The sequence below is a fragment of the Oryctolagus cuniculus genome, chromosome 14, assembly GCF_051225735.1.
Source record: "Oryctolagus cuniculus isolate XC-2025 breed Fujian yellow rabbit chromosome 14, ASM5122573v1, whole genome shotgun sequence".
NCBI lineage: Eukaryota > Metazoa > Chordata > Mammalia > Lagomorpha > Leporidae > Oryctolagus > Oryctolagus cuniculus.
In genome coordinates this window covers 92,370,964-92,431,911 of record NC_142880.1, presented here as the reverse complement: position 1 = coordinate 92,431,911, position 60,948 = coordinate 92,370,964, and the positions used below count along the sequence as shown (strand labels likewise).

Genomic DNA, 60,948 nt, shown 5'->3' with positions numbered 1-60,948 from the left:
GACACACCAGGACGTGTGGCCCCACCTCCTGTTGCTCTGCCCCTTGCCCCCCTGGAATCAAGGTGTAATATTACAGGTGATCTGAGGGCTTACCTGGTCTCCATTTCCTGATCAAAAGTTAAAAACCACCAGAAAAACTGGAGCAGTGTGGTGAGTAGTGATTCTGACACAGTAAGACCAATGCATATGCCTGGTATGTAAACTACCTTTTTCTGTTGTTTTTATTTTCATTTTATTTGAAAGGCAGAGTGACAAGGAAAATCCAGGACCCCAGAACTCCATCTGGGTCTCCCGAGTGGGTGGCACTGACCCCAGCACTTAGGCCATCATCTGCTGCCTTCCCTGGGCTGCCCACTAGGAAGTCAGATTGGAAGCAGAGCCAAGACTCAAATCAGCCACAGACAGGGAATGCAGGCACCACAAGTGGCGGCTTAAATGCTGTGCCAAACACCCACTCCAATTTCTGTGGTTTTAAGCCACTCAGTTTGTGCTTCTGTTATACAGTCCTAGGAAATGAAGACACAACCATGTCATTTTGTGTGATCAACCCTCAGGAACTCAAGCACAAGGTCAGCTACAAAGTGACACTCAAACCCAGATTCCCAGCCACTGTGCCCAGGCCCAAACCTGACATTCACCACAGGTGATGACATATGGGGGTGGGGACAGGTATTGTCTCTGTGTTCAGTCACCTGAAATCTGGACCAGCACTAACCAGAGGCAAACTCCTGCGGTGTGACCCACGGTGGCTTGTCCCTGTCCAAGGTCCAGCACTCACTGGGGGTAGACAGAGACCTTTCTGCCACACACGTCCGCCTGCCTCTGGCCCTCTTCTCCCCTGCAGCTGTAACCTGACCATGATGGGCACTGATGCACCTGCCATGAACTCTTGACAACCCCAAATCATTCCTAGCTTCAAATGATGAGATTCTCCCACCAAACAACTCCCCCATACCTCTGCCCACAGATGTGCTGCTTCACTTCTCCAAACACTAAAGAGAGGAGTCCTCATATTAATATAACTTATAAGTAAATGGTATCCTCACATAATTTTATGTCATACATGGTTATATACAAAGTATTGTGGAATCTATTTTTCACTGTTCCTTCTTAAACCTGAAAATAAGAGAGAAATAAAATGTCTTCCTTACATTTGTTGGAAAAGTAAATAGGTCTCTAAAGAACATATTTTCACTTTGCATATTATTGCAAACAAAAGACTTAAAATGACATTTATTCACTATATTCCTTTATTAAACTTATCAGCTGTTTGATGTATAAAAATTATCTGACACTAGTATTAAATTAAGATGAACTTTAAATCTACCACTAGTAACTGTTACACATGGTATAAGGAGACTTATGGACCCTCTCCAGATCGTCAATCTACAAACATAATTCTGCAATGTGGCTAATTCAAAACTTTTTCTTTATACCAAGTTGTAGAAAAACATCAATTCTTTCACATTCCAAGTTCTGAAGCCAGGATTCCTTGTTACCAACGAGCAGCCGTGTTTTGAGGAAACAGCTTCCTTTGTAAATACTCTACCAACTCCAGTCTCGATTTGAGTACCTCAATCTCATGATAGGGCACCTGCAGAGGGAAGAGAACAGTTGGCCACGCTCCTTCACAGCTGGGGACAACTATGTTTTTTACGTCAACTGGTTCCTTATTCCCTCCAGACAGCTACGTGAACCCACAGAGGACAGTAATTGCTCCTGCCTGGACCACAGCTTGGCACAGAGGAAGGCTCTGCGGAGTGAGCAAGTGAGTGAACGACAGCTGCTAAGGACCAAACACAATCCCTGGGCCTCCAGGGGCTCTCAACCGAGATGGCGAGTTAAATACAAAATGCACAGAAACAGACTGGGAACCTAGTGCCAACAGGAAGGAGGCTTAGCCGGGGTGGGAGGTGCAGCCGAGCTGGAGCTGACAGACAGCCAGCATTCAGGCTCAGGTGAAGAAGAGGCTGGCAATGGGAGCAGCATGGAGGAGGAGGGGAGAGGGCTCACAGGAAGGCGGGGCAGGGTGGCTGGGCAGCAGGGTGGCTAGGTAACAGGGTGGTTGGGCAGCAGGGCGGCTGGGTACCAGGGCAGCTGGGCAGCAGGGTGGCTGGGTAATAGGGCAGCTGGGAACCAGGGTGGCTGGGCAGCAGGGAGGCTGGGTAACAGGGTGGCTGGGCAGCAGGCCAGGCTCCTGAAGAACCAGGCAGGGGGCAGCTATGGAGGGTCCTGAATGTTACAATATAGAAAAGTCCCCAAAAGAGTAAAGAAGCAGTAATGGATGGCATAGCAGGGAGAGCCACCGCCTGTGACACCGGCACCCCATATGGGTGCCAGTTGTTGTCCTGGATGCTCCACTTCCAATCCAGCAGCCTGCTAACAGCCTGGGAAAAGCCTAGGGGCCCTGCATCCATGTGGGACATGCGGATGAGGCTCCTGGCTCTGGCCTAGCCCAGCACTGGCTACTGCGGCCATGTGGGGAGTGAACCAGCAGATGGAAGATCTATTCCTCACCCTGTAACACTGACTTTCAAATAAATAAATAAATCTTAAAAAACAACAAAAAAGCAGTGGTTTCTGGGCATACATGGTACGATTAGTTTAGGAAAATTCATCCCGGGAAATGCAAGACAAGGGAGAAAAACGCCTCCAGACGGAAGAGCAGAGAAAGTGTCAGAGCCCCAACACAGAGACTCAGGGCCACTGTCATTCGCATTTACAACACGTGCCCCCACAGGACCGGACACATACTCACATGGAAAACAACAAGGCCTTAAACTAAGGCTTGGCCATCTTGTTTACTTTTAGTCACTAATCAGGGGTAACTGAAACAGTAATCTAAAAGCAGAGCCTAGAGTATACATGTGCCCCAGAGCGGGGCAAATGCCACACTGCAAACACATGCCAAGGGACTTAAGCCCAATTCAAAGCTGGTATTTAAAATAGATGAAAGATTCGTGTCCCCTGGCCTGGCAGATCACTTAGCTCTTTGAAAATAAATTAAAATGGAGACCGGGCCTAAGAAATCCCTGAACAGACAAGCCAGTTAAATCTTGAGAGTAACCCGAATGCTATTACAATGGAAGTGACACCTGGGACATTTCCTACAAACGCTTGTGCTAGAGCAGCACTGAGGCTCAGCCAGCCCGATCAGGTATTTACTCTGCTGTGCTTACACCGTCTTCAGGAAGCCACTCTGTCTGTCCCTTGTTCATCCCCTTGGGGGAGTTCCCAAACCACTTTTGGTGGGCACTGCTCAACTCATGAATTGCTGTTAGGAACAATAACTCTAGGAAAAGCAAACCTGAATTAGAAGTTGCTTTGGGGGTGGGGGGTGAAACCATACCTGAACAACTTGGTAACCAAGTAACTGCAGGTGTCTTTGTTTAATGGCCTCTTTTCCTAGTAAATGCTTGCCATTAGAGCAAAATCTTTGTGGACCATCAATGCACAGTGCTACTCTGGAAAATCAAAAACGAGAAAGAATTTTTAAAACAACATGGATTACTTATATGGTATTAATTTAAGTGCTATAGTTTATTTTGCATTTGGCTATTCCTATGTGTCAATAACATTCTCGGGGTCAGTGCTGAGGTGCAGGTATCCCCTATAGGCATTGGTTCTAGTCCTGGCTACTCTTCTTCTGATCCAGCTCTCTGCTATGGCCTGAGAAAGCAGTAGAAGATGGCTCAAGTACTTGGGCCCCCACCCACGTGGGAGATCTGGAAGAAGCTCCTGGCTCCTGGCTCCGGAACAGCCCAGCTCCAGCCGTTGTGGACATTTGGAGAGTGAACCAGCAGATGGAAGACCTTTCTCTCTGTTTCTCCCTCCCGCTGTCTGTAACTCTAACTCTCCAATGAATAAATAGGTGATGGTTGAAGCTTTTGAAAAGGTACTTAATTTCATTACTGTTAACCCCTGTAAAATATACAAGGACTTTCCAGAAGCAGAAGTTGAAAGCATTCTGGAATCATGTCTATTTTTTTCATCTTCTGAAGGAAAAGATCATTGATTAACCTCAGTAAGTCTTGAACAGGGAGTCCATCCACACTGCGGCATATCAGGTTAAGCCACTGCTTGCAATGCCAACATCCCACAGAGGAGTGCTGGTTCAAGTCCTGGCTGCTCCATTTCTGATCAAGCTTTCTTCCTGCTGATGCACTGGGAAGGCCGCAGATAATGGCCCAAGTGCTTGGGTCTCTGCCACCCACGTGGGAGACCTAGATGGAGCCCCTGGTGCCTGGCTTCAGTCTGGTTCAGTCCTGGCTGTTGCAGCTATTTGGGGAATGAATCAGTGGATGGACATTATCTTTCTCCCTCTGTTACTCTGCCTTTCAAATAATAAATAAAAATTTAAAAATACCTTGGAACAAAAACTAGAATACTTTACCTTTTATAGACATCTTCATCAACTGAAACTGGTAATACAAATCCTTCTTCATCTAATTTAATTTCAACATCTGGTGAGAGAAGAAAGGAAAAACTCTTCGTGTGATACCCTCATAAAAACTATCTTCCAGGGTTCCTCTGTTCTGGTTTCTTCCACACTGCATTTACCAGGTGTGCTGCAGGCTGCAAAGTAATGACCACAATCAAACACGGAGAGATTCTGAATCGAATCAGCTGTACGACCAACCAAGGTAGTCTGACATTAAGGCTCAGCTACGCTAAAGCAAGAAGTAGGTCACGAGTTATCCGCGGTGATAAGAACCATGGCTGTCTCTTTCCCCTCAGCCAGAGGCAGGGATCTTTCAAGCCAGACGTGAAGAAGAGGCTTGGAGTCGGGCACAGTTCACTACTGGGCGGGCACTGCTTCCCGAGCAGGTCAGACACCCTCTGACCGTGTCCCTGCACAGAAGGTAAGCAGAGAGAGGCCATCCTGTGCAACCCATGAGCTGCCGTCTTTCAGCTGTCAACTTTAAAGAGCCATCAAGCAGGAGGACTTGGCTTTCCGGTCAGTGCTATGAAGCAGAACCCTGTGCAGTGTGGAAGTTTCAATTTGTGATGGCCAATCTGGCGGCCACGGTGGTTACTGCGCACTTGAAACAGGGCTAGGGGCTGGCGCTGTGGAGTATGGGTAAAGCCACTGCTTCCAATGCTGGCAACCCATATGGGTGCCAGTTCTAGTCCCAGCTGCTCCACTTCCAATCCAGCTCTCTGCTATGGCCTGGGAAAGCAGAAGAAGATGGCCCAAGTCCTTGGGTCCCTGCACCCATGTGGGAGACCCAGAAGAAGCTCCTGGCTCCTGGCTTTGGATCAGCACAGCTCTGGCCATTGTGGCCAACTGGGGAGTGAACCAGTGGGTCGAAGACCTCTCTCTCTGCCTCTCCTCTCTCTGTGTAACTCTTTCAAATAAAATAAATAAATCTTTTTTAAAAAAAGAAACAGGGCTAGTGTAAGAACTGGACTTTTTCTAACTTTTATTAGTTTCAGTTTAAATAGCCACTTACACCAGTGGCTTCTATATTTGGATAGCACAGGCCTGGATTATAACTGCAGCTCGCAAACATTCACTGTGTTCCAAACATTTCTATCTCATGGAATCCTTCCACAAGCATCTGAGGTCGCCATTCCTACTCTCACTGGACGAGGAAGAAAGCAGAAAAGGGTTCATCTGCCCAGCACTCTGCTACCGTAAGACAGCCCAGACAGTCTCTTGACGCTACAGCTCAGTGCTAACAAGCCACGGTCTGCGGGGGAGGGACTGCAGCATTTTGTAGTCCCAGAGAACTTCCATGCTAAGTCCTGCACATCCGCAAAAGAGGAAGGGGCACTTGGGTCAAGACCACAAAACTTCCTACACCACTTACCTATGGTATAACAATAGGGTGTTAACACTTTGGAAGCAAAATACAGTCTTGCTCCGAAAAGGTCAATGAGTCCAATCATCACAGATTTATAAAGCTGAAAATCCACAGGCGTCTCCAGGGAACAACATGGAGTAAGAAACGATTTCACTTGATATTTGGGAAGGAGTTTTGGACCCTAAAAATTTCATGTGCAAACAGGAGAAAGCCAAGTAAGACACAAAACCTGACAATAAGTTAAAGGTTAGCTAATTATAAAAGTTTGATACAAAATTACTTAATAGGCATGATACTTTTCCAAAATTTATGGTAGACAGGTTTCTCACAAATGACAACGCAAAAGAATACAGTTCAAAGGATGCTTTAACCGTGTGTAGAAAGCAGTCGCTGGCCACCGCAACGGAAAAGACGAGAGGAACTGGGAGGCAGGAACAGCAAGGACGCTCCCAGGACAGGAAGCGACTTTCGGAGAACTGCCAAAGGGCCTTCAGCACGTCACCAGGTTTTACAGTAAAACACAACAGAGCTGACATTTCTATTTAGTAAGAAAATGGTAGTGATATAAAAATGGTGCTGGCAAACCGGTTATCCATCTGGAAAATAACTTTTATCACCTATCGTAGGCTTCCCGAGAAGCTTAATGATCCAAGGAAAGTTAAGGAGACTTTTTTTTTTTAAATTTAGTGAAATATTTGCATATTTGTGATGAAATATTCTTAAGCAAGAAAGGAAACCCAGACATGAAAGACAGATTGGACTACTGAAAAATTAAACTTCAAACATAATTAAAAAAAAACACAGAAAAGTTATTCCTGTTTTAAAATGAGTTCTTTAAAAGACAACCCAGCACAAATGAGTGTCAAGGTGCAGAAAGACAACTCATAAGAAATATAAATAGGCAACAAACACCTGAAAATGTGCCAGCTTCGTTGTTGCTTACAAAATGCAACTGTAGCTTGTGATATGATACTGTTTTTCACACTGCAATAGAAGTAACAGAGACAAGGTAACCTCTTATTGCTGGCGAAACAGCGCATCTACAACGAAACAGTACATCTACAACTATGAAGGGAAAAAGATGCCAGCATTTGTAGAAAATTAATCCAGTGATCCTGTTTTTAGGAATCTAGTTTACAGATAACAAAAAAGCTCCATAAAAAGTATCGCAGAGTAACAAGGATGTTTATGGTAGCATTACTGACAGAAACAAAAGTTGGAACAAATCTGTGAGGGCATTAATAGAATGGACAGATAAGTATCATGAAGTACCAAGCCTCTCTTAAAAGGCAGGCTTCTGCTTGGTACAGCTGGCCTAAGATGTCCTCAATACACTGGCACAGAAGCCACCTGTACTCTGTTTAGCAAGTGCCTCTCCACTAGCAGAAAACGCTGGACAGGGCAAGCACAGGGCTGAGAACACTGTTCCTCCAGGAACGGTGGTAGAGGTGATTACTGTTAATGTACCTCAGTGCTCTCCACACCGCCCCAGGCAGCGGGTGGCCAAGCCTGCTGATGCTATTCCTGAGCCTACAGAGAGACACCACAGTTACGAAAATGAGTCTTCACACCACTGCACGGGAAAAACAACTCTCCCTAAACTCTAAGAGGGAAATGTCTGGCTTTGTTTTAAAACTCAGAGAATTTAGGAGCCGTTCAGCCCACCAATGAGACTTTGGCAGCAGCCGTGGGCAGTAAAACCCTTACAAACCCTCACGGAATGCAGCCACGCTCTAACATGTGCACCTGCAGCTTCTGATACAACTCTCTAAGGAAGCATACACAGCAGGAAATTGACCCTGAAGGGCAAGAACACAGAAATGAGGTCAAGTTGTTTAAAATAAACAACAACAACAACAAAGCACACACACACACACACACACACAGGTTATCCACCAAGTAAATCAAAGTTGTCAAACTTCTGCTTTCCACGGGGAGCAATGAGACAGAAGTGAAGAAACTCAGAAGAGGCCAGCGAGGACGAACTGTTCTTTCCTGTTTGCCCCCACAGGGCACTGAAGCCGCACAGTTCACGCTCTTACCTTATAGAAAGGGCATTCCAGGACTGAGGTTAGGAAGAGCTGGGTGAGCTGAGCCAGACTCACTCTGTCCAGGTAAGATCCTTCACCTGAAATAGAAAGCATCCCAGGCGTGGTTCCGTTTGAATTTTGCGACGTTAAAGCATTGTGGACACACAACCATCAGTTTATTCCTTTTTAAATGACAGAGAAGATGAAACCGTTAGAATTAATTATGCCCCCTTGTTGCCACCAATGAAACTGACTTCCAAGAACCTAAGCTCCTAGATAGAGTATAAGTGACAAAATATGTTTACAGAATTAACAGAAATGTCCTTTGTGGAGATCCAGCAATGTGACACACTTTGGCAGCCTTGAATTAAGATGAACCATAATATCCTACCAAAACAAGGTGACAGCTGCTCACTCATCAAAGGTTCTGACACATTACTGTGGCTGTCACCACTGCGGTGGCCGTACTCCAGGATTTCTCACCTGGGGCAGCATTTTGCTCCAAGTGCTGTCCTCCCTCTAGCCCATGTGTCAGAATTCTTTTACTCAGTTTCTACAGCATCTGTAACTTCAGATCTCCCCTTCAGATTATTATAGAGGCAAAAATAAAGGCAAAGTGTTGCTCAATGTAAGAGGTACAAACGAGATCTGAAAACATCCACATTCAACTCTCAGACATTACAACCAACTCACCTTGCAGCTGTTGAAGGAAAAAAGGGCTGAATATCTTCGGCATGAAGTTGACCGGGTGGTATTCGATAAGTGAGCAGGAATGGAGAAGTTTCAAGAGCGCTTTGGGTGGGAAGTAACTGAAATGAGTGGCGAGCCTAGCTTCTAGCTTCCCAAACAAAGCAGGGGCATTAGGGGGCAAATAGTTGAGTTTCCCGAAGGGCTCGATCAGTTTGGAAATCTGACTAGGTGAGAACTTCTCAGGTTGGCAAACAAACGTCTCGGCGGCGGCGTCAAGGATGGGCTGTGACAGGATCAGCTTCCTGCCGCAGTACTCCACGACCCTGCTGACCACCTCGGCGTCCAGGGAGAGACACAGCGCAGCCACGTGCTGCTCTAAGGCTTTCGTGAAGAACCTGTCATGTTGCCCAAAGTAGATGAAAGCGTCCAGGACCTTCCCGAGCTCCTCACTGGTGAAACGCGGGATGTGCCGCACAACGTGTTTCCCCAGCTTTATAACCAGAGGCAGTGCCTGCGTTTGATCGAGAACCACCAGGGCACTGAGCATCTGGCTGATGGATTTGGGGCTCAGGTAGGAAACGACTGAAAGGGAGACGCTGTTGAGCCGATTTAACAAGGCCTGGTGTTGGCTGACTTTTTCAGGACAGGCCTGCAGGATTCTGTAAAGGGCCATGATGTTCTCAGGGGTCAATGTCTCCACGTTTTCCCCCTGCAGCTGACACAGAACACTGTCCACTGCCGCACACCCTGGACCCTGAAGGGTAATCAGACTTTCCCCGAGCGCGCAGAGGCTGGGAGCATCCAGGCCTCCTCTCGTGAGGCGGTTCTGGCACTCCGCCGCCAGCGCTCCCATCAGGCTGCTCTGAGGATCCACCTGCAGGAGCGTCAGCGCTCGGAAGGCAGCGACCAGACTCGCGCCGGACAGGCGCGGGAGCTCCTGCTCCAACTGGAGGCACACAGCCCGGAAGACGCTGTCCTCCAGGAGGTCTGCGGGCGGCCCTCGGTCACCATGCCTTTTCTCCAGCTCGCAAAGCCGCTGCAAAGCTCTGGCTGCCACGCCGTCCGGCAGAGTGTCCAGGGAGCTCACAAAAGCCAGCACTTCTCCGGCTGAGCGGAAGCCGTCCAGTCTCTCGGAATGCACCTGCTCCTGCTCCAGCCTGTCCCAGGGGCCCACTGGAGAGGAGAGGGGCTCGCCGGCTGGGCGAGGGCCGGCTCCATTTTCTGCATGGAACTTGCGACCACAGGCACGACGGAGCCCCACTCTTCTGAAAGACTCAGCTTGTAGCGAACACGGCCGCGGACACAGACGCTCCCTGCTCGCGTGCAGAATGGGATTCGCAGGCCGGCTTTTCAGAGCGGCCAGAGCTCCGTGGATCCGCAAGTCAGGTAAATGGCACAGGTTCCTCCGCAGGGTGACGAAAGCCATGCCATCCGACTCAGTCCTTGACTGGCCACTGGATGAGGGGGCGACAAGAAAAGGGTCAACACACAGGCCAGCCCGGCTCACCCCAGAAAAGCAGGCCCCGGGACCCAGGAGAGGGGCTGGCATCCCGCAGACACGCTCGCGGGCACCCACCAGGCCTGGTGCGGGCGCCTCCCACGCGCGCTGTAGCCTGCGCGGGGCCGGGGCTCCATGGCCACCGCCGGCGGGTGCCCGGGGAGGACTCCAAACCAGGCTGGCTGCAGGAGAAGACAGCGTTTGAATGTATTAAAATAATAAAATAATCATAATAACATGAAAGGTGTCCTTGCGGTCGCTCGGCGCAAGAGCCGGTAAAGACGCGGCCCACAGGTGCGGCTTTCCCCCGGGAGTGAGGACGCGCAGACGGCTACCTCGGCAAAGGTCAAACAAGAGCACAGAGGGCCCACGAGAGGGGACGGGGCGGCCGGCGCACACCCGAGACCCTGCCCGGCGGTGGTTTGGGAAGGCTGGGGCGCGGGAGAGAGGGTACCGGAACCGCGTCCCCCCGCAATGAACAGGACCCCACCGACCGAGCGCCCGAGCCAGGCGCCCCGCGGACCAGCCCCACGCCAGAGCTGGCGCAAGGGCAGCTGCCGCCTGACAGGAAAGCCCGCACGGACACCTACCGAGCTCCGCCCGCCAGCCCGCGCGAGCGGCCCCGAAACGCCCAAACCTCGTGAGCTTCCGTACGTGAGTGCGCCGGCCGGGGGCGTCGGTGCGAGTGGAGCAGCCCGGCGCATGCGTGAAGCAGGGACACGCGCCAAGTTCCGCCCACACCAGGCGCACTGTGATTGGCTCAAACCTCCTGCGGCGCTTTCTATTGGTTCCGGGTGCTGAGCGTGCGCCCTGAGGGCGTGCGCGCGGGCGCAGACTTGGCGGCGTGGGCTGTATTGTACCGTGCGGTGTTGGGGGCTGCGCAGGTGAGCCCTGCGCGGGTTGCGTGGTGCAGGTCCCGGCAGTCCTGGCGCTGTCCCCCGTGGACCTGGCCAAGCAGGTGCTGGGGGCCTGCGCCCGGGACGTGGGGAGAGCGCTGCCCTGTGGGGCGGCCGCCGGAGCAGGGCGGGCTCCTGGGCAGTGATGGGGTCAGCTCCCGTCCGAGCCCTCGCGTGACCAGCGGTGCACCTGCCCTGTGCCGGGTGCTGCCCGCCGCCCCGGCGTACCCTGGGGTGGACGTGTGATTTCCTGGAGGTGCCAGTGGCCGAAGGAGCGTGGACCAGGGGTGGTCCATCGCCTCATCTGCGGGTTCGGTTGGAATCTGTCCGTAGGAATGGACAGTCTCCCCGGTTTAGCCACTGGCCGAGCACGGGAACGAATCTGGGGGCGCCCCTCGTGTTGCCCCGGGTTCCAGCGGCTTGCATGTATTTTGTCCATACACACGAAGAAGGCTTGTGGACGATTGAGTGAAAGGTGAAGCCCAAACTTACAAGGGGTCTTCAGAAAATTCATAGGAAATATGCATTAAGAAAAACACTGTGCGGGTATTTCAGAATGTTTTGTGCCCAAAGCTGCTTACCCTTTAATTCCGTTTTCCACAATCGTTTTCAAGTACTCTTGTAGGTACAGACACACGTGCACACTTGTTTGATATTGAATTAAATGACAAGGGGGAGTATGGGCTTCCATTAACTTTTTAAAAAATTTTAAATTTTTTTTAAAGATTTATTTGAAAGAGTTACAGAGAGAGGTAGAGACAGAGAGAGAGGTCTTCCATCTGCTGGTTCCCTCCCCAGATGGCCGCAGTGGCTGGAGCTGTACCAATCCGAAGCCAGGAGCCAGAAGCCTCTTCCGGGTCTCCCACGTGGGTGCAGGGGCCCAAGGACTTGGGCCATCTTCTGCTGCTTTCCCAGGCCTTAGCAGAAAGCTGGATTGGAAGAGGAGCAGCCGGGACTAGAACTGGCGCTTCAAGCCAGGGTGTTAACCTGCTGCACCATAGAGCCAGCCCCTTCCATTAACTTCAATACTCCGGTTAACATTGGGATCAATAGGAACCAAGAATCCAGTAATATTAATGGAATTTTTACTTGTCCCTTGTCTTAAGAAACAAAAGAATACCTAAGACGTGGAGTGATAACTAAGATAAGTGATAACTTATGGCACAACCTTTGCAGGCGTTAGGTCCTTTGTTTTATTCCTGTTTTTTCCTAATTTGATGGATTGTTTTGTCCAGGGCCATCTAGAGTCTTGTAGATTCAGTGCTAACAGATTTAGAGAAATAGCCGTGTCATACCATGTGTAGATACGTTGCATTTGTGCTTTGAGGACGGCGGGATGAGTAACAGGTGCCACTGCTTCATCCCCGTGTCTGTGTTCCAGCGTCGAGCTGTGGCTGCAGGCGGGCATGCGGAGGTTCTTGTTGCTGTACGCCACCCAGCGCGGCCAGGCGAAGGCCATCGCGGAGGAGATATGTGAGCAGGCCATGGCACACGGGTTCTCCGCTGATCTTCACTGTATGAGTGAGTCGGAGAAAGTAAGAACTGTCACTCCCAGGGGTCGCTGTGCTTTGTATGATTTGGTTGGGACACTCAATACCACCATAGTGTTTTCTTAGTAATTAGGAATTCTTATCAAATAAAGATTTTTCCAACTTTTTTTAAAACATAAAAATGTACATTTGAATTACGCTAAATAGCGTCAAAACCCACAACCACTGCTGTCACTGATAGCAGTAGCACGTGCCCCAGTTAGCTCCCGGTGGCTGTGAGAGCCAGTTTTGCACCGCGTGCATCTGAGTGCCTTGTTCTGTTTCCCCATGAGAGGCTTTGCCCATCACGTTAGAGCTCCACCAGTGAAAGCCCACCCAGATTGTCCGTGCAGTTGAACTCCAAGTGCTAGTGAACAATTCTGGAGGAGACGTGACTGCCTAAGGTCAGCGATGACGCGCCTTCACTCTCAGTCTGTAGAAGTTCCTGCCCTAGGAGACGGAAGACCTCAACAGAGGGTGGGCATTGTAGCTTCCTTGCCTTGCTGCTTGGAGCTCATGTGAACACCTAATGAAGAACACAATAGCAAAGAGTCAATTGTCTCTGTCCCCTCTCTGATTTTCCTGTTGGTAAAGGTTTGGACTAGATGGGACCTTGGCTGGGTGCCGTCTGGTGAAACACAGAGACAAGGACAAGTCAGATTCTCTGACCCTCTGGGTGAGCGTCAGCGAAGCAAGTGCTGGCCTCTGTGAGTGACTCCCTGCATCGGGGAACTTGTTGAAATCATTGCCGTGGTCATCAGGCATGCATCTCAAGTGACAGGTGGCAGGGGAAATTCAGAGGAAAAACAAGATGGGAAACCAAGCTGATTGCCTTCTGATGTGTTCATAAAAAACACATCTAGTGTCAGGTCTCTGACTGGATATCTTTGATTTGTAGTATAATCTAAAAACTGAAACAGCTCCTCTTGTTGTCGTCGTCTCTACCACGGGCACCGGAGACCCACCCGACACAGCCCGCAAGTTTGTTAAAGAAATACAGGACAAGACACTGCCACCTGATGTCTTTGCACACCTGCGGTATGGATTACTGGGTAATGGACTGTTTTCTCCTCCTGCTCTGCTGTGTTGTTACTACTTGAACTCTGGTATCTGCATATGTGTCACGCAGTTCATAGTTTTTTTTTTCTTTTTTTAAGATTATTTATTTAGTTGAAAGTCAGAGTTAACACAGAAAGAAGGAGAGGCAGAGGTGGGGGGGGAGAACAGAGAGAGAGAAAGGTCTTCCATTCACTGGTTCTCTCCTCAATTGGCCGCAATGGCTGGAGCTGCACCAATCCGAAGCCAGGAGCTTCTTCCAGGTCTCCCATGCAGGTGCAGGGGCCCAAGCACTTGGCCATCTTCCACTGCTTTCCCAGGCCACAGCAGAGAGCTGGATCAGAAGTAGAGCAGCCAGGACTCGAACTGGTGCCCATATGAGATGCTGGCACTGCAGGTGGCATCTTTACCTGCTACCCCACTGTGCCGGCCCCAGTTCATAGGTCTTTTCTGTTTTGATTTTATGTAAGAGTATACTTTTGTACACATAAAATACGTATTGTGGGTAACATGCTGTCTTGTGTGGCTGCCTCCCCAGTCTTCGCCCCTCTGCTCCACCTCTGCAGGAGCTCTGGAGTTGCACAAGGAGGACCAAGGGTGCCCATCAGATTCAGTCACAGCCTCTCCACAAGATGAGGGTGGGGGGCAGTCTTTGTTCCTTGGCTCCTCCTCTTGCTAACTCTGGCATCAGTCATTTTCAAAGCTCCTGGATGACTCTGTGAAGCATTCTGGGCTGGGTCAGATTTCCCAGGGCTCTGTGAGGCTTTAAAACACTAAGACACAGATCAGAAGGCCCAGCACAGCCAGTCTGACAGCAGAGCGGTGGATTGGCCCGTGTCGTTCCACACGGGGGTTCTGGGAGCAGAGCGTCTAACAAGGGTGGATTGTGCTGTGATCAATACGGATTGGAGATCTGAGACTGTGGCCTTGGCCTTTACCTCTCACACACAACATATTCATGACAGGATTTTACAGTGGTGACGATGATTTTTGAACTCTGCTTTCTGTATCTGAAGCGTGAACAAGAGCAGGTGTTTGGCATAAGGGTTAAGCTGCCCCATGCTCCTGCATGCCATGTTGGAATGCTGGGTTTGGGTTTTGACTCCACTCCTGATTCCAGCTCACTGCTGGGGTACCTCCTGGGACGCAGCAGTGAAGGCTCACGAAATTGGGTCCCCGCCACCCACATGGGAGACAAATTACCTTCCTGGCTCCTGGCTTCAGCCGGGCCCAGCCTTAGCTATCGAGGGCATTTGGGAAGTGAACCAGCAGATAGGAGCTTTGCTTGTCTCTCTGCCTTTCAAAGAAACAAAATAAATAAAAGAATTTTAGAATGAACATATATCGCTTTGAACATCTCTCTTAAAAATTATTTTTGGAAGCCTGTCTAACCGTTCTTACCAATGTTGTACTCGTATGTGGAGCTCACCCTGTTGGGAAGGAACAAGTAAATAATGAAACAGATATAAATTTTTAACTTGAAAATTTCCACTAAGTCTGAATATGTTAGTTCGTTTTCTTACCACAAAACATAGAAGCAATTCCTAACTGACCCAGCAGGAACTCCTCCTGGCAGGTCACTTACTGCTGCCGTGTGTCCCCGTTCTCTGGGACGGAGCCACTGAACCCCAGCAAGGGAGGGTCAGATAGCACATGTTTTAAACTTCACTGGCCAGCTGGCCTCTTTCACAGCTATTCAACTGGCTGTCAGAGCTTGAGAGCAGCTGAGGCCCAGTGTAAGCAAACAGGCTTAGCTGTGTGCCAGTAAACCTTTATTTACGAAAAAGGGCCGTGGGTGAGATTGGGCCCAGTGACAGTAGTCTGCTGACCCCCACTCGGGGTCAGAGAAGTGAGCAGATGGGATATTTTGGGATTAACCTGTCTAGTCCTTGAGCAGATTTCTGGTTTTTGCTTTAAGATTTCTGCCTTTTTACAGAGGTTCAAGGAATGTACATGTGAAATGCATTTCTCTCAGCAGTGGGCAGTGAGTGTATCTCTGAAACTTCTCTGTTGTAACAGAAGGAAGCAGCCTGCTGACCTAGGGTGCAGGAAAATAAGGAAACTAAGAACTGTGAATCGCACGTTGTTTCCCACTCTGTCTGTGAGAGCCTGGAGAGACTGCTGTAGGAATTCTGACTACTGTCTTTTCCTTGTTGTGCACTGATTGTCTCTTTGGGGCCCTTAGGGCTGGGCGATTCAGAATACACGTTCTTCTGCAATGGGGGGAAAGTGATTGACAAACGCCTTCAGGAGCTGGGAGCCCAGCACTTCTATGACACCGGACACGCCGATGACTGCGTGGGGTAAGACGACGTGCTTGTGTGTTCTCTGGTTAGCCTTACATATCCAGGGTGAAAGCTGGGGGCTTTAAGAGAAACGCTGGCTGACACTCTGGTCTTGAGAGTCGTATTTTAGTTTCTACTATTTTTTAGCTTAAGGACCCAAGAAAGAGTAAAATTTACCTATTTTGCTATCTTTGTGTCTCATCCTTCTGAGTGTTAGTGGACAAGATGCCAGCAGGGTTCTCATTTGTAAGTGGCAGTATTGGCAGGGGTCAGTGTTTTCATTGGGAGCTTTGATAGCGAGTGTGTGCACACGGGCGAGCGACACCACCTGGCTCCTCGTGAGCAGGGCACCCTGCAGGCCACGCCTCGCTGCTGGGGAGTAGACTGCAGTCCTCGGCACTCATCCCCACCCTCTCAATGGCCGTTTGCCACCATGCTGACCACAAGTGTGCCCTGTCTCTTCATCACTTTCATTCATTTTGTCTGAATTCAGGGTTCTAGCCTGGTGGTCATGCTGGTGTGTTTGCTCAAAGGTCTTGGAGGTGTGGTCCATCATCACTCCCTCTGCATTCAGCCCTGAGCTGTGTTAAAGGAGCCTGTGCTCCCTGTGTTGGTGAGAAGTGACCGATGGAGCAGAGGTGTTCCCGCAGCTGCCTGTCACGTCCGCTCCTCCCGTGCCCTCTGCACTTGTGTGGCTGGGGTTCCACATCTGAGTGCGTGTTTCTCCTGGTTCTGACAAAGCTCTGTGACTTTCCTTGCAGTGAACTTTTACTTGTGCTCCTTATTTAGTCAGTCTTTGATGAGCTACGTGTAATTGCTGGAGGGCTCATATGATCTGCTGAGCTCGTAGGTCAGCCACGTTTTACTTCCCTTCATCAGAGTTGTTTTCTCTGTTCATTTACTGGATCAGATATTAAAAGTCTTGAATATGTGGGTGCTTGAAAGAGTTAATGGGAAAACGGAAATAGAATAAAAGTTTATTTTGGTGCAGAACATTTTGAAATCCATGCATTTGAGTGCCTTAAAAATGTTGATGATAAATTTGTATTATGAACAGACTATAGATTTCAAAATTTTTTTGTACCAGAATAGATTTATCTTTCAATTCTATTTTTCACAGACTGTTTGAAATACCTTCCTATTCCAGTGGCCTGTGCCTCTGAAATTTCCACCCTGACTCGAGTTTTCCCCTTTCTGACATGATGGTAGTACCCAGAGGGCATTTTTGCTCAGAGAACACCGTTCTGAAGGGTAAAGAATGCACACTTGAGTCCGGATTCCTGAGTTTGAATCTTTGATTGTCCCCTTACTGACTGGCCTTTGGTCACATTACTTACCCATTTACTGGCCTGGTTTTTCATCTATGAAATAGGCAATAATACATGTACTCAGTGAGCCTCTTGGGAGGAGCAAAGGAATCGGACTTATGTTGACCTCCTAGAACCGTGCCTGTCATCTGGTAGTCACTCAGTGACCTGCAGCTCTCTTCACAGTAATGGATGTTGTCACTTTAATAGTTCTGGGTTCTGAGAAGGAGATCTTAAACATGGTTGGGGGGCAGGCACCGTGGTACAGCGGAGAAAGACACTGTTTGGGACACCCACATACCTAGCTTTGAGTCCTGCCTCTGCTTCCTACTGATGCACACCCTGGGAGGCAGCAGATGATGGCCGAGTACTCGGGTTCCTGTCACCCCTGTGAGAGACCCGAGGGAAGTTGCTGGCTCCTGGCTTCGGCCAGCCCTTCACCTGTCTGTTTTAGGCATTTGAGGAAGAAGCAGCAGGTAGAAGATCTCCATCTTGGTCTGTCCTTCTACCTCTCAGATAGATAGATAGATAGACAATAGATAAATAGGGAGATCTTTTTTTTTTTAAACTTTTATTTAATGAATATAAATTTCCAAAGTACAGCTTATGGATTACAATGGCTTCCGCCCCATAACGTCCCTCCCACCCGCAACCCTCCCCTTATCCACTCCCTCTCCCCTTCCATTCACAGCAAGATTCATTTTCGTTTCTCTTTATATACAGAAGATCAGTTTAGCATATATTAAGTAAAGATTTCAACAGTTTGCTCCCACACAGAAACATAAAGTGAAAAATACTGTTTGAGTACTAGTTATAGCATTCAATCTCAATGTACAGCACACTAAGGACAAAGATCCTACATGAGGAGCAAGTGCACTATGACTCCTGTTGTTGACTTAACAAATTGACACTCTTGTTTATGGCCTCAGTAATCACCCTAGGCTCTTGTCATGAGTTTCCAAGGCTATGGAAGCCTTTTGAGTTCACCGACTCTTATCTTATTTAGACAAGGTCATAGTCAAAGTGGAAGTTCTCTCCTCCCTTCAGAGAAAGGTACCTCCTTCTTTGATGACCCGTTCTTTCCACTGGGATCTCACTGGCAGAGATCTTTCATTTAGGGTTTTTTTTTTTGTTTTTTGTTTTGTTTTTTTTTTCCCCCCAGAGTGTCCTGGCTTTCCATGCCTGAAATAGGGAGATCTTTTAAACATAATTCTGTCAGCTTGCTGTCAGGAAGCACGTTTTGATCTGTGCACCATGTGAGTTCTGACGAGACAGTGACGTGGTCCTGCTCTTCATGGCAATTTCGGTTTATGAATTAGACATTGACAGGTAGCTCCCTTGAGTTGGGATTAAACATGATGAAGTTGTGATTTCCAGCCCTCTACATGGCCTTCCTTACCCACTCACTTCACCCACACTCTCTGCTCAGGGGTGGAGGGAACCCTGTGCCTGAGTACTTTGCTGGTAAGTGGATCGCCACTTTGGAGGAGTGTATTTATGCTTAAGTCAGCTTCCCTAAGAAATGTTTGTCCTTTCTCCCTGCAGTCAGCCACCTGGGGAATTTTAGGAAAAAAAAAAAAGATTGAAAAGTTTGGACTGTTTATTTAACCAAAAGATTTGCCATTAATATACAGTGATTTTTTTAAAAATTTATTTGACAGGTAGAGTTATAGAGAGACAGAGAGAAAAGTCTTCCTTCCGTTGGTTCACTCCCTAAATGGCCACTATGGCCGGAACTGCGCTGATCTGAAGCCAGGAGCCAGGTGCTTCTTCCTGGTCTCCCAAGCACCTGGGCCACAGCAGAGAGCTGGACCAGAAGAGGAGCAGGGGGGACTAGAACCAGTGCCCATATGGGATGCCGGCGCCACAGGTGGAGGATTAACCAAGTGAGCCATGGTACCGGCCCTACAGTGATTTTTTTTTTTTTTTTTGGTGCTATTTTAATCTAAGGGGAAAAGATCAGTGAAGTGGCCAGGCAGAAATAGATGGGGCATGCCGTTGGAGAATGACTGTGACATCAGAGTAGCTGTTTTAAGTTGCGTTTAAATAGTGTTTTAAGTTGTTAGCTGCCTCAGTGTAACATCCCTATTTAAAATTGTAGGTTCTGAAAAATAAAGATAACCGATTATTTTAAGGAGTCAAGAGGAGTGACGTTTCTCTTATTACTGAAGTGTCTTCCCGTCCCACTTTGTTTCTCTGACCTGTGTTCACGCTCATATTTTGTGTCGCTTCAGTGCTACTGATAAACCCAGAATGTCCTGCTTTTTAAAGCTCGATCGTTGGCAGTTTTGTGTTCTGAGCAGTCTTCGTGTTCACTGTTCTGACAGTTGCACAGAACACTCTGAGAAAAGCACAGACCCCGCCATTGTCCCAATATTCTGTGTTCCAGGGCTGCACTCAGGCTTTCATGTCTTCCTTTTCTTATTGCCATCCAGTTTAGAGCTCGTGGTTGAGCCGTGGATCGCCGGGCTCTGGGCCGCCCTCACCAAGCACTTTGGGTCCAGCAGAGGACGAGAGGAGATGAGTGGAGCTCTCCCAGAGGCCCCGAGTGCCTCCTTAAGGACAGAGCCCGCGCAGCCAGAGCTGTTACACATCGAATCTCAGGTCCGGCATCTGAGATTAGATGACTCAAGAGGAAGGGACTCGGAGGGTTCGAAACAGAACGCAGTCAGCAGCGCTCAGTCCGGTGCTTTGATTGAAGGCTTGGAAGCTACGCTCACCCGTTCTGTGCCCCCGCTCTCTCAAGCCTCCCTCAATATTCCTGCTTCGCCCCCGGAATACCTGCAGGTGCATCTGCTGGAGTCTGCCGGCGAGGTGAGCGATTGGACTTTGTGCTTTGGGCTGTGTGATGCGATCGAATCACGGAAGTTTGCTTTCCCTTTTTGCTTCTATTAATTATGTTAAAACAGACATCAGCGAGCTGTGGCTTGCCTACCACCGCCTTCCTCCTGAGATGGTGCACTGTTTTGCATTTTCCATTGTGGTGAGGCGGGGGAAGTGGGGTCAGATCCAGGGGCTTACGCTAGGCCTTTCCCGCTGTGATAGCTCTTTCCCTACAGCCCGGTAATCTAGTGTGTGGCTTTGCCATTTGCCAGCTGCTGAGAACCTTCTGGAGGTCATAGGACCTGGTGAACCCCCTGAGGCAGACCTGAGCTAAGACTCCATTTGCTCCCTGAGCTGCCAAGTGGACTCTGATGGCCCTTTGGGACCCTGGGTACTAGTGTCAACATGGACCTTCCTGTAACAGTCCCTAAAATGTTCCAGCATGTACATGGACTCCTTAGAAGGGCAGGGTCATTTCCAAGTGCAGTCGCTGTGCTGTGACAGTCTCTCTTCCTAGGGATGTGCCCCTGTGTAGGCAGTAGGGTCAGCGTCTCGATACTGGCCCAGAGGTCTTCAGTTTTCATTGAGGCAGTCGCCTGGAGCCTCCCTGTCTTCTCTCCTTGGTTTCTTTTCATTGTAAGGATTGATCCAACGTCCTTGTTAGCTGCCCGTTGGTTTTGACCCTAGGGACAGCATATTCTTAGCCATCGCTGAGGGTCCATCCCAAGGGCCGGTCTCCCTGCCTGCCCATCTGAACTTTGTACTCACTGGGAGGGTGTGGGAGGGTGTGCCCACCTGCCCTCCACTGTCTGGGGGTCCGGCCTTCCCACTGCTGTTGGCCCCAGCCTGGGGGAGGCTGACCCTGAACGCCCCAGGGATGCTGGTGCCCTCTCACCCGCATGGTCCCGACGGCCTCAGCGGCGATGTCTCGTTGGTGCTCCCATAGAGCATCACCCACTGATGGTTTGGGGCTCTGCATGCTTTATCTGCTCTCCAACTTAGGAGCCTTTTCCTTCCTTCTCCAAGTGCTGGTGTGGCAGCCCCGCCATTCCTGCCTCACTTGGAGTGGCTGTTGCTCTCTCCTCGCTGCTGGAAGCTACTCAGCATGCTCACATGGTCTCTGGGAGCTCCTGCCAGGGAGGAATTTAACTCTGAGTGCTGGGAGGGTGTTCCAGAGTCAGAGAGCTCCCTGGCCCACGTTTACGTTCTGCCTCCTCGCTCCAGGACATCTTCATTCTGTCTCTGCTCACTCTCCTGGCTCCTGGCTCCTCCCGGGCAGCTTGCTGTCCTGTACTTACTTTGCCTTCCTTGGCTGGCCCAGCTCTTTATCAGCTGAGTGTGTTGTGACTTGATGCTGGTCCCGGGCCCAGCAGCCAGGAGAGGGCGTAGATGGAGGGCCGGCGTCTTGTGGTCAGAGCTCCCTGCAGGAAGGGAATCCTTGCTCTATAACGGGGGGGCTTATGTGAGCTCAGAATGGGAATCTGAGGCTTTGAGATTTCCTGCCCACTGCCAGGACTCCACTCTTGCCTCAGCTTCTTGAGCTTCCTCGGGTTGCAGATGAGGCTTCTTTGTCAGACACTTAGGATGTCCGCTGGCCTCCACACTAAGTCTGTAGAGCTTGGTTACTCACTTTCTTTCGCGTTTTGCAGTTTCTCGAGTGTCGGTAAGGCTTGGCAGTGGCCCCAGTGTGCTGTCCCCGTTGTTCCTGAGCAGCTGAAATATCGCAGTCTGACGTGCTGCCTTCTGCTGGGCTGCCGTCCTCCCTAGCATGTGCATTGCTGCCTGGCTGCCACCATCCCTCGGGGATTCCCACTGTCAGCAGGTGTCGAGTGATCCAGCTCGAGATGCCCATTTAGCTTCCTTCTCAGGCCACTCGGGCGCCCACTGTCACAGGATGGCTTCCCAGGACTCAAACTAGGAGGTGTTGGGACGTTCTCTTGGATCATCACCCTGGAGAAGAGGGGAACAGAAACAGGTCTGGGCCCCGTGAGAAGCTGAGCCAGGATGCAGTCTGAGCAGGGGCCCCAGCCAAGGCCCTTGGGGTCTGCAGAGCTAGTTGGGCCTTCAGAATTCTGAGTTGGTGGAAGGGGCTGCACCGTTGTGTCACTGAGGAGTCGTCAGAGTGGGTGCGACTGAGAGGAGGCCAGGTCTGGGGCGAGGTGTTTACCTGCAAGTGCCGAGCGGATCCTCTCGGGAACACAGCGTGCTGAGAGCTGACTTCCAACAACCCTGCAGCCATCTTTGCTGAGGGCAGTGCAGCCATCTTTGCTGAGGGCAGCCTCTCAGGGGTGCTGAGGGCCCCCACATTATGGCTCCCAGGTAACCCATCGTGACCCTCCCAGCTTTCCCATTTAGCCACTTGTGAAATTCGTCATCCACCACTTGTTAAAAAGCTGGTTTCTATTTTTAAACATATTGATGAGGCGATACGAAGAATTGGATTTCTTCAGCGTTTCCCCAGACCTATGCTGTCCAGGACAGGAGCCCCTAGCCACATGCAGCTGCTGAAATGTGAACGAATGAACATTAAGTAAAATGAAGAATTCAGTTCCCTGTCAAACTGGCCAGATTCTAGGTGCCCAGCAGGCACATGCAGAGCCGCCTGGGTCACAGAGAACATCTCCGTCACCGTGGAAGGCTGCTACACCGCACCCCAGCACCTGGGCTTCCTGTGACCATCTACACAGCCACGCTGCAGGCTCAAACATCTGTCGTTTCCTTCAGGGTCTCCTTCCAGAAGCGTGTGCATTTGCAGTATTTGGCTTTACCACTGGTAAATTAGGAGACTGCTAGGTCTTCAGGTGGTAGGGCTGTTTTTGTCTTCGTGTATTTCAGAAATTCCTAATGTCTGATAAGCAGGCTGTGGGCTACAGATGAGCTTCTCTTGTGAAAAATGAGATGCGTGGGTCTGAACCTGTTGACCTTAGCAGGGAGTGCCAAGTAGCAAGGGGCTTTGTAAGCTTCGTAGTGCTTGCATAGTCACTAAGTGAGGGGATGGTGCGATAGAAAATCACATTCACCTGCATTGCATCACGTTTGTTTCTCAAGGAGGAGAGCCAGTCGTCTGTGCCTTCAGCGGATCCAGTTTTTCGAGTTCCGATTTCAAAGGCCGTTCAACTCACGAGGAACGATGCGGTGAAGACCACTCTGCTGCTAGAATTGGACATCTCCGTAAGTTGCACGGTTTCTTTGCCAGCATTGATCCCCGTGGTGCTTGGTCGCCCGCTCAGGAGAAGCTGGAAGTCCCTGACGGCACAGCTGGCTGTCCTGTTCTTGGTCCCCCTCCGCGTGCCTGAGTTCTTTCCACTTCAGGGAGGGGGTAAGATGGGTGGCGGGAGGTGATTCAGCTGCAAGGGTGCAGTTGCTGCCTTTGCAGAGCTGTAGGTCAGCCAGCTGGTTAACAGGCAGAGCTCAGACTGGACGGTTCTGTGCGGGTCAGCTTCTCAGAGCCAAGATGGCTTCCTCAGAGAATATGGAAAAAATGAGGGGTTCGCTCCAGAAAATTGATGGTGTAGAAACACTTGCATAGTTTCCGGGCTTAAGCACTGGCTCTCTGGGCTCCCACCGTGAGCCCTGGCCTCTGCATGCATCCCTCTAGGCTGCGGGGGTCATGGCCTGGCACATAGACTTGATCTGGGGAGTGGCTTTCTCTCCAGCACGTGTGTGCTCGTGACCAGGACCAAGCCACGTAGTGTGATGTTTTATGTTCATTAAGGAAATTGTAACATGTCTTCTCCCACCCCTGTTTCTCACCAAAGGGAAAGGACAAAGTAAGGAAATGGAAAATCAGTGTGGGTGATTTTTGTTAGTTTTTTTGTGGTCATTGTGTGTGTGTGTGCACACCTGTGCATGTTGTTGTAAGAGGGATTTTCACCACAATTTGAAAAACACTGTGGTACCTTACTCTGCATAAAATAAGAAGGGTCTGATTTCCCTTCTGTAACTATGCAGTGAAACAAGGCAGGATACTGGGTCACACCTGAATTTCATTTTCAGAGTAACTGCTGATACATGTATATTGGCTTTGTTTGAGTTCATATATTAAAATTATTTTCTGGGCCGGCACCGTGGCTCACTAGGCTAATCCTCCACCTGCGGCGCTGGTACTCCTGGTTCTGGTCTTGGTTGGGGCGCCGGTTTTGTCCCGGTTGCTCCTCTTCCAGTCCAGCTCTCTGCTGTGGCCCAGGAGGGCAGTGGAGCATGGCCCAAGTCCTTGGGCTCTGCACCCGCATGGGAAACCAGGAGGAAGCACCTGGCTCCTGGCTGCAGATCTGTGCAGCGCCAGCCATAGCGGCCATTTGGGGGGTGAACCAATGGAAGGAAGACCTTTCTCTGTCTCTCTCTCTCACTGTCTAACTGCCTGTCAAAAAAAAAATATATTTTCTGAGTTCATATATTAAAATGGTCATACAACGAGAGTATGTTTTCGTTACTCCACAACTTAAACTCTTCAACCAAAACTTTCATTTTGGTTCTTCTTTAGAAAACAAATTTTTCTTATCAGCCTGGAGATGCCTTCAATGTGGTCTGTCCCAACAATGGTCCTGAGGTGCAGAACCTGCTGGAAAGACTGGAGCTCGCAGACAAAAGAGAGCACCGTGTGCTCTTGAGCCTTAAGGCAGACACCAAGAAGAAAGGTACCACCCTGGTGCTAGGACTTCCTGGGTGTCCTGGGGCAGTGGTCTGCAGCCAGCAGGCCAGAGAGCGCCAGGCCATTCCTGCACAGGTGTAGGGGCCTGCCTGGGGGCCAGCAGGGGGAGCAGAGGCAGCCCAGATGTCACCAGGCTCTTGCCTTCCGCATTCCTCACGCTGAAGGTGCTGGTGGATTCTGTGCTTACTGGACTCCTGTGCACGGGACAGGTGAAAGGAGCTGTGAGAATATTAAAGAAAGTCCTTTCCTGTTATGTTTCCTTCTCATCACTTGGTTCTCATTACTTATTTGTTACATATAAGTAATTGCTTTTTCCATAATTAAAATGCTATTTATTTTTTCAAATATAAATATGTGCTGTATGCCTAGAATCTTGAACTTGCGGTTAGTCCTAAAACTCTTTTTGAGAACAATACTCTAATTCTGATGGAGCACTACCATCTTGGGTTTTTTAATTCCTCAATTTTAGATAATTTTCCTATCTTTCATTTTGCCTACTTTGCATTTATGACTCTTGCTTTTGGGTGGGGCTTTTCTGCGGTCTTCATTTTGCTGACCGTACATTGCCACAGACCGTCTTGCCCTGTGACAGCAGCGTGATGTCAAGGAGTGTGGTTTGGGAGAAAGCACGGCACCCGATGCCTTCCACGTCGTGAGCCTTTCCCTGTCTTGCTGAACAGGAGCTGCCTTGCCCCCGCACGTCCCCGAGAGCCGCTCACTCCAGTTCATTTTCACCTGGTGCCTTGAAATACGAGCAGTTCCTAAAAAGGTATTCTTCTGTCTTCTCTGTATAACTGTTTTAAAATATGCTTAGCTCGTGTAGGACTTACATTAACTAGATCTGATATCTGTCTTTGACAGTCTTAACAGAATGTGCTTTTCATAGCATGTTTAGAAAAGTAGTTCCCGAGGAGGAGTGGTATCGTTATAATTGGCATAGGCAAATATATTTATGTTGGGCTTGCATTGAAATTATTTATGTTTTCTGCAGAATGAGATTATAAAAATAGGATTTTTGTTCGTGTTATTTTTACTAGACATTAACTTTATATAGCAGTTACACAGTGATGAAATTCTCCACGGGTAACCTTCATTCCCCAGCTACGCATTGCCATCTCTCTCTGATGACAGAAAGCCTGCGAGAGCTGAGGGCCCCACCCCACTTGCCACCTCCTGTAGTTACTTAGGTCTCTTTTGTGTAGTGCTGCATACTTACTTATTGGTGAGGCAGACTTCTTTGGGGAAAATTGAAGGTTTTCATAGGTTAGTTATACTGCTGTTTAGAAGAATTTAGAGATGGAATGGTCCACTAGATGTCAGTATCATATTAAGAACTATATTTTTAAAATACTGTTTTTTTTTCCCCCTTAACTATTTTTCTCAGTTGACTGTTAGAAGGTAAAATTTTCCACTTTTTTCCTGGCCAAGAGGTGTTGTCAGTGAGTACAAAGAGGCTGGCACCGCGGCTCAATAGGCTAATCTTCCGCCTGCAGCACCGGCACACCGGGTTCTAGTCCTGGTCAGGGAACTGGATTCTGTCCCGGTTGCCCCTCTTCCAGGCCAGCTCTCTGCTGTGGCCCGGGAGTGCAGTGGAGGATGGCCCAAGTGCTTGGGGCCTGCACCCCATGGGAGACCAGGAGAAGCACCTGGCTCCTGGCTTTGGTGCACCGGCCGCAGCAGCCATTGTGGGGTGAACCAACGGCAAAGGAAGACCTTTCTCTCTCTCTCTTTCTGTCTCTCTCACTGTCCACTCTGCCTGTCAAAAAAAAAAAAAAAAAAAGAAGAGGTGAGTACAAAGATACTGAAATGAGGCTGCCCTTTCCACAAAGTGCTGTATTCATGTGTTTATTGCATTTCTAGTCTTTGGGAAGCAAACTACTTTAGAGAGAGGCTTAGCTGTAGGTATCATTTGATTAAATCATTTGATTAAATTTAGGGTTGATGCATTGTGATGAGAACTTCTAGATTAAATGCAATAAATTCGTAACTTTGGTTCAAATTTAACATTTTTTACTTTTTTGCTTGTGTGAATATATATATATATATACATTTTATATATATTCATTTTGATTTCCTGCAAAACCAATATGCTCCTTGTAAAAATTCTGGATTCAGAAATAAGTAACCCAAGAAGGGAAGTTCCCTAATCCTGCTCTCAGTGTTTGCATTTTCTTTTGCTGAGAAAAAAAATGAATCTTAAGATATACAAAGTGACTTCAAAAAGTTCATGGTAAACAGAATTAAAAGATAAGTTTATTTTGGTACAAAAAAGTTTAAAATCCATGGATAGTGTTTTCATAATATACATTTTCTGAGAATTTTTTTGGAAACCACTTTTTTGTACTGTTCTATAACTTCTCTGTTTTACTTAAAAATAGGCAAGTGTTTACCCCTTTCAGCATGGGTAGACTGAAAATATCTAGTGGATGCAGCATAATTTATTGGTTTACTTAGTTGTGGGCGATTGGTTGTTTCCAGTTGTCCACTATTTCTAGAAACCGCCTAGGTGAACATGAACATATGCTATAAGGCTGTATTAATATGGTACATATTTATTTGAAGTGTTTTTGCAAGATAAATTCCTCGAAGTATAATTACCATTTTAAATATCTGCAGTGTACATGGTGGTGATGTTTCTCAGCCTTGTCAGCAGTGCGGCATTTCCTGTGTTAGCACCGCGAGGTCTGGGACCACCCCCAAAGCAGCGACCTCGGCCCTGCTAAGGGAGCGCAGGACACGACGGTCGTGAGCTGTGGCATAAGAAGTGACCGTAGCCATCAGTATTTCATGCAGCATTTGACAGGGATGACAATAAAATGCTGTGTTCCTGAGCTGCACGTGTCACACAGGACTAGGTCTGGACTGCATCGAAGCCGACAGTGGCTATAGCGAGTCCGGTGTCTTGTCCGGGAGTTTGGGCTGCTTCTTTGTAGGATTTTCCCAGCAGGGCGGCATCAAATCAGATGGTAGCTTCTGTTTTCCTGACAGCACTCCTCGTGGCTGCCTCCCTTTTTCTTGGGGAATCGGGCACGTCCCAGGCAGAGACCGAGCACTCTCACGGTTGTCAGCACGGGGCACGTGTCACTTACGGCAGCCTCCTTTGCCCAGGCGTTTCTGCGAGCCCTCGTGGACTGCACCAGCGACGGTGCTGAGAAGCGCAGGCTACAGGAGCTGTGCAGCAAACAGGGAGCGGCCGATTACAACCGCTTCGTCCGAGACGCCAGCGCCTGCCTCCTGGACCTCCTCGTCGCCTTCCCGTCCTGCCGGCCGCCGCTCGGCCTCGTGCTCGGTGAGCGGCTGCCTGCCCAGAACCCCCACTCTGTGTGCTCTCGGGTAGGCGTCCTTGGCGGGACAGCAGCCTTACGGATGTCGTGCAGTCCTGTGCAGACGTCGTGGGGTCACGCTGAGTGCGGGAGGTCTGTGACAGACTGGGGCGGTGACACCTGAGCCGTCTCCTGGGAGTCCGTCTGCACGCTTTCTGATTTCTCGTTTTTCTCCTTCCAGTGTCACTATCATTTTCTCTTAGTGTATCCACTCTTCTCCCTTTCTTTGCGGCTCAGAATTTAGCATTTTTAAAATGTACTTGTTTTTTTCCAAGAAGTTATTTTGCTGATCTGTTTTTCTAAAAGTGAATTTTATAAGAAAAAACATGATCTTTTTCAAAAATAGTGAATGTGGCACATAATTGACAGTTTAACCACCCCCACACCCTGCGTGCGCAATGCAGAAATGCCCCTGCCTGGGAAAATCCAGACTGAGGGTCTTTATGTATTTATTTATTTTTAATTTTTTATTTTTGGACAGGCAGAGTTAGACAGTGAGAGAGAGAGAGAGACAGAGAGAAAGGTCTTCCTTTTCTGTTGGTTCACCCCACAATGGCCGCTGCGGCCGGTGCATCGCGCTGATCCGAAGCCAGGAGCCGGGTGCTTCTCCTGGTATCCCATGTGGGTGCAGGGCCCAAGCACTTGGGCCATCCTCCACTGCACTCCCGGGCCACAGCAGAGAGCTGGACTGGAAGAGGGACAACCAGGACAGAATCTGGCGCCCTGACCGGGACTAGAACCCAGTGTGCTGGCGCCGCAGGCAGAGGATTAGCCTAGTGAGCCGCGGCGCCGGCCTGAGAGTCTTTTGAGAGCAAAGGGGGACTCATGACGCCTGTCCCTGCCGATGCACTCGGGGCTCGCAATCCGGAAAACCGCAGGTGAGAGCGTGCCCAAGCTCCTTCCTTCCAGCACAGGGGTCTCTCCTGACCATGTCAGTAGGGCCGGACAGTGGCTCTGAGAACTGACCATGTCAGTAGGGCCGCACAGTGACTCTGAGAACTCCTGACATCTCAGTAGGGCCGCACAGTGGCTCTGAGAACTCCTCACCGTGTCAGTAGGGCCGGACAGTGACTCTGAGAACTCCTGACCGTGTCAGTAGGGCTGCACAGTGACTCTGAGAACTCCTGACTGTGTCAGTAGGACTGGACAGTGACTCTGAGAACTCCTGACTGTGTCAGTAGGGCCGGACAGTGACTCTGAGAACGCCTGACCGTGTCAGTAGGGCCGGACAGTGACTCTGAGAACTCCTGACCGTGTCAGTAGGGCCGGACAGTGACTCTGAGAACTCCTGACCGTGTCAGTAGGGCCGGACAGTGACTCTGAGAACTCCTGACTGTGTCAGTAGGACCGGACCCTGACTCTGAGAACTCCTGACCATGTCAGTAGGGCTGGACCCTGACTCTGAGAACTCCTGACTGTGTCAGTAGGGCTGGACCCTGACTCTGAGAACTCCTGACCGTGTCAGTAGGGCCGGACAGTGACTCTGAGAACTCCTGACCATGTCAGTAGGGCCGCACAGTGACTCAGAACTCCTGACTTTGTCAGTAGGGCCGGACAGTGACTCAGAACTCCTGACCATGTCAGTAGGGCCGGACAGTGACTCTGAGAACGCCTGACCGTGTCAGTAGGGCCGGACAGTGACTCTGAGAACTCCTGACTTTGTCAGTAGGGCCGGACAGTGACTCTGAGAACTCCTGACCATGTCAGTAGGGACCAGACAGTGACTCTGAGAACTCCTGACCATGTCAGTAGGGACCAGACAGTGACTCTGAGAACACCTGGGATTTCAGACCTTCGCTGCTCTCCTATCCTTTTGAGTCTGTGCTCTCTGTGTTCCTGTGGTGGTGAGCGTTACCTTTACCGTCTGCGTGTCTGGTGATGCCAGTCCCCGGCCTGTCTCCTTTGTACAGCGGGGCCTGCAGTGTCCCTCCGCTGCCCAGGACAGTGAAGGTACTCCCTTTGTCAGGTCGGTTCCTGATTTCTCATCCTTGCTATTTCGTAGTGTCCTTTTTCTTTCCTCTTCCTGAAAATGGTAGAAAAATGGGCTTGAAAATGTCACCACGTTTTAAATTAATTCTATAAATTTAAAAAGGAAAAATATTTCAAGCCCAAGTAGTCCCAGTAATCCTTAAAATAGGGGTCTTTGATCTTGTGGAGTTGAGGACTTTGCTTGGACTCTGAAATGTCTGACGTTTCTCCCTGGACAACTGCACGTAAGCGTAAACATGTGATGAGTTTCTGGAGCCACAGGCGTCTTCATGGACCCTATTCATGGTGTCTTGTGGCGATCACCTGCGCCCCAGTCCACGTCCCCAGCCGTGAGGGAGAAGCCCCTCTCCCGTGCAGTCCGCCTCAGACGCGTTCCTCGCGCGTGATGGTGCACGTGGAGGAGTGGTCAGCTCCCAGCCGGCCGCTCGCCCACGCCCCCTGCGGCGCGTTGTGATAGATACAACTGCTCACCCGCGAGCTCTTCACGGCCTGCATCGCCAGCGCTCCCAGTCTTCCAGCAGCGTCTTCTGGTTTAACAGACCAGCGCGTGGGTAGACATACTGATTTCAGAATAAGGGAGTGTGTTCTATCTGGTCTCTAACTTTAGGAGTTGAAGGAAAGTTCGTATTTTCTTAGCCCCCAAAATATGATTTAAAGCTAGGATATTAGTTATTTTGAATATTCCAAATAAAAGAAATTAAGAATTAAATTTAGGCTTTGAATTTTTTTTTTGCATTTTTGATAATAAGGTTATTTTCAGTATCAGCAAAGTTAATGATTTTTTTTTTTTCTAGAACATCTTCCTAAACTACAGCCCAGACCATATTCATGTGCAAGGTACGTGTATTTTTTTAACATAACAGCATCTTTTCCTCAAAACCTTAGGCAGGTCAGGCTTCAGATCCTTCCTGCTTATGACGCGGGAAAGCTCACCAGCCGTGTGGAACACGAGCGTCCTGAGGTGTGGACGCATGAGGCACACGGGCCTGCCCTCCAGGAACTCGGGAGTGGGACCTTCAGAGGCTCCCTGTGGCCCCGGGCTCAGTTTTGCCTGCATCAGGCATGGGGGTCTCCAGGGCGGCAACCTGTTTTCTGTGTTGGTGTGCTAGGCCTCTGTCACCAGGGAGGGTTCCATTGTGCACCCCTCCACGGTGATCATACAAGAAGTGCACCTGTGGGAGTGAGCACTCATCAGTGCGTTCATTCTTGTTACTCAGTGTGTAGTACAACAGGCAGAGATATGTTTTGGCTTTTAAGATTTATTTGTTTGAAAGGCAGTTGTAGAAAGAGGGAAAGAAAGAGAGAGAGATCTTCCACGCACTAGTTACTCCCCAAATGTCCACAGCAGCCAGGGCTGGGCCAGGCCAAAGCCAGGAGCCTGGAACTGCATTTGGGTCTCCCACGTGGGTTCAGGAGCCCAACCACTTGGGCCATCTTCCACTGCTTTCCCAAGCACATCAGCGGGGAGTTGGATCAGAAAGTGGAAAACCGGGACTCGAGCCAGCACCCCTATGGGTGCTCCACGTTGTGGAGTTTGTGTCCAGCACCCCTATGGGATGCTGGCAGGCAGTGGCCTGATCCACTGCTCCAGGACACTAGCCTCTGTAGCAGTCGTTTCAAGGTGGTTTTACTTAGAAGTTTTAGCTTTCTGGATATTTGTACTTCATCTGCTTTCAGATTTTATCGTCCTAACAGTAAACGATACGTGGGCTCCTGGTCGGGACTTGTGTCTGTTCATTCACACAGTAACGAGGCCTTACAGATGTTGACTGAAGACCCTTTTCTAGTCTCAGGGCAAGCAGATAAGCCTGGCAGTGCTCCCGGGTGATGGCGCAAAGCAGGCCGTCTGGCGCCTGGAGGTCGGGGGGATTTGAAGCAGTGGTGTCACCTGTGTGTGTGTGTCTTTGCAGCTCCAGTCTGTCTCACCCAGGGAAGCTGCACTTTGTCTTCAACGTTGTGGAGTTTGTGTCCAGCGCCACGACCGTGGTCTTGCGGAAGGGCTTATGCACCGGCTGGTTAGCTGCGGCGGTCGCCTCATTTCTTCAGCCAAACACCCAAGACGCACGTGCAGACGGCGGGCAGGGCCTGGCCCCTCAGGTACTGCAGAAGCGAGCATGTGCAGCGTCGTTGAAATCCTGCTCTGCCTGCTTATCCTGCATCAGGCTGCCGAGAAGGAGCCCTGGGCTGTGTGTGAATTTTCACATCTCTGCTCGAGGGGAAGAGAACATTCCCTTTCACTCACCCTTGAGCTGGCCCGCATCTTCCTGAATGCGTAATGCATGGTTTTCTGGGACAGTCTCTTCTCCTCACTTGCCTTCTCCACTCAGGGAGAAGGACGCGGATCCTCTGGATTCTGGTCGTTGGCCCAGGGCGGGGCGGGGAGTCCATCCAGTAGGGATCAAGGAATGGTAAGGGCAGTGACATTTTATGTTCAGGCCGGATCCCAAGTGTGCTGACAGCCAAAGGTTAACTTCACATTCTCCAGTTTGGGGTGTCAGGGTTTCCCCCTGTCCCTCTTTCTCTATTTTTGTCATCTCCCTGTCCTGCAGGATCTGAATTAGAAAAAAAAGTTATGGTAGTGTAGCACTTAAAACACCTGGAAAACACAAGTTCTGATTTTCTGAACACATCGTGGACACGTTTGTACGTGGACTTCACAAACCCCGTGTTCAGCCGCATAAGCAGGGAGCAGTTCACGGTTGTCCTCCTTGCCCTTTGGAGTGATTTTATCCTGGAGTCGTCTTTCTCCGTATGTCATTTGAAGTGTCTTGACAAGTTTGGTTTCTTTAGGTTACTAGGGTTGAAAAGGTCGTGGCCCTCAGGCGTAACGTGGACTTGTGATGGACACTCAAGAGGCCTCAGGGAAAACCGCTGCTGGGAACTGCCCTCTAACTTGGCGATTTCCCCGTCCACCACCTGAACAGAGAAGTGCTTTACAGACTTGCTCATTGCGTGTTGGCAGAACGGTGGGGACCCGAGAGGCTGTTCTCTATCAAAGACAACACCACCACAGGCTCACATAAGCGTGCAGGTCGCTTTATGATTGTAGAGAGAGCAGGTGGTCAGCAGAGAGTGATGGCTGTTTAAGGCATGAGCACAGGTGCCTTTCACACAGGCTGTCCTTCTTCCCTCCCTGTTCTCCTTCCTGCATTCCCCACGTTAACAGGTTTTAGTTGACTGCGCAGTGGGTATGTAGTAGATACAGACAGAAAGGAAACGATGCTATCTAAATCTCATTGTGCTTTACGTGGTGCGTATTCTACAGATGCCGCACAACCTCTCCCACCTGCGGCCCCAGTGTTGTCTGTGGGAGGGGTCTGTCTGTGAGAGCAGTGGACCCTCCCCTGCCCCCTTGTTAAGCCAGCTGTGTGAGAAGATGGGACATCACCAGCCACGCCCAGGCAGGTGCACCCAGTCTGATGCTGTGTGCACTTGCCTCGCCCTCTGTCCTGCTGTGAGGACAGGCATGAGTGGGTTGGGCTCTTTCCCCTTGGATCCAGGTGAAGGACATCCCTGGGGCAGATCTGTAGCCAGCCTGCAGCCTTCAAGTAAGGAGAATCAGATCCTGAGTCAGTTGCATCAGCCATCTGGGATTTTCTGTAGCAAAAGCTGAGCAATCGTGTGGCTTCCTTTCTGTCCTAGGACACAGAAAATGTGCTCTCACGTCTGGGTTTTTGTACTTGTTCTTCTCTGCTGAGAACAAGCTCTGGCATAGCCAACAATCACTATTATTTTTTTCTGTTTATTCATTCAGTTACAAGGCAGAGTGACAGAGAAAAGAGAGAGACAAAGAGAAGCCTTCCCATCTGCTAGTTCACTCCCTAAATCCCACAACAGACAAGGCTGGCTCAGGCTGAAGCTAAGAGCCAGAAATTCCACTCAGGTTTTCCAAGACTGAAGGAACCATCATCCACTGCCTCCCAGATCCATCAGCATGAAGCTGGGCCAGAAGTGCAGAGTCGCTAGGACTGGAACTGGCACTCTTGAGCTGAGTCGTAGGAGGCCCACGTGGTGGCTTAGCCTGCTGTACCACAACACCTGCCCAGCTAACTCTCTTGATTCAGGTCTGCACCAGAGGTCCTGGGTACATGCAGGCCTTCTCTGATGCTGCTGTTTGGATTAGCAGCTCTGCACCGCCCTCATTTCCTTACCCTGGTTGATGTCTACACATCATTGCCTGGATGTGCTTGTGTATTCTCTTCCTCCACTGGAATGTAAGTTCCATGAAGACAGGGGCTTGTTTTGTTCACTTCTGTATCCCTGGTGCCTGTCGTATCTGAGTCAGCTGAATAAAGCTAAAGTCATGAATTACAGTTTCATCCCCTAACGAGAACAGTAATGCCAGTCCTTCATGTAAGTAGCTTGTTGTCCAGGCTCTCATGAACTCCTTACAGTTCTCTCGTAACTAAAAGTTAATGCGTACAGTTGCACTACCTTGCTTAACCCGTAGCATCACTCGGTGTGGCTTACATGTATGACACAGTGAAACCTGATCAGATTGAGTCCTCCTAAGTGTCCTTGGCACATGATTTGAAAGAAAAATATTTTGAAATTCTAACAAAGAAATTTGAACCACGTCATTACTGTTTTAGTTTTACACAAACACAAATCTGGCTCATACTGGACCCAGAATTGCAAATGAAATGCACTTCACTAGAATCATTGGAGCAGCCCTTCCCTTTATTTTTTGGCTGCCTAATTTTCATTTGAAACTTTTCAACCCCACGTCTTTGTTGTTCTTTTCTATGCAAGTATGAAGACTCTTGTCTTCGTTTTTTTTGGTGTGTTCCTCCATAATGGAAGCATCCATGGGCTGAGGAAGTAATTAGATTATCTTCTGATCAGTGTCCTGGCTCAGAACTCCCAGGCCTGTCATTCTAACACTGTATGTTTTTATGTATTTATTTACATGAGAGGCAGAAAGATGGGAAGGGACAGAACTCCCGTCTGCCAGCCCACTCTCCAGATGCACACGGTGGCCTTGCTGAGGCTGGGAACCAGGAAGTCACCCCAAGTGTCCCAGCTGGGTGGGAGGAGCTGGAACCGTTACTGTTGCTCCCTGGGGTCCACGTTAGCAGGAAGCTGGAGTCAGCGGCCAGGGCCACAGCTGAAGCCGGGCACTCAGATACGGAACGTGGGCATTTCCACTAGTGTCTCAAGTGCTAAGCCAAATGCCCACCTGTTAGACATCTTTGATTAAGAAGACAGACTCAGTTATGTCCGCAGTGACAGGAGGGTCCCTGGTCTCCACGAGGTCTTAGGCTGCCGTTTAACGATGCTCCTTTGTTGGGAGGGGTGGGTCTGTACTTTCTGAGTACTTCAGAAGAGATCGTCTTGTTCATGTGTTTTTGCCTAGGTTTTCTCTCACACTCACTGTGACTGGTTTAATATTCCAGGTACGCATCTCTCCTCGGACAGCAAATTCTTTCCACTTACCCAGTGACCCGTCCACCCCCATCATCATGGTGGGCCCAGGCACCGGCGTAGCGCCCTTCATTGGCTTCCTGCAGCACAGGTGCGCACGCGGGGCTGGTGGGGAAACACATCTCTTGTGATCCTGGGTGGATGGCCGGCAGCCTTTTTAGTTTCTTCCGTCCCTGTGAAGGTAGTGAGCTTGAATTATAAAGACGTTTATTTAAAAACTTAGCAAACACAAGACGGCCTACCATACTTTGTGCCCCAGGGAGAGGAAGCGCAGTGTACTGTAGAGGTTTTGCTTCGTTCTGGGACTTCCCTTTCACTGTTGGCACTGTCAGTTGTCCTTTTACTGTTTTCAGTAGAACGGCGGCTCATAGGGTTGTTCAGCACAGGTTCATGTTGTGGGACCACGGCTGTTTCAGCACCTCCTTAACAGGATAAAATTGTCAGCAACAGACATCCAGGCCTGGCTAACATGTCAGAGTTAAATCCCCTGTATCAGCAGTTGTCCACAAAACAGAACTGTTTGACATCAACTGAGACCAAACCTCCTCCATGTTTGTGAAGTAGTGGGCAGTCTTCCACTGTTCCCCAGGCTGTGGACACGTGTTCTTTGGACAGTCCTTGTGTTGTTGTTTTATCTTTAAGACAGCGAAAGCTTCAGGACAGCCATCCTCTATGTGCTCAGCCTTTCACGCACACCCTTCATACATGCTGCCGTAAATGTTTTAAATGCAGAAGCCAGTCTAGGGTTCACACTGTGACATTTTGAGTTGTCCTTGTTACACGTCTGCAGCTCCTGGGCCATCCGTACTATGTGGCCGTGACAGCATGGGGGTAGTAAAATGTTAATGAAGTGGGTGAACTTTCAGAGCCTGCAAAGATGCTTTGTACAAACCTGTCTGAGTTGGTTCGTAGCATTTCCTGCTGAAAGCTTGGTTTTGCACACTTGTGTCGGACATCTCAACGTTGTCTTCCACCTACAGAGCGAAGCTCCAGGAGCAGCACCCGGGGGGAGACTTTGGAGCAACGTGGCTGTTTTTTGGCTGCAGACATCAGGAGCGGGATTATCTGTTCAGGTACTGCACGATGCTGGTATTGTGGTGCCCAGCTGCCCAGGACGCGGTCAACGTTTGGACTTTGCAGCCTTCCAGTGACCCATGGTCCTTGTGTTCCAGGGCAGAGCTCCAGCATTTCCTGAAGCAGGGCGTCTTGACTCAACTAAAGGTTTCCTTCTCAAGAGGCGCTCGTGTCGGGGAGGAGGAAGCCCCAGCAAAGTATGTGCAGGACAACCTCCGGCTTCACCGCCAGCAGGTGGCGAGGATCCTCCTCCGTGAGGGCGGCTGTATTTACGTGTGTGGGTGAGTGCCCGCCCTGTGCCAGGGCCGGGTGGGAGAAGGCATCGAGTGGTCGAGGGAGGACAGGATGAGAGGCCGGCAATCCAGACACATGGGGTGAGGCATTTGATTCTTAAGTACAGGAATAGAAATGCAAGTTCCAAAAGGATTTCGTATGCGCTTAATAACCAAGAAGTTGCCATCGCCAGGAAAGTAGTAGTGAAAATTAATTCTCAGGTTCGGGAACACTTTGTCCCATTTTAGATACGTGTTCCTAAAACTTAATCATCAGACTTGAAATCCTGGGATTAATTTTGCTGGGAATCAGAGTCTGTGATTTGTGTCACAGAACAGCTAAGGGGAGAGAAGTCTGATTTTGACTGTGAGAATGTGGATGTGGGGATTCTTCTGCTTCCAGGCACGATGGTGGCATTGGCGTGAACGTAAACCAGCAGTCGTCCTTGTGTTCCCAAGTTTTATCTACTTTCTGAGAGAAAAGCTATGATATAAAATCCAGTTGCCTTAGGAAATAAAGTATTTTTAAACTCCTTGTTTTAATGGAAATCAAAAAACTTCAGCCATTTAGAAAGGAGTTTTGAAGTAAGAAATTTATTCTTTCATCATAATATGTCCCTAGAAGTAACACAATCTCTGAGTCATTAGATCAGGTTCTTTTTGAAAGACAGCGACAACAAAAACTGAGTCCGACACAGGATGTTGGCCTGGTGGCCCAGGAAACACACACAGCCGCCCCCCTGGGATGTCCCCAGTGGGTGGCTGAAACTGTACGTAGTTCCAAACCCCACAGAGCCCTGCTTTTTCTGTGCATTCAAGGGTACCTCCAGAAGTTCCTGCAAAAATGGAATTAGAAGCTTGTTTCGCTGCGAAAACATTTTGAAATCTATATGTTATAGTTTTTGATAGCATGCATTTTCATGAAACCTGTGTATGCATGCCGTCTTCCGTGAACTTCTCAGTGTGCACTCGCACAGGCCTGTGATACAGTTTACAAATTAGACACAGAAAGAGACTGACAGCAACAAGCAATGCAGCAGAAGCACTGTCGCAGTGCACTGTGGAAATAAAAGGTGTGTGCTGCGTCTCCCTGTACCCTGCTGGTACCCCCCCGCTAGCGGGGCTGTGAGAGGGTGTGATGTCTGGGGGGGTCATGCATGTGTTGGGCTTCCAGGCACGCGTCACTGGAGCCCAGACACTGTGATACTGCTGCAGAAGGTCTCCTAGCTGGACGGCTACTGAGTAATGCATGGGTAGCATATGCAGTGGCAGTGCACTGGACAGAGCTGCGACTCTCGTCTGAGGTGGGTGGGCGGGACAAAGTGTCACAGTGTGAGATTTCGGCGCCCTGCTTAGAATGGCACTTGGTTTGAATCAGTTTTTTTTTTTTTAATTTTTGGAATTTTCCATGTAGTATTTTTAGGTCATAGTTGATTTTGGATAACTGAAACTAGGAAATGAAACCCCAAATAAAGGAGACTTCTATAAATATAATTGAAATAAAAGTAACTTTTTCTACTTATGACACATTCTAATCATATATTCATTGTGTTTTACTGTTCAAGTTGGGCACAAAGTTAATTCCATGATCTGTTAATAGATTTTTGACTTCTCAGTTGAAAATGACTGCTTAAAGTTGATAAAGGGCATAAATTCTAGTCATTGTGTTGATTTTATGTTTCTATGTGGCTTTTAATCAAGTACTTGATGTTCATTGTGCTTGTACAGGACATTGCCATCAGTAGTCAAATTCAGACTGACACTTTAGAAAGAAATCTAAAGAGTAGAGGCAAGGTTGATTATACATATGCACAAATAACAGTAACTGGGGATTAGGAATTTGGAGAATATCTTCTTAAATGTCCAAATCCTTTTTTTTTTTTTTTTGACAGGCAGAGTTAGATAGTAAGAGAAAGAGAGACAGAGAAAGGTCTTCCCTCCATTGGTTCACCCCTCAAATGGCTGCCACAGCCGGCATACTGCGCCAATCCAAAGCCAGGAGCCAGGTGCTTCCTCCTGGTCTCCCATGCAGGTGCCAAGCACTCGGGGCCATCCTCCACTGCCTTCCTGGGCCACAGCAGAGAGCTGGCCTGGAAGAGGAGCAATCGGGATTAGAACTCAGTACCCATATGGGATGCCAGTGCCGCAGGTGGAGGATTAACCAAGAGAACCACGGCACCGGCCCTGTCCAAACTTTTAAAATGTTACCCCAGAAATAGCTTTCCAATCACTGGTGCTTCACTTTTCCCATTTGCTGAATGGACTTGAAAGCATTAATAGTGATCAGACGAGGGCTCAGAACAGAGCTCCTTGGCACTCAGTACCTCCATCAGGGAGGCAGGAATGGAGGAGACTGAGAGGAAGCAGCCATGGAGGAAGGGGTGAACTTGTGCAGGAGCCAAGGGGACAGGGTCCTGGGGAGGCACGGGCTGTCGGTGGGGCAGGTGGGAAGACAGAGCTGGAACAACAGCTGTGGCAACACGTAGGCCACTGGTGACCTGTGGAAAGGCCGTGGGCACAGCAGCTCCCTTGGAGTGATCGGAGCGAGCAGTCAGGAAAGACGAGACGGGCACAGGGGGCACTAGTCACTGCGCTGTTCTGTGAGGGCCAGGAGAGCTTCCTGCTAGAGCCCTGCCCAGCACGCGTCTGCATTCAGCAAACATTCAAGGGCCTGAGAGTGCTTTGGTGGTGCTCAGATGTTGCAGGATTCGAGGATGAACGAGGTCTATTCCCACCCTCAAACAAGCTGCCCCTGCAGGGGAAGCTGCTAAATCAGATGCTCGCAGCACAGAAAGTGTCCCGTAGGGCACCACCGGAGGACCCGTCCCCTGCCTTGTTAATCAGACTGAGCTGTGTGAACGCACTCAGAATGGGGCTAGGTGCACAGTAAGCTCACCTAACAGTGTGTGTGAAAAGACTTAGAGGTGTGAGAGAGTTACTGCCTTCAGGAATGTGCACCGACTGCGTGCCTTGAGGGAGGGAGGAAGTGAAGGCGTGAGGTCCAGAGGCCGGATGGGGAAGGTCCCCAGACACTGGCTGAAGCTCCAGGCTGCTCTCCAGTGTGGAAGCCAGGGAAGGATTTTAAGTCAAGGAGCACTGTGGTCAGCTGATGTGCACCCTGGAAGGCAGCAGGTGATCTCCCGTGTGGGAGACCCAGGCTGAGCTCCAGGCCCTGGCTTTGGCCGAGCCCAGCCCACCCTTTGTGGGCATTTGGGGAGTGAGCCAGCAGATGGAAGGTCTCTTTGTATGTTCCTCTGCCTTTGAAACAAATAAATGCACTTGTAATGAAGCTCTGAACTTTACTCTGGTCACTGTGGCCGAAGGCCTGGCCAGGGCGGCCAGGAATCCTGTTTGAGAAAATGGAAGAAAGAACTCAGGTGACTGAGTCAGCACAAGTCAGATTCTCGAATTAAGGAGGATTTGATAAAAATTCCTGTTTTGTCAATTATTTTCTTTTGTAGAGATGCTAAGAACATGGCCAAGGATGTCAATGATGCCCTTGTGGACATAATAAGCAAAGAGGTTGGCGTTGACAAACTAGAAGCAATGAAAACACTGGCTACTTTAAAAGAAGAAAAACGGTACCTTCAGGATATTTGGTCATAAAACCAGAAATTAAAGGAAGAGAGTTAAGTGTTTTTGGCTAAAAATACTAGAAGACAGTTCCACCAAAGCGTCCCTTGTGCAGCAGAACTTCTGGATTCGATTTTCACGGCCCCCACCCTCCCCATGTGCACTGCCATCGGTACCCCCGGGGACCTTCCAGAACCTGCCAGAGACCTGAACCCACCACAGTGTCTGCAGGTGCGAAGGCTGCCTGGCATGGGGAGGGGGCATTGTTCAGACTGACTAGGTGACTGTGCACTTAAGTTGCCTATACTTTTCAATAATGTAACAAGAACTTACATCATTTTGTGTGTCCGGTACCTACAAAGAATATTCATATTAAGGTGTTTAAGTATACATGTAGAACATATCTGTTACATGTGTATAACTATCAAATATTTATTACCAAAGCTATATTTTTATTAAAAAGGTATTCTAAGATAATTTTTAAGATAATGCTCTATAATGAGATTTTATTTTTAATGGTGCTATAAATGTGAAATATATTTTGCAATTTCATTCTGGTACATGATTTAGCACAATTCATTCTTTTTAATGTCACAATTTCAGAATTTAAAGATATTTGCCTTTAGTTTATAAATGCCAGCATGTGCACATTTTAGTAAAATGAAATCTTTTTCTCTCTTCGTTCCTCACCGAGTCCTTTCATTCCTGTTCTTGGTGTGTTTTTGGGTTTTCCCACGTAATTTCTTTTACTTCCATGCTGTCACTCAAACTGTATTCTGGATTTAGAATGCAGACTTCAATTAGTAGTGCATTTTAGAGTCCCAGTGTCAGATTCTCTCAAAATTTGTCAAAACAGGAAGAAAAAAAGGACTGTAATAACTTTTGTTTTAGACTCTAGTATGTAGTATCTCTCATTTACTATCTTGGCATTTGAAAACAAATCTCTTATGTGTCAAAGGCTTCTGGTTATTTTGAGAAATAAAGATCTGAAAAAATACAGCATAATATTGGAGATTTGGTGGCTATATATTATGTTCTATAATATATTTCTTTTTATTATTGTATATTTTATAACAGAAACCTATTTAAAAGGTACAGGAAAGCATACCAAGCAAATACTGTTAGGTTGTTTGCATAAGCTAAGAAAGACTTGAAGCTGTAATAATATGCAGCAATCAAGGTGTGTCCAGCTACCAGTCCCATCTATAAATGCTCCTACGTGACTCACACTGATAGACCAATAGAGAAACTGACAAGTAGTCACACTTGGTGCTGGGGAGTGACCTGAGCCAGTCTGTGCGGGCTCATGTCCTCTGCAGGTGATTTCTAGATACTGTTAGATAGCAGCAGGTCTTAGGGGAGTGCCAACGAGCTGCTGCCCACGACCTTACTAGCTGGCACTGTTGCCAGCAGGTCTCAGTTGAAATGTTGCACGCATTTCTGACGCCCCAATTTTAAGCTGAATGAAGTTCTAGCTGTGTGATTTAGGTGAACACCACAACTCAAGATTGTTGTGACTGAGGAGACAAAATTGTGTTCCTCTTCCCAGCATAAGCCATTCTCTAACCCAGCGTCTGGACAGTGCTGTTTGGGGTTAGCCTCAAGTACTAACCAGCATGAGCCATCCTCTAACCAGCGTCTGGACAGTGCTGTTTGGGGCCATCCTCTAACCAGTGTCTGGACAGTGCTGTTTGGGGCCATCCTCTAACCAGTGTCTGGACAGTGCTGTTTGGGTCAGCCTCAGGTACTATACAGGGCCTAGCTAGATGGTCTTTTGCCTTGTTTACATAGGGTTAGCGAGTTCCTCTAAATTATTCTATCCAATTTCCATTCCACTGATGATGATGGGAGGGGGCAGGGGGGTGTCTTGTCTTTTTTCTTTTTTTAAAAAAAATTTTTTTTCTTAATTTGAAAGGCAGAGCCACAGAGAGAGAGAGATCTTCTATCCATTGATTTACTCCCCAGATGGCCTCAACAACCAGGGCCGGAGCAGGCAGAAGTTAGGAGCCAGGAGATCTATCCAGGTCTCTCAAGTGGTTGGCAGGGGCCCAGATACTTGGGCCATCTTCTACTGTTTCCCAAGCACGTGAACAGGGAGCTGGATCAGAAGCAAAGCAGCTGGGACTTAAGCCGGCATTCCCATATGAGATATCAACTTCACAGGAGGCCAATGCTGGCCCTAAGGTGGGGCTGGGGGAGGGGTAGAGTTTCTAACCCCAGTTTTTCTAACAACCCACTGTTGCACCTAACATTTTCAGTTCATTTAAATGCTGATCAACAGTAAAATCAGCAGAAGTGCTGTAGTGTCTGAGTAGTTTTCTAAACTATTACATCATAATACCAGGACTCAGTAGATCCATTTAGTAATAAACTATCAATGGATAAGAGCTTTTGGGTTTCAATTGTTGGCAAGCTAGAAATATGTTCTGCATACAACAGGGTGCCCGTGTCAGTTTCAAATACACTTGAAACATGTAAAAACAACTACCATGAACTAGGCCATAAAGGAAGCTCAGAAAATCACACAAAATAAGGTATTATACACTGACTACAAATGAACTATAGGAAAAAATCCACTAAGGCCTCAATGAAATATTTCAAACATGCAAATGGCATGGCTTAAAATACTAAGGGCACACAAAGAATACAGGCTAAACTACCCATGGGGAATTCATTCCATGGTCTCACAAATATTTGAGTGCCTGCTTTGCCAGGTACTGCTCACTGTGCTGTGGGTGCACAGTGACTGAAGTCGATCAAACAGCTCTGTTCTCAGAGAGCTCACATTCTTAGGCTGAGACTTAAAATAATGAACAAACATGTAAAGTATACAGCGTCCAAGAAGGTGATAAAGGCTACAGAGAAAAGTCAGAGTGAAGGGCGTGGGTGATACTCAAGTGTCAGGGCTGGGGAACTTGACATAGCCAGGCAGAGTCCTGGAAGGTTAAGACAGCACATAGGAGCCGGCGCCGCGGCTCACTAGGCTAATCCTCCACCTAGCGGCGCCGGCACACCGGGTTCTAGTCCCGGTTGGGGTGCCGGATTCTGTCCCGGTTGCCCCTCTTCCAGGCCAGCTCTCTGCTGTGGCCAGGGAGTGCAGTGGAGGATGGCCCAGGTGCTTGGGCCCTGCACCCCATGGGAGACCAGGAAAAGCACCTGGCTCCTGGCTTCTGGCATCGGATCAGCGCGGTGCGCAGGCCACGGCGGCCATTGGAGGGTGAACCAACGGCAAAGGAAGACCTTTCTCTCTCTCTCTCTCTCTCACTGTCCACTCTGCCTGTCAAAAAAAAAAAAAAAAAAAAAAAAAAAAAAAAAAAAAAAAAGACAGCACATAGGGAACCAGCCGTTGTGTATCTTCAGAGTGGAAAGTCAGCACCAAGGTCCTGAGGTAGAACTGTGCATGAGCTGAGGGAGAGAAGTGAGGAGTGCAGTGGGTCGGAGAGAGGGGAATTCTACGGGAGACCAGCGGCTCCATGATGCATTGCCCTGAGGCCTCTGGCGGACTTTAGCATTTACTTTGAGTAGAAAGTCACTTGGTTAACCGATCTCTAGAACAGACCACGTATTAAGACAAAATTTGTTAAAACTTGTTCTGTGTCTTTTTTTTTTTTTTTTTTTTGACAGGCAGAGTGGACAGTGAGAGAGACAGAGAGAAAGGTCTTCCTTTGCCGTTGGTTCACCCTCCAATGGCCGTTGTGGCCGGCGCGCTGTGGCCGGTGCACCGCGCTGATCCGATGGCAGGAGCCAGATACTCATCCTGGTCTCCCATGGGGTGCAGGGCCCAAGCACTTGGGCCATCCTCCACTGCACTCCCGGGCCACAGCAGAGAGCTGGCCTGGAAGAGGGGCAATCGGGACAGAATCTAGAGCCCTGACCGGGACTAGAACCCAGTGTGCCGGCGCCGCAAGGCGGAGGATTAGCCTATTGAGCCACAGCACTGGCCTTCGTTCTGTGTCTTAATACGTGGTCTGTCTAGAGAAGCTTCCACGTTCTGATGAAAATGAATGATTTATGCAACTAGTAGGTGAAATGTTCTGTAAGTCAGCTTCACTTGGACGGTAGAATAGTTCAAATCTGATGTTCTTTTGTTGGTGTTTTTGTCTAAATGATCTGTCCATTGATGAAAGTGGGATGTTGAAGTCCCCCACTATTGTATTAGAGCCCATCTCTCCTTTTAGATAACAGTGATACTTATACATACTATATATATATATATCATATACAGTGTTCCACCATTAGGTGTGTATATGAGAGTACTTCAGAAAGTTCATGGAAAATGAAGTTAAATTATGTTTATTTTGGTATAAATACTTTTAAAAATCTAAGCACTTATTATGCATTTTCCATGAACTTTTTGAATACCCCTCATTTACAAGTGTTATGTCTTCTTGCTGAATTGATCCCTTGATCATTATATAGTGACGTTCTCTGTCTCATTTGACAGTTTGTGTCTTAAAGACCATTTTGTCTAAGTACCAGTTACTCCTGCTCACTTTTGGTTTTCACTTGTGCAGATTAGCTGTTTCCAGTCTTCCACTTTGAGCTTGCGCGGGCCTTTCCTGGTAAAGTGAGTTTCTTGGGGGCAGCTTATCATTGTGTCTTTTATTTCTTTGATTAATCAACCCAGCCAGTCTGTATCTTTCATGGTGGTATTTAGTCCAGTAATGCTCAAGGTTGTTATTGATAAGTAACACTGATTCTGGCTATTTTGTTGATTTTATTCTATTTGTTTTCAACATCCTTTACTCACTTCTTGCTCCATTGGTCATCTTAGTGGTTTGATGATAAAGTTTAATGGTTTAATTCTTTTCTATTTCTCTTTTGTGTATGTACTTTCCTAGTGGGTTTTATACTTTTCCATGCTTTCATCATGGTAGTTACTTTTGTTTCTGGTTGTAGGACTCCATTAAGCATGTTATCTGGTGGTAATAAATCCCCTCAGTTTTTACTTATCCTGGAAAGTCTGGTTTGAAATATGATTTAGATGAGGTTATTCAAGTGAATTTAGCCCGTTTCTCAGATAATATTAAATAATGCAGTAAACCACACAATAATTTTATGGTGGAATTTTGATGCTATTGATACATTAAATGGGCTTTTCTCAAGAAAAGAAACAGCTGCAGTCAGTTCTGAATCCCTCCTCTGAGCAAGGAAGATTTGGCCTCTTGGACACTCAGGTGGTGTCGTTTGCCTGTCATGTGCCCATGCACATCCATGTGGCTTATTTCCATCAAAGCTGAAAGAGACTTTGAAGAATGCTTATGATAAGCTTTCTGACTTGGAAAGGAACATTAACCCAAATGCTAACAAAAGTAGTGCTACTTATACTAACAATCAGTTATTTTAGGCGCGCATTTATGTTTTATTCAGTGCTAACAGTTTTCTTTTGAAATGTGGTTGGTTGACATTGCACGGGACTCCAAATGCATCTTCTGAATTCCATTAAATGTTTATGACAGTGGTTCTGATGTATTCTCTTAGGTTAGGAAAATGTTTATTTTCGAAAAGTGTTCTTTTAGGGTGAGGAAGAATGTTAAACTCCAGTTGGCTGAAGGATGTTGCGTGTATTTTGCTGTGTCTCTTAAGTTTCTCCTCCAGTATTTTCTATGCTAGAGGTGCAAGTGTGTTTGACCGACTGTTCTCGAGTGGCCTGGTAGAGAAAATAGGCCAAATTAAGAGCCCAGGGGTTCATGCCACTACCCACTTCCACTATGCCCCTCCTCAAGAGGGAAGGGAGTATGGCCCACCCTCTGTGTCAAGTGCAGTGTCAGAAAACCTTCGCCGGTCCCAGAGGGTCACGACTGGGTGTCTGTGACAGGGTCCTTATTCTTAGCCTGCAGATGAGGTGGTTTGGGCTTGGAAGGTTTACCTGTCCTTTCCAAGGTCAAGGAAGTAAACAGCATGGCCAGGCCTCAAACCCAGGTCCGTCGGGCTCCCCAGTCTATGATCTTGTGTTTTTAAAAAATTGTTTATATTACAATGTTTGATTCACAAAATATAAGCACATTATATACAAGTGCTATTTATGATTCAAAAGTAAAATGAACCCAATATCCCTACAAAACCCTATTTTTCTTCTAAAAGAGAGTGTCTTAGATATTTTTGGGTGTTATTCTTTGTAAATTTTTTTTACTTTATTTGAAAGGGAGACAGAAAGAAGACAGAGAGGGTATGTGTGTGTGTCTGTGAGAGAGAGAGAGAGAGAGAAAGAGAAAGAGATATTTTCTCTCTCATTGACTCATTCTCCAAATACCTGCCACAACACCCAGGGATGAGCAAAAGCCAGAAGTCTGGAACTCACTCAGGTCTCCAGTGTGGACAAGGACCCAAGTACTTGAGCCATCATCTGCTGCCTCCCTGGGTGTACATCAGCAGGAAGCTGGATCAGAAGTGGGGGAATCAAACCATATAGAAGGCAGACGATTCAAGCAGCGATTCAACAGCTGTGCCAAATGCCTGCTCCTCTTCGCAAATTTTAAAATAAGCTTTTCAAGTTACTCAGAATGCACTGATGAGATTTTTAACATTGAAATTGCCTTGAATCAATCTTTCTGAAGTGTTTGAAGAATTGAAATCTTTGTCATAATGTGTGGGTTGGGGCCGGCGCTGTGGCCACTATCTGCAGTGCCAGCATCCCATGTGAGCGCCGGTTTGAGACCCAGCTGCTCCACTTCTGATCCACTCTCTGCTATGGCCTGGAAAAGCAGTACAAGATGGTCCAAGTCCTTGGGACCCTGCACCTGCTTGGCAGGCCTGGAAGAAGCTCCTGGCTCCTAGTTTTGGCTCATCCCAGCTCACCCATTGTGGCCATTTGGGGTGTGAACCAGCAAATGGAAGACCCCTCTTTCTTTCTCTGCCTCTCTATAACTCTGCTTTTCAAATAAATACATAAATCTTTAAAAAAAATGCATGGTTTTCTATTGATGAAAATGATGTAGCGCTCTGTTTTTGTTGAATTGTTTCTAACGTCCTTCAATAAAATTTTATAATCTTTTTCATAAAGAGTTTTGCATACTTGTGTTCATTTTATTTTTAGAAACATGAAATTCTCCATGATTCCTAAATTACTTTTTATAAAACTTAACTAAGCTTTTAGCATTTGTAAATCTAATTGAAACTATTATTTGTTTTGCAGAATAATTTGTATATTTACTTCAGTGTGCTTTGGAGTATAAATAAAGTCAGATGGAGTGTCACAAACATAGTGTTTTTATTGGTTGGCACTGTCATTTAAAAGTACCAGAGACTAGAGAGCTAGAAAGCAAAGATGTATTTTCTCACAGTTATGGAGGTGAGCAGACCAAGAACAAGGTGTGCATTGGCTTGGTTTCTTCCCAAGTCCTTGCTCCCTGGCTTGCATATGGCCCCTTTCTAAGTGTTTTTCCCATGGTCTCTCCTTGCCTGTGTCCTAAGGGCATCAGTCATAATGGATTAAGACCCACCCAGATGGCCTCATTTGTTCTCTTTAAAGATCTGTCTCCAAGTGCAGTCATACTGTACGGTACTGAAGGTTAGGATTTCAACACAGGAATTTTGGAAGGTGGCAGTTCAGCCCAGGAAAGTGGCTTAAAGCCGGGCCCTAGAAGCAGACACCTTTGCTTAAATCCCTGCTGGACTGGTGAGAAGCTTGTGAACCTCTTCTCGTCGTCTTGTTTTCATCTGGCAAGAAAGAAGTAGCAACAATGCAATGCTGTGACAGTAAGAGGACTGTGCCAAACAGTCGTAATAGCTTGAGGAATATTGTTGCAGAGACATCTGGGGGATGAGGACTGGGGCTCTCTTGGCTTCTAAACACATTGACACCCACTTAATCAAAGTTTCCCGTGTTTCATCCTGAAGTCAGGAGCCCAGAAGTCCATCCCGGCCTCCCACATGGGTGGCAGAGACCCAGGTTCTTGGGCCAACATCTCCTACCTTTCCAAGAGCATTAGCAGACAGCTCTGTGGGCAGTGGAGTTGCTGGACTAGAACATGTACTTCAGTATGGGACGTGGGCATCCACTTTACCACAATGCCCCCTCAATCACTTATTTCTATCAGTATGGATACATGGATATTACGGCATTTGTTTTGTTGTTCAAATTGTTCATCTTTGGCTACTGTGACTTCTTTTAGGTTGACTGTTGGGTTTGCTCCTTCAACTTGCTCCATTTGCTTGTTTTGAAAGTCTCTTTAATGTTTCTTCTTTTTAAGATATAATTTCAGCTTTATTAGGGTAATGAACAAAATAGATACACTCAGGGCATAGAACATGATGTTTTGATGTATGTATACTTTGGATTTTTTTCCCTGGCATTCTGAAATGGTCCAGGATAATTTTGTGTTTTTTCTGCCCCAATGTCAGAACCAACCAGTTCTCCAAAGAGCCCTAATTCTTTTTGTTGGAGAACCCTTGGCAACCACTGAGCTCTTTTCTACACCCATAATTTTGCCTTTTTCAGACTGTGGTGTGTGACCAGAATTCTACAGCACATTGCTGTAACCTGTCAGCCTTCTTTCACTTAACAGAATGCATTTACGATTTGTCCATGTTGTGTGGATTGTTGGCTGGCTCCTTTTTATTGCTAAGTGAGATTCCTTTGTGTGGATAGACTATTTTTTTAATCTATCCACCTATTGAAGGGAATCTTAATTGCTTCTAGTTTTTGGTAATTTTGGTTAATCTGCTTTAACATCTACGTGTAGATTTCTACAGGGAGATGAACATTAAGTTCACATGGGTAGATCCCTGGGAGTGGGATTTCTGGGTTGTATGTTGAAGTTTTCTTTCCTTTCCATTTTTAAGACTCTGCCAAACTGTCTTCCAGAGTAGCTGTCTCATTTTGCATTCCTTCCAGCAATGAATGAGAGTTCATGCATTTCTTTTGAGAGTACCTTCTAAGATTTCAGCAGTGTGAGAGTTTGCTTCTACCATAGTCCCTGTCTCTAGTCCCTGTGGTGTTACACAGTCCTGCATTTAAACAGCAAATGCAGAATTTAAAATGATAGCGTAGAGACTATGAACTCCAAAAAGGTACAACTTGAGTTGCTTCAATTCTTTGTGACCATGTGAAGTTTTTCTTCTTGGTGGCTTTAAAAAAAAATTGAAAATGAATCACTCATTCTTTTCCATCTCACCTGATAGGTAAAAATGCTTCAGAATATAGATACAGCTGTGGACAGACCATCCAATGATGGACACACTTGCTCTGAGGCTCTGCGTGGACAGCTAGGAAAGTCTGCTTCAGCCTTCGAGTGCAGTGAAATCCGATGTTAATGTGGACACAAGAGGTTCTTCTCAGACTGCTTTCTGTGCTATATATCATTTTTTTCTGAGCTCTCTTTTTACTTCTTTAAATTTTTAAATTAAGTAATCATGTATAACAATATTTGCAATAACCAGAATCAGTCTTTAAAAAAATCATATGAAACCCAAGCTTTAAAATTGTTCTTTGAGGGTGGATGGCATTGTGGTACAGTAGTGGGTTAAGCCGCAGCCTGCCATGACCGCTTGCCATATGAGCACTGGTTGGAGTCCCGGTTTCTGTCCTTCCAGTCCAGCTTCCTGTTAATTCACAGCAGAGTGCAATGGACAATGGCCCAAGAGCTTGGGTTCCTGCTGCCCGTGTGGGAGACCTGGATGGCCTGGCCTGGCCGCAGGCATTGTGGCCATTTGGGGAGCAAACAGAGAGAAGAAGTTTCTCTCTGTCTCTGTAACTCTGCCTTTCAAATGAATCTTAAAAAAAAAAATGCTACTTGACGATCAGCACTCAAACATTTTGGACAGAGCTGCTAAATATGCAATCGTAGTGGAAAAGTCAATCGCTCACCACACGCACACACACACACACACACACAAAACACAGGGACCAGATGTCAAGGAAGAGAAGAGCATTATGGGCTAGGGTGAGAGATGCTGGCCACCTTTGTTGTTGGAGTTGCAGGGCAGGTCTGGATAGGCTGAGTTTTTCTCCCAGGAGCTGGACTCTGCTTCCAAGGCCCTGGGCTATATGTCCCCAGTGTTTTGTTAACATCCAGCTGTTCTCTCATTTTTTTGGTGGAAGAAGAAAAACTTTAGAATTTTTCACCTACTATAATAGAGATTTACAGTGAATTTTCAGGTCAAGGTATCTTAGGGGGAATTCTTCAATTGCTGAGACATTTGAAAGCCATGAAAATCAACCCTGAAAACAGAAACCTGAGCACTGTTTCAATTCCTGGAACTTACTGTGAAACGTGATTTTTAGGAATCGCTGAAAACTCGTCCTCACAGTTAAGACTTTTCTAAATGTTCATGTATCTGTTACTTCATGTGACAAAAAAAAAACTTTTCAACATTAAAATTTTAAATTTTTTAATTAAATATTAAATACATTAAATGTATCTGTAAAGACAGATGACAAACCTTGTTATAGGTACTTCAGACATGAGTATGCAAATAAGATTGTTTTTGACAAATACACAGAAATTACAAGTTGAAAATGTACACTGTAGTGAGGTTTATTAAGGTGTCAGACCACTAAGGTGTGGGACCAGTCCATAGGTGTCGGTTTCTCTTCATTTAAAAAAATGCCTTGGTGCAATTAAAATGTGTTGCCTCTTTTAATTGTAATATTTATTTTACTTTTTATTTTTTAATTGGATGGTTATATATATGTGGCTGACGTTCACTCACAGGAAATTGTCATCGTCTATTTTTCCTCATTTATTAGTAACTGCTTCAGTGCCTGATGGCTACTCACAGCAAGTTGGCCCCAAGTTGGGCGGTGGGGTAACAGGGACCTGCCGGGGGGTGAGGTGCGTTAGGGAAGCCACAGCCGCCGCACAGCTCAGTTTCAGAGAAAGGAAAACACAGATGGCAGTGTTCAGAGACCTTTCTCATGTGCTGCAGGAAGACTTCCATTTTAAAAAAGAGACAATAAAAGGAGAAGAGCATTTTAAATTTTACCATTGTCTTCCCGTGGCATATTTTCTCTACTGTGATAAAATATATAGACATTGGAAAACAGAACATTCCTTCATTTTGACTATTTCTGTCACTTAACAAAAGCACATTTTCTGAATTGTCTGGCGTTCTAAACCACTGAGTGGGAGGTTGCTGAAGTGCTATCTAACGGCGGCTGTAAATTCATATGACTTGGAAAATGAAGGGCGATTTGGCCAGGAATGTTTTGTTCCCTTTGGGTCATCGTTTGGCCATGTAGGTCCTGCCAGCTTTGATGGCGCCATCTGCCAGCCACGCAAATCCAAGGAGAGAATGGAGCCGCTCTCGGTGCCATTCCCTGCAGACTGCAAGACCCTGAGCTCCACGGTGAGGGTGCCGTACCTCGCGGCCCCTTCTCCTTGTGCTGCAAAGCGGACCTCCCACTCTGGCTCGTTTCTCAGTCCCAACACACTGGAAGAATGCACACGGCTGTGTCTGTATGGAGCAATCGCATTCTAGTTTCTGAACAGTCACCATTTTTGACTTCAGTTTTCAGGTTCACATAGCCAAAGTGGTCCTTCTTGTATACGCTAGGCTACAAGGGACTTGGAATAATTCATGAAACATTGTATTATGAGAAACAAAAGAACTATCCACAGACTTCAAATTTTCTTTTGCACCAAAATAAACTGATTTTTTAATTTCATTTTTTCTGCCCACTTTTTGAGGCTTGTAGAAACCAATGACAAATTCATTCATAAAAGACAACTTTTACTCCCCTTCACAGTGTGCTGTTGTTTGAATATTTGTTCCCCTGGACTCAAGCAGGAGTGCAGTCCCCAAAGCAGAATCTTAATCTGATTCTGGTATTTAGCCATGGGGCCGTCACAAAGCTCTTAGACTGGATTAGAACAGCGATCGCACCCTGGTGACTTTCTAAGTAGACAGAGAGACTCCTGCTCCCGGGATGGCACGATGCAGCCAAGGGGCCCTCACCAAAGCCTGTGTCGTGCTGTTTGGGCTGTACATGTCCAGAACCGTGAACCTAAATAACTCTCTGTTCTCCATAAAGTGGCCTGCCCCAAGTATTTCGTTATAGTTAACAAAAAGCTCACTAATATGAGAGTTCTTCAAAGAGTTCATGAAAAATAAAAGCATGAATTTCTTTTGGTGCAAAAAAAAGTTTTTGAAATCCATGCAGGTTTTTCAAAGTATGTATCTCCTATATATCATGAAAAAAAATTTTCACCAAAAGAAACTTGCACTTTTAATGCCATTTCTCCATGAACTTTGTGAAGCTCCCTCCTGAAGGGTATATGATGAATTTGACCTATGGAAGTCTAGATAGAGACTGTGTGTGTGTGTGTGCACGTGTGCACTGTCTGTATGAATTATTTCTCTCTGAAAACAATCCTGAGCATGTTTTGAGTGCGAGGTGCTGGGTAAACAACAGAAGGGGTGGAGCTTAATGGTACAGATCGTTGCAGCCTGCTGGTGGTCTGCTCACAACCAAGAACTTGGCCTTGGTGTTGAGTCTGTGTCACCCTGCCTGCCTTTGAGCAAAGCGTTACATCTTTATCAACGCTGACTGTTCAGTAGGAATTCTAGCCTAGAGGAGTAGGAATTCTGACGATGGTTCGCTGGACGGTTGGACACTTGTGTAGTGCGTGGTGCTGTGCCTGACAGAGGAAGTGTTTCAGTTGTACCGGCATTTAGACTCCTGTTGCGACTGTTACTCCTGCCCTTGCTTACACGGCTGTTCCTGGAGAAGCACCCTGTTGTCAATGGTGTGTGCTGAATTTTGGAGGAGCATTTGATGTGCCGCAAGGTCATTTTGGTGTGTTTTACTTCCCTGCCAAGAGCCCACCCCGTTGCCTGGTTCTCAAATAGACATCTGTCTCCACGGTCCACGATTCAATAGCAGTTAACTCAGCACCTTTCCTCGGCTCTAATTCACTTTCCAAAGGTTAACAGGTAAAAGAACAGGTTCATAAAGGGTCTAAATCATGTTTCTGTTTTTCCAGATGGGTGACTTTAACAAAAGACCGTGACTCCGTTGCGTGTAAGAGCACTGAAATCCTGCCTTTATTTCAGAACGTATCTGTAGGTTAATTTTTTTTCGCTTCAGAATTTTCAAGGAGAAGTGAGAAAGTTGTGCATTCTTTGTTGAGAAGTTTCTCGGTAAAAGATGTGAAATAGTCTCACAAGACCTGCTGCAGCCGAGTGGCTTTGCCAATACACAAATTGTGTTCCCATTTATACCCTTATTTAACGACAGTCAAGCCACAACAGATTGTATCTTGATCTTTTTTTTTTTAAAAAAAAATTTTATTTATTTATTTGAAAGTCAGAGTTACAGAGAGAGACAAGGAGAGGCAGAGAGAGGTCTTCCATCCGCTGGCTCACTCCCCAGTTGGCTGCAACGGCCAGAGCTGCGCCTATCGGAAGCCAGGAGCCAGGAGCTTCTTCTGGATTCCCCACATAGGTGCAGGGTTCCAAGCACTTTGACCATCTTTCACTGCTTTTTCAGGCCATAGCAGAGCTGGATCAGAAGTGGAGCAGCCGGGACTTGAACAGAGCCCATATGGATGTCAGCGCTGCAGGCGGGGGCTTTACCCGCTACACCACAGCGCCGGCCCCTGTACCTTGATCTTAATATCAGACAAATCAGCTCGAGTTGTAGCAGATTATTTCTCACCCGCATTTTCACCTTATTAATGATCAAAAGGGATTTTTTTGGAGAGGATTTCATGTGGAGCTGGACTAGAAAGATCCAAGGGATGAAGCTGCCCAGATAAGATTGGGAACAGAGCACTGACTATGTGGGCAGGGTCACTTAGCAAAGCACGGATCTGCTTTAGTCATTTTGGACCTGGTGCCCAGCATGTGACTTAATTCTACGAGACACGTTTGTAAGATGTTAAGTGCAAAAGACACAGGAAATGTGAAAGGGAGATGTTTCTGGCCCACATTCTCCCTTGGATATCAGCTCTGCTGTTCTACTTGCTAGCTAAAGGAATTGCTGTAACTGAGAAACTTGAAACAGTTCCTCCTGACCCTCTGCTTCTCTCAGGGGGACTCAGACAGGGCCTAAGGGGGCTCAACTCCTCCTTCTACTGCCCCAGAGCTGACCTGGGCAGAAGTGCCCTGTCAGGTTTCCTGTATCAGCACCGTACGTCTTGCAGTGTTCCCTAGTGACAAAGAACTGCCATGGTCTAAGGGACTCATCTGTCCATGGCGGAACCTCGGGCAGAGCACACGGTGTGGTTAAGCATAAACTTTCCATTCGGATGCCAGAGCTTGAAACCAATGGCTCCCCAGAAGTCCCTGTCTTAGAGAAGTGGCAGTGGGTTCTTACAGAACTTTAGTAAGTGGGTCAGCCTGAGGTTAGTTAGTTTCCGGAATAGTCAAAGCTTATACTGAAGGGAAAGGAGAACTCTCCTGGGTTTCTCATCCTTGTTCAAGTAATTTGAATTTGTCAAAAGGGAGTGGGAACAGCTGTGGAGCCCAGATATGAAGGCTACAGATAAGCTACTCGAGATTGATCACCACACCAATCAACATAAGAACATCCAGCAATCACGTTTTCGTGATGTCTCTGATGCCTGCACTCAGGGCCAGAGCCACATGCAAGCATCTAGAGGGATCTTCAACTTCTACCAGCGACTGGGAGGACTTGGGGTCGGAGCCAGGGAAGCAAAGGAGTGAGGGGCTCCGACATTCCCGGGGCACCTCCCCTGCAGCGTGTGCTCCACATCTTCCCTCCCAGCCCCTGGGAGGAATCCTACTGTGGCTGTGGGAAAGAACAGCTCTGTGAGCTTTCCACAGTGAGAGCTAGGCTGGGGAAGCTGCGTGGTCAGAGAAGCAGTCTGCTGAGGGTGGAGGAACTCAGGCAGAGGCCCCCCAAGAAGAGCAGGGCAGCTGTAAGGACGGGGCTGATTTCAGGCACCTCAGTCACAGAGCTGAGAACTTAGTCTTATGCATATGTTCATTCACCCATCTACCCACCCACCCATCATCCACCCATCCATCATCCATCATCCATCATCCATCATCCATCCATCCATCATCCATCATCCATCCATCATCCATCCATCCATCCATCATCCATCCATCCATCATCCACCCATTCATCATCATCCATCCATCCACCCATCCATCATCCATCATCCATCATCCATCCATCATCCATCCATCATCCATCATCCATCATCCATCCATCATCCATCATCCATCCATCATCCATCCATCCATCATCCACCCATCCATCCATCATCCATCCATCATCCATCATCCATCCATCATCCATCCATCCATCATCCATCATCCACCCACCCATCCATCCATCCATCCATCATCCATCATCCATCCATCCATCCATCCATCATCCATCATCCATCCATCATCCATCCATCCATCATCCATCCATCCATCCACCCATCATCCATCATCCATCCATCATCCATCCATCATCATCCATCCATCATCCATCCCTCATCCATCATCCATCATCCATCCATCATCCATCCATCATCCATCATCCATCATCCATCCATCCATCATCCATCATCCATCATCCATCCATCCATCATCCATCATCCATCCATCATCCACCCATCCACCCATCCATCATCCATCCATCCATCCATCCATCATCCATCATCCATCCATCATTCATCATCCATCCATCCATCATCCATCCATCCATCATCCACCCATCCATCCATCATCCATCCATCATCCATCATCCATCCATCATCCATCCATCCATCATCCATCCATCATCCATCCCTCATCCATCATCCATCATCCATCCATCATCCATCCATCATCCATCATCCATCATCCATCCATCCATCATCCATCATCCATCATCCATCATCCATCCATCCATCATCCATCCATCCATCATCCATCATCCATCCATCATTCATCATCCATCCATCATTCATCATCCATCCATCCATCATCCACCCATCCATCCATCATCCATCCATCATCCATCATCCATCCATCATCCATCCATCCATCATCCATCCATCATCCATCCCTCATCCATCATCCATCATCCATCCATCATCCATCATCCATCATCCATCCATCCATCATCCATCATCCATCATCCATCATCCATCCATCCATCATCCATCATCCATCCATCATCCACCCATCCACCCATCCATCATCCATCCATCATCCACCCATCAACCATCCATCCATCATCCATCATCCATCCATCATTCATCATCCATCCATCCATCATCCATCCATCCATCATCCACCCATCCATCCATCATCCATCCATCATCCATCATCCATCCATCATCCATCATCCATTCATCATCCATCCATCATCCATCATCCATCCATCATCCATCATCCATCCATTATCCATCCATCATCCATCCATCATCCATCATCCATCATCCATCCATCATCCATCATCTATCATCCATCCATCATCCATCATCCATCCATCCATTATCCATCATCCATCCATCCATCCATCATCCATCCATCATCCATCATCCATCCATCCATCCATCATCCATCCATCATCCACCCATCCATCCATCATCCACCCATCCATCCATCATCCATCCATCATCCATCCATCATCCACCCATCCATCCATCATCCATCCATCATCCATCCATCATCCACCCATCCATCCATCCATCCATCTGTCCTCCAACAAATGTTCACTGGGCACTGCTCCAAACCTGTTACTTGCTGGATCATTTGACACACACATGCGTGTACACATACACATACACACAGGTGTGTCTAGTGGGGGAGACAGTTACTTAAATTGATAAATCATTAGATAAGTTGTTAAATAATTTAATAATGTTACTGAACAATTGTAGATGTACTGAGGATCTGTTCCCTGCCTGACATTTTAGTCAAGTTTATCACTTTTCAGTCAATTTTATGAAACTGAGATACTCAATTTACTGAGATTCCAGCAAAAAAAAATTGCTCCTTCTTACTGGAAAGATGCTATACTTCCAAGTTTCTGTGCCTTTTCTAAAAAGATAGTTTCTATGATTTAAAAAAAAAAGATTTATTTACTTATTTTGAAAGACTTACAGAGGCAGAGAGGAGAGAAAGAGAAATCTCCCACCTGCTGTTTCACTCTCCAGATGGCCACAGTAGCAAGTCCTGGGCCAGGAGCCAGGAGATTCATCCAGGTCTCCCATGTGAGTGGTATGGGCCCAAAAATGTGGGCCACCTTCCACTGCTTTCCCCAGGCCTTTAGCAGGGAGCTGGAAGGGAAGTGGAGCAGCTGGGACATGAACTAGCCCCCATATAGGATGCTGGTGTCACAGGTGGTGGCTTTGCCTGCTATGTGTGCCCATAAAGATGTTGTACCTAGTGTTTGGAATGAGTCCCATTCCCCATCCCTCCCCGTCTATTTGGCCAAGTCCTAGCCCTTAAACTTCAGCTCACAGGAAGGCTGCCTGACTCCAGTTCAGTAGGTCCTTGTCTGACGGAGCTCTTCATCCTGTCACCCCCTGGCGGCGGAGACCACACTGGGTTGACATTATTCACAAGAGACTCCCTCACTGAAGTTCCTTTCTGACTTGGGCCATGTCACTCTGTCTTTGCATATTCTACAAACGACAGTGGGTTCTTTAAGAATGTTTGCGAGAAATGGACTGAATGAAAGAACGGTGTGCTCCAGAAGTGTAAATATCAATGAACCCACTCATTGTTTCTTTGTCATCCAACAAACAATCGCCAACAGGTGCTTCCGGGGTGCTTGACCCATGGCAGGAGCTGAGGTCACTGTGGGGACTGAGACCATCACTGCCCTCCTGGAGCTGTCCCTGAGACAATAACCAAAGATGGCCTTCACAGGTACAGATCTGCGCTTGGATGATGACGGCGAGACATGGGGTTAGAGAGCCTGTGGCTGCCGGAAGTTCAGGTGGAAGCACTTAAGGTGCCAGGGCCCCACCAAAAGCTAGGGCAGGAGGGAGGCAGAGACCGGGGTCAGGATAATAAAGGGGGAAGGAATGGCCTTCAAAGGGGTTTCCCCAAGTTCCTGACCAGGAGGAGGGGCATTTGTTCTGGCTGCAATTACTCCCCCCACCCCACCCCGCCCAGGTGTCTCGGTGGAATGAAAGGCCAGCCTGCAGACAAATGGACATCCTTGTTGAGAGATTGAGAAGGAAGTGAGTGACAGAGAGCCCAAAGCAGGCTGCTTTGCAGACTGGAGCTAACGTAAAATTGAGAGGTATTTGAAGGTCTCCTTCAATTTACCTTAATACTGGCAGCATCTATTTTCTTAGCTTTTAGATTTAGCCCCAAGGGCAGCAGAATTGGAAATGATAGCAGTATAGTGTAATGTTTACTTTGAACCTCACATGTGAGAATGATTTAGGAACTGGATTCTGTTACAAATGCCCACACAGATCTCCAGGGCTCCCTGGTACGGCTCACATTTCAAATAGCTCTATCCTCTCTGCTTCCCTGGAAAGCTGCTTTGTGTGGGAGAATTTATTATGAAGCTGGAAGGACAGATTCAGGGAGGGGAACTATTAGCCTAGAAGACTTAGAAACTGACGTGAGCATTGAACAATGGACTGGAATAAAGACTGAACACCGCAGGGAGCTCAGGGATCCGCTGCCTGGCGGGAGCTCATTACAGTGCATGATTAGAGGACAGTGGTGAAGCTGTGCATTTCGGGTTCTACCTGCAGAGATGCCATGGGAGATAACAGCCACGGCACCTCTCGCCAAGGGCGGGCTCCATAACTGGCTCTCACAGCACCTCAAAGACCCAACCCTCCTCCACATGTCGGCAGCCACAGCCTTCCCTCCTTTAGTATGTGCTGTAGTTTTTCTTAGCATGAGAGTTATGCAAGCTTTAATTAATGTTATAGACAGAAAAAAAAAAAAAACCACCAGTTGGTGTTCTGTTGGCATAGAAGAGGTGTGTGAGAGTGCTTTTGAAAAATAGAAAGTTCTAGGCAAATGTTGCACCTTAAAGCGTTGGGATTTCCCCTCCTGATTCTGGGGCTGACTGCTACCCAGCTTCACCAAGGGGATTGGACCCCATTGTCCAGCCCCAGGAAGACCCAAATCCAAACTCCAAAGGACGGTTTCTAGGGAGTATGTATAACTTTTCCACCATCATGGAGCTGAGAAATCTGGGTTAGCTCATCTCTGTACACGTAGGTCTTTTCAGATACGTCGCAATGGGCATTCTGACTGTGCTGAGACCAAAGGGCAACTCGATGGAAGGAGTGAGCTTCACCTCTGCTTCTCATGTTTACTTTTTTTTTAATAGACCCCTCCTTTTAAAACGGAGGGCTTATTTATTTGGAAGGGTGAGTTCAAGAGAGAGAAGGAGAGAGGTTATTCACTCACCGGTTCACTCTCCAAACGGCTGTGATGCTTGGGGCTGGGCCAGGCTGAAGCCACAGGCCTGGAACTCTATTGTGATCCCACGTGAGTGGCAGAGACCCAAGTACTCAGCCATCTCCTGCTGCTTTTCTCAGGTGCATTAGCAGTGAGCTGGATCGAAGTGGAGCAGCTAGGACTCGAACTGTGGCTCCTATGGGATGCCCATGTTACAGGCAGTGGCTTAACCTGCTGCACCACAACATGGGCCCTCTCCTGTTTACTTTCATTCCCTGTTTTGCGGGGAAGATAATTCTATTTTAAACACCTGGGTTAGATATGGGGACAGAAGGACATTTCTTTTCTATGTAACCACAACCTATTTTAAACTCTCATTTTCTAAGTGAAAAATTAGCAGAAGAGACAAGTAAATGCCTGCATTCCCATAGTGCCTCATCCTCAGGAGTAAAACCCTTAGGAGACCTGTGCTCTCCTGGCATCTCCGTGTGGGTTTTGCGATTGCACGGTCAAGGACAAGGTTGGGCTCCGGCGGTGACTGGGTTTTTTGGCCATTTCCTTTGTGTTCCTGTGAATTAGTCCCCTCCCCAGGGATCCTACAGCACTGCATCTGATAAATCAAAAGTGTTAAGGCAGGAGTGCTGCAGACCACAGGCCAGCACTGCCCAGGGTTCCGTGGCTAGAAGTGTGCATTACTGGAAAATCGGTGCAAGCTGGGGGCTGTGGCTGAGGCTGGTGCCAGGGTTCAGCATAAGGGCAGTGCTGGACAGACCCTCCCAGCTCCCCTCAGGTACCCCTGACCAGAAGCAAACAGATTCAAGAGCGTGAAGCCCAAAGTGGGAGACCTCAGCAAGTGCAGATCCGGTTTTTAATCGTGAGACAAGGTTTTGAACTTCAGCCGTGGAGAACGGAAACTCGGGGAGTTTTTAAAGTGAAGCGTCGGTGTCATCCCTTCATTCTCCAGAAGCTTCTGCAGCAAGACCCCAGAGGCAGAAGAGTGTGGAGCCAAGATGCTTGTTCCCTCAACTGTCTACTTTCTGGTTCTTCTCTTCCCTTCTTTTATAAATTGTTTCTCCTTGTAGTGGCCAACATCGACATGCACCTCATTCAGCTGTCTCGGGAGCAGAACGGAAGTGGCTCATCTGTGTGCACTCATGTTGCAGGTCCAGCGTGGTCAGCAGGTCCACGTCGGCATCCCTGGGAGGACTCAGGTACCGTGGGGCCTGGCCTTTTACCTGCATCCGTGGGGCATTCTATAACCCTGGACTGCACCAACCACAGTCTTTGGCTCAGCACCACTTCCATGCCATGAAAGTACCTATCTGTGTCACAAACATGCTGGTGGATAGGCCTGGCTGTGAGCGACGTGCATCCCCGCTGCCCTCCCTGGCAGTCCCTCCAGGGCCTTTAGCTGCAGGAGAATGTGATGTAGAGCCCTTCCCCTCCCTG

General features: G+C 47.8%; 2 protein-coding genes across 14 annotated transcripts; one reads left to right on the top strand and one right to left on the bottom strand.

The window, feature by feature from the left end:
* Positions 1 to 1,232: 1,232 nt before the first annotated feature.
* FASTKD3 (FASTK mitochondrial RNA regulator 3) lies at positions 1,233 to 10,826 on the bottom strand. 4 transcript variants are annotated; one of them, XR_016220867.1, is made up of 7 exons: positions 10,680 to 10,826; positions 8,531 to 9,981; positions 7,850 to 7,935; positions 5,814 to 5,988; positions 4,394 to 4,575; positions 3,350 to 3,464; positions 1,233 to 1,594 (listed from the first exon to the last, which is right to left on the bottom strand). XR_016220867.1 is itself a non-coding variant. In XM_089313298.1 (7 exons), the coding sequence occupies exons 1-7, from the start codon at positions 10,727 to 10,729 to the stop codon at positions 1,496 to 1,498; spliced, it is 2,046 nt and encodes a 681-aa protein (XP_089169424.1). In that variant the 5' UTR covers positions 10,730 to 10,825; the 3' UTR covers positions 1,233 to 1,495. The 4 variants fall into 4 exon arrangements, 2 of the variants coding, with proteins under 2 accessions (XP_089169424.1, XP_008247062.3); XR_007922423.3 differs by having other exon boundaries at positions 10,616 to 10,752; XM_089313298.1 differs by having other exon boundaries at positions 4,394 to 4,463; positions 10,680 to 10,825.
* On the top strand, positions 10,794 to 41,232 carry MTRR (5-methyltetrahydrofolate-homocysteine methyltransferase reductase). 10 transcript variants are annotated; one of them, XM_051853409.3, is made up of 15 exons: positions 10,794 to 10,909; positions 12,303 to 12,456; positions 13,349 to 13,502; positions 15,692 to 15,809; positions 19,534 to 19,912; positions 22,970 to 23,092; positions 24,426 to 24,558; positions 25,253 to 25,341; positions 27,681 to 27,861; positions 30,679 to 30,721; positions 31,795 to 31,981; positions 35,281 to 35,399; positions 36,289 to 36,381; positions 36,481 to 36,663; positions 40,116 to 41,232. In XM_051853409.3, the coding sequence occupies exons 2-15, from the start codon at positions 12,328 to 12,330 to the stop codon at positions 40,258 to 40,260; spliced, it is 2,076 nt and encodes a 691-aa protein (XP_051709369.3). In that variant the 5' UTR covers positions 10,794 to 10,909; positions 12,303 to 12,327; the 3' UTR covers positions 40,261 to 41,232. The 10 variants fall into 10 exon arrangements, 6 of the variants coding, with proteins under 6 accessions (XP_051709369.3, XP_002721864.3, XP_089169423.1 ...); XM_002721818.6 differs by having other exon boundaries at positions 24,405 to 24,558; XM_089313297.1 differs by having other exon boundaries at positions 10,818 to 10,909; positions 12,303 to 12,442.
* The last annotated feature ends 19,716 nt before the right edge of the window (positions 41,233 to 60,948 follow it).

Bases quoted from the DNA above. Each gene is read 5' to 3' on its own strand.
- FASTKD3 (XM_089313298.1), bottom strand. From the start codon at position 10,729: ATGCGCCGGGCTGCTCCACTCGCACCGACGCCCCCGGCCGGCGCACTC. The intron at 3,465-4,393 runs GTAAAGTATTCT...TTGATTTTCCAG, and splicing joins GATGAAGATGTCTATAAAAG to AGTAGCACTGTGCATTGATG. The intron at 1,595-3,349 runs GTATGGTTTCAC...TTCCCTCTGCAG, and splicing joins TTGGTTACCAAGTTGTTCAG to GTGCCCTATCATGAGATTGA.
- MTRR (XM_002721818.6), top strand. From the start codon at position 12,328: ATGCGGAGGTTCTTGTTGCTGTACGCCACCCAGCGCGGCCAGGCGAAG. The intron at 36,382-36,480 runs GTACTGCACGAT...CTTGTGTTCCAG, and splicing joins GAGCGGGATTATCTGTTCAG to GGCAGAGCTCCAGCATTTCC. The intron at 36,664-40,115 runs GTGAGTGCCCGC...TTTCTTTTGTAG, and splicing joins GGCTGTATTTACGTGTGTGG to AGATGCTAAGAACATGGCCA.